Here is a 72,089-nt window from a genome sequence, read left to right on the forward strand (position 1 = left end):
AGAGCAGTAATGGCGACACCTGAAGATTTACCGGTAAGTAACAACCTTGCTTATTAGTGATGTTGAGTCAGAAGGGTTCCATTCGTTCTCTCTTGGTATTTCTCTATCCACCTTTCTCCCAACTTCACACAATGGAAGCCGTTTTTTATCATCAGGTGGAACTGTATGTTTACGTTTCGATGGTTTCAGTAGCTGTCATAGTGGTGGCAAACCCATGGATCTAACGCTGGCTTTTAACTATGTATCAATCCCCAGTCAATTCATGTTTTTTTGCTTTACAAGTATTGATGAGGCGCCGTTAGTTTTCAGCTCTTTTAATATATCGTTCCATCGTCCTTGCCAACATCAACACCGTAAGAGCTGTTACGTGAACACAAAATATATACAAATCAATAAATGTAGCTATATACAAATTCATAACAATACAATAACAATAACAATACAATAACTTTACAGTCACTATCACTAAAACATCAGAAGACACAACAAACGATACCTTGTTGCCATTTTGGCGGGGAGCTCACAAGATATTGAAATATATGTAGCAAAGCACACTCCTTGCTTCCTTTTCGTGTACTCTCTATGACAGTTAACTTTCTCCCATTATATCTGTAGTTATGACAACAAAGTTATATGATAAAGATTCGAAACAACAAAATAGAATAATGATACTACTACTACTACTACTAATAATAATAATATGGATTAGAATATATAATTAATTGTAAATAAAAACATGCACTGTTTTATATGTCTTTTACAATGAACATCATACAAATGATCATACAGTAGTTAAAAGTCAGCGTTAGATCCATGGGTTTGCCGCGACACGGAGCAGAGACCTGCAGTCCGGTGGTGCAGTCTGTCTCTCTGAAGCAGAGGATGGTGGTCGTCTTCATTTCCGTCATTTATTGAGGAAATACGGTAACTAACCATCACAATTAATGATGTAACATTAAATAAAACCAACATAGCGGTCGGAAATACTAATATTATTTATTGTTATTTACTAGTAAGCCATGTTCTAAGCGAGATAATATATAGTGAATTGGCCGAAAAACAACTCCCTGAAACCCCATTACATATGTGTGTTTACAGGGCATGTGTTGTCTGATATGAACTTCTGTCTTTTTTATATGTATGAAATGTTTTATGTGAATAAGGATCATAATTTTTAATGCGATCTTTAAAGTTCTGCTTTCCATGTCAACAGGGCATCCTAAGACATGAGATGATTTCGAGGCTCAAAAAAAAGTTAGAGTCAGCTCTCTCAAGAGCACCTCTTGACTTGGACTTCCTGCTGTTCACATGTCGACAATAGCTCTATCTATTTGAAGCACTGTCAAGGCATGTAAATATCTCCCCAGAACTTGTACTGCCCTTACAGGAATTGCTCAGGCATTGCAGAATTACTGGGTGTTTCAGCCAGTATGGTCAAGACTTTACAGACCAGGAGCTGGATGAGACAGTCCAACAAATAAAAGCTGAAATGCCAGCAGCAGGCTACCACATGGTGAAAGGGAGGCTGAAGTCACTTGGAATACATGTGCAGTGGAGGAGAGTTGCTGCATCAATGCACCGAGGAGACTCACTTGGGATTCTTTCCAGTTCCTATAATATCTGCAACACATTGTTGCTCATGTCAGAAAATGCTTGCTTCCCCATATTAATATTTGACTATTTAAAATAAGTCAGTTTGTAATACAACTTCAGCATTAAATACTGGTACCAAGCATGAATAATTAAAATTAAATTCATTTCAATCAAATGCAAGGGTGTTTTCCATGTTGCTCATACTGAAGACATGAAGAACATGTTCACATACGATGATAGCAAAGTAGAGAGTGAATGAGGGGAGATATCAGATGAGTCAACATGATTTCATTCATTTTGTTGCCCCAGTCCACACTGCCTTTGATTCCTGTTTCCAGATAAACCAGGATGTTTGTTGTGGGCTATTACTAGACAGAATTTCAACATGGAATCTGGGATTGTAGTGTTAAAGGTTTAGTAATGTAATTTCTTATACTCTGTCACTTCTTGGGCTGTAATTTTGTAGACCAGGTGCAAGCTTATCCAGGCGCACTTTGCAAGTTTTGTGCGCTAGAGTTCTGTGCATTATTCCTTACTGACAGATTGCTACACATTTTAATCATCTTTGTGCTTGCACCTCAGGTTAAGAAGTGATCAAGGCGTGGAGAATGTGGAAATTGCACGACACATGTTCACCATCCGTGGAACTGGCCGAAGAAGTTTCCTGTCTGGAAAAAGTGTCCACAATGAAAGGTATTTTCAAATTCTGCACGCCTGTCCTGGTGTTGGGATTGGTCTGAGATTCTCAGGCTGTTACCTGTCCAAACTCGAGTTGGTGCTGACCGAATTGACCTGATGATCAACACTCATCTGACCTGACTGAGCCCCGGTATAAGCAGAAGTGCAAGATACAGCAAAATAAGATGATAATGCCATGCTTGCACTAAAGCCAAAAACAAGTCATTTCTGACATGAAATATGCCATAATTTATTACACATGGCACCAATAAAAATGGAAATCCCAGCTCTGAGTAAATAAAAGGTGTGAAAAAACAAAAACACACTGCTAAATCTGAACAGCGCACCCATCACTGTAATATTTAAGCTTCAATTAAGAGGTTGAAATAATGTTAATTTCTGTCTTTGAAGGATTGAACGCTTGTGCCGTGATGTGTCACATCAAAATATTACCGTGATCTCCATAACCTTGAAACTGATCATCTTCTTAATGTGTCCTCCAAAGGTAAGGGTCATTTGGAGTAAAAAACAGATGATGCTAGTCCTTGTAAAATTGGTAAGTTTCAACAGGATTAGATTGGTTGACAAATGTCAGGGCTACTGTAATGAACATTAATGGAATCACGGTTCATTGCAGATCTCTAACTTTTGAATTATCAAAATGTTACAAAAACACTAGAAAAACCATCATGGATTAATTAATAATTTCAAAAGGCAACCCTGTACTTAATGTTAAATTGTATAGGCTGTGTTTGATGTGCACCTATAAACGTAGTGATTTACTACTACCCTGTCCTCAACAGAAGATCTTCTTGCTGTGCACATGACCTTCTTTCCAAAACTGAAGGCAGACCTGGAGGCTTTTGTCGAGGCCTGGAACAACCACCCTCTCAGAAGTGAAGGGAACAAAACTCCTGAACAGCTCTGGCATGCAGGAAGGATGCTCAGACCAGTTGACCAGCCGGAGAATCCTGAGGTTACCTTTTCCTTTTTAAATGACTGCAATTCTCCAGTGTACCATTCAAATTATTTTAAATTACTTAACCGTTATTTTCAGGTGAAAAGTTACAGAAATTTGCTTTAAGTACTTCACTTGGGTACAGCATTTTCATTTGCTTTATTTATATGGCACCAAATCACAACATATATCATCTCAAGGCACTTTTCATCGTTATAATGGAGTATTTCAATTTTCTGCCTCATGACTTCAAGTCCACTACAACTTTGGGGATAAAATATGCAGTTTCATTTAAAAAAAATTGTTTGCATATTACAAGCTGTATCTATTAAAGCCCATTTCTGAGAGTTAAAGTAATGAGTATTGAGTTATAAGATAAAAAGACAAAAGTGTGAGATACGTATATGTAGTTTTTGCTTCCAATTTGTAACCTTTTCTCATAATTTGGGGTTACTGTACATGTTCAAATAAAGTTATAACATGGACTTAATTATCTTATAAGTATGACTTTGACCTATTTTTTTTTACATTTAAATCATAATAATGATTGTGAATCTATGTTTTTCTATTAATTCTCATAATTTTAAGTCTCATCAACCTTCTATATCAATTAGCCAGCCTAGCACATCTTTAAAATAATTTCATTCATCAGCCATCAGATTAGTAACAAAAGTGTTTTGTATCATTTAACTTTACCTTAAACTATAACGTTTATTCCCAGAAAATTAGTTTTGCACTAGGTACTTTTAATAGCCAACATTACAAAACTTTTACTCAAGTAATTTTTGCTTATGTGACTGTCAGAAACTTGATATCTCAATTTGTTCAAGTATGCTTTTTTGTTACTTTATACAAAACTGCCACTAAAGCCAAAACATTTAGGATAACTCATTGCATGTGTTGCTGTAGATATGGAATGAGACATGGTGTGTTACTCTGTCTTCTACAATTTCCAGGATATTCAGGAACCAGACTACGGACGACAGACCATTGACTGGGATGTAGCCACAGACTTCGGAGAGGATGTAGATGGTGCGGTAGTGGTCCCTGAAATTGACTGTCCACTGAATGATCGGCAGCTAGAGGAGATGCAGATGCTGCTCCATGAAAATGGAGACACTGACAGCCGAAATCTTTACCGCCTGTGTCGAGAGTATGTGGTTGCTGCTTTGTCTGCAAACTGACCGCTGACTGCCATAGCTTAACGTTACGATGCTGCTCCCTTACTGCTGTAGCAGTGTTTTCCATACCCCCTCCACCTTGGAAATCTGTTGAAAATGTTTGTCATTTGGATATTAATGAGATACAATGAAACTGAATTAAATGCCTTTTTGGTCTTAATCAGAATGTTTTGAGTGTTTAACTGTCAAGTGCCGTCTCCTGTCCTCAGCGCTGTTGCAGCCAACAAACCAAACATTAGCAAATTTTGGGGTTTTAGTAAAAACAGTTGTGAAACATTGAAAGCAGATCTGGATTAAAAATTCAATGAAGAAGAAATCCAAAAAATGAGCCATGATGGAAAACTCGTGAGAACTCGTGTCCTCCTCTGAGGTAAAACACACCTCAAGTAAAAGAGGCTGATAGGCTATTTTAGTGCCTACTGAAGTCAAATCCAAAATGGATGGCTGTTGTGAGGTTTTTCTCAAAATCCTCAAAGGTTTCAATGTGCTGTGTGGGAAATGTAAGCCCTGTTGCACAAACGTTTTCTGTGGTGAAGCAAAGGCTGTGTTCCCCGTAGTGGGTTTGACAGTCATGGGTAAAGCTGATTGAAATTTTGAACGTCTCACTTTTGGTTTCTATCAGTGGCAGATGTTCTTGTCCCGTCACCCACTGTAAGAAACTCCTCACAGTTAAAAGCTCCCCCCTGCCTGTTGTTCCAGGCACAGCTGACAGGTGGCTTTCCTGGCAGGAGATCCCCTCTTCTTCATCGTTTTCTTTGCTCTCCTCCTCTTCTCATATATATAAATACAAAGATATAAATTAAAACATTGCCATTGGCACAGTGCCCTTCATCATAAAGAAGGAAGGTTTACCAAACTGAGAAATTCTCAAGTATGCAAACTGCTTAAGAAGTCTGACTGAATTATACTATTATTATTAAGTGTATAATCCTAGAACTAGTGGGAAAACAATAAAAATACTTATTGACAGACAATTATCATCAAAGAAAATGTTTCTATCCAGCTTGTTACCTCTGTCTTCCAGCTTTTGAAAGAAATCCTGCAGGAAGTTTATTATTTTCATCTCCCGATGCCTTCTTGTCGTGCCTTCCTCACTGAATGAGGGAGACATAGCATTCATGATGAAGTCTGAATTCACCTAAATTAAGGAAACAGATTAAATACAGAAACGTGATAAATCCGAAAAGATAAGAATCACACATGCTCCACTCACAAGTGCAGTAAGGTTTGTAGATCACATGTTTGAACATGTATGTGTATGGGATAATATATTGATAACTAATGTTAATGATACTAATGTAAACTGATTGTTCCCCAGTCTTGGGCTGTGGTTGCTATGCTATAGCTTCCCTAGCAATGGAGCAGCAGTGATTAATATTTGCATCGGTCATCTGTCCAGAAATAACCACCGCAGAATTTTGGTGATTGAACAATCAGAATCGAGTGTCATGCTCTAATTCATTGTATGTTGCTGCCCGTGTTGTTCTTTTAACACCAATGGAAGGTGGAAGTAAAAGATGTGAAATGGGCACAATGTTAAAGGGATAGTTTGGATTTTTGGACAGTAAGTTGTATGAAATACAGACAGTGGATGCAAAGGTGTCACATTGTTTAACTAATCTCCTGCTCCGAGTTATCGCCCGTTTCTTACCAGAAAAATAGCACAGGAGACATGAGGGGGACATGAAACCAAGGGTCTGACATATGCGATGATGTTTGTTGATAAAATAGTGTAACATAACACACGCATGTTACTTTGTAGAGCAAAACTTGTTGGTATGGTGACCCCATCATGAGGGGAGCATGAAATTGTTGGTTTTGTGACCCCCTCATATCTCCTGTACTATTTTTTTGGTAAGAAAACGTGAACACGTAACACCTTTGCATCCACTATACTACTGGCATGCATTTCATACAACTTAATGTGTAAAAATCCATCTGTCCCATATTATGAAAAACTCACTTTTTCTGGGATTTGGGGTGTTATTTTGGGTCTATGGTGCTGCCACATGCATAAAAACTTTGAAAAAAAACATCTGTGCTTTTTTGAGTGAGATACAGATTTTCTGACGGTGTCTTGCCTGCAGTTTCCAGATGACCGAGTCAAATTCGGCATCGGTCACCGACGTCATTGACTGATCATTTGAATATTCCCACCCACAGTGTCCACCCACCAGGTACAGCATTACCGTCTCGGAGATCTGCCATTACGCTATCGAAAGCACCATATCGAAGCGCAACGAGAAGTGTTCTGTTGTTGGTTGTGAAAATCAACATAAGTGCTTATATTCTGTCCCAGCTACAAAATAACATGTAATGTATTGCTGAAAGAACCACACAGGAGCATAGAGCTGAACTGTGTTGTACTTCCGTGCTGCGAGCATACATAAGTCATGACGTCACACGGCTACTGCAGGCACAGTTATCAACACTGGTGCTTATGAACACAATATGTAACATCTCCCCTCCTTAGAAAAAATAGACACATTAAACAAACTTTACTGCATTTCACTCAACTTCAAACCAACTCAGTACTGCTCATTTGTTACCTGAAATTCTGTAACTCGGACATTAAACATGCATTGTTCAGTATATGCAGTAATATCAGCTTTTAAGAAAAATAACAAGGAAGAAATAAACAGAACAGAAATACAATTACTTCTTGTATCTTTTTTTTTTTCACATAACCAGGAGGAAAGTTCACTTGCTCTTACTTTCTCAGTATGAACATAACTTGTCAAGCTTTAGTCAGCTACAGGGTCAGTCTATCCAGGGGCTTCACAACTCTACCCAGCCTAGTGGTGCGCTGTGGCTGAGCTTGAGTGGGGCCCACAGGCACTTTGGGGGGTGAGTGGGGCAGTTCAGGGGGGCAGGAAGGATGTGTCTCCTTCTCAGGCAGACTTGGGGGTTCAGTCCATTGTTCATCGCACACGTAGTGGTGGGAACTGTTAGCTGCCGCTGTGCTTCTGTGCAGATGTTGGCTGTTGTGGCAGTACTGCTTGCCTCCACACTCCACCACGTAGGACTGAGGAGCACTGTATGGCAGCTGGTAGCTTATTGTGAGGTCTCTTGCCCATTAACAGCTGTGCAGGTGACAGACCTACTGACTCATGTGGAGTAGTTCTGTAGTCCATCAGTGCAAGGTGTTTGTCTGTTGCTTTACTCCAAAGTTTCTTCACTGTTTGCACTGCGCGCTCTGCTTCACCATCTGAGTGCGGCGTGTGTGGTGAAGATGTTTTGTGTGCTATTCCATAGCTTTCACAGAAGTCTTTGAGCTCCTCTAAGGAGTACTGACGGCCATTATCTGACCGGAGCAAGGATGGGATACCATGTCTAGAAAACTGAGCTTTAAGAGTCTCTATGACGGTGTGGCTTCTCATGTCCTTTAGCTCATCCACTTCAATGAACTTTGAGTAGTAATCCAAAAGCAGAATGTACTGTTTTCCATCAAACTCAAACAGATCTGATGCCACCTCTTCAAATGGCAGCTCTGTCGGTTTCAGGGGATGTCTGGGCAGTTTGTTTTGAAAGTCAGCACACTTGCTGCAATTTCTGACCGCCTCCTTAATTTCTGCACTCATGCCTGGCCAGTAAAGCACTTCACGTGCTCACTGTTTGCTTTTCACCATCCCAGATGAGACTGGTGAATGAGTTTCAGCATACGCTCCCGCATGGTGGGGGGAACCACAATGCGTAATCCTTTGTAAATGAGTCCATCAGACGAAGCCAGTTGACTTCTTGAGTCCCAGTACGGCTGTACAGGCACGGGTGCATCTCATCTGCATTCAGGCCAGCCACTTTGAATTGTCTGTAGGAGAAGGCTTAGCTCCTCTTATGTGCACTCCTTCAGTTCTGTGTATTTTTGGTCGCTGACTGAGACAAAGCTGAGCATGGAGACACATTCTACTCCATCGATCTCTGGCGTGCACTCTGAAAGCTGTGCTCTGGACAGCATGTCGGGCAACTCCATGTCTTTTCCTCTCCTGTACTTAACTGTCAGGTCGTACCACTGCAGACGAAGACGCATCCTCTGGATGCGCATTGGAGTGGACAGAAGTGATTTTTTTGTAGATGTCTTCGAGAGGTTTGTGGTCGTTGAAAACTGTGATATGCGTGCTGAATATGTAGTTGTGAAACTTTGCACAGGCATGGACAATAGAGAGCATCTCTTTTTCAATTTGCGCATAGCGCGTTTCTGCATCAGTCAGTGACCTGGACGAGAAGGCTATGGGCTGCCCATTCTGCAGGAGAACAGCTCCTAATCCATTACTGCTGGCATCACAGAATATTTCCACGGGTTTTGCGGGGTCGAAAAACTGTAGCACTGGTGGATCCATGCACAACTCCTTGAGTCTGGCGAAGGCTTTCTGCTGCGGTGGTTGCCACGCGAACTCCACATCACTCTTTAGAAGTTGACGTAGTGGAGCGTCCACTTCACTGAGGTTCGGTATGAACTTTGAGAGGTAGGTGACGAAGCCCAGAAAACGGCGAGCACCTTGTTTGTCAGTTGGTTGCGACATGTGCTGCACTGCTTTGATTTTAGCTGGGTCTGGCTTGAGCCCATCAGCAGTTATCAGATGACCCACATATGGCACCGTTGGTTGGCTCTCAACTACTTTGCGCAATATTGTGTCATGCTCCTCCACTGAGGGGGCTGCCACTAGGATGTCATCCATGACACTTATGACTCATCTATGATGCGTTGAAAGATTTCAGGGGCGCATTTAAGTCCAAATGGGAGCCTCAGCCATCGGTACCTCCCGATTGGTGTGTTGAAGGTCATGAGGTGGGATGAAGCCTCATCCAGTTTTATCTGGAGAAATCCTGATTTGGCATCCAGAACTGAAAACACTTTAGCACCAGGCATTGTTGACACAACCTCTTCTATGGTGCGCATCGGGTGGTGCTCTCTCTTTATGACCTTTTTTAAGTCACTTGGATCAATGCAGATTCTTATCTTGCCATTACGTACTACAGCTACCATTGAACTCACCCACTCAGTAGGTTGACCAACTTTTGTAATGTAGCCGTCTTCCACCATCTCACGCAGCCTCTCTATAATCTTTGCTTTAAGTGCGGCGGGTTGGCGGCGGACAGGATGGACCACACCCCTGGCGTCCAGATCGATCTTGATGGCGTATGTACCTGGCAAGGTTCCGGTGGTGCGTGTCAGCTCTGGAAACTCATTCAGACCTGTAGATACACTCTGTGTTGGAGTAAAGGCATTAACGCTGTACATTTTGTCTCTTTCAACAGTCTTTTGCACTGAATGAAGACGAGCAATCAGGCCCAGAGCCTCCACTGTAGCACAACTGAGCACATTGTCCTGAGCAATGTCCATGATTTCAAACTCTGCACTCACTTCACACTTTTTGTACTTTAGCAGAAGATCAACTGCAGCAACAGGCTTTAGCTTGTGATTTGAGTATGAGCGTAGGACAGTATTGGAATGTTTCAGCTCACCTTCATGCATGAGCAACTGGTACCTGTCCAGAGTTAGGGTGTTGCACTTGGCGCCCGTGTCAATCCTAAACAATACTTCCTGTGACAGGATATCCAAGTTTACTGTCCATTTATCATCCCCAGATCTCTCATCTTGTGTAAGGTTGATGTTCAGTATCTGCTCCTCTGAAGAATCCTGGTCTGGTTCAATATTCACTGTGCTGACAGCACGCTTGCGACATACAGCTACCCAGTGATTTGGTTTGTGGCAGTATGAACACACTGATCCCTTTGCTGGGCATTTTCCTTTGCTCCATTTATGCTCTGGATCTTTCCCACAGCTTGTGCAGCTCCTCTGCCTGTTATCTGGTGTTTGTTTCTGGTGCGTGGGTTTTGTCTGTCCTTTGTGCATATACTTATTAGGTGTTGCATGTTTGGGTCTCACAGTCACTACAGACACCTTTGCTTCTTTGAAAATTTTCATTTGTGACATTTCAAACTGCTGGGAAATTTCAATAGCTTTCGGCAGTGTCAGCTCCTCACCTCTATCCAGCAGCCTTTCTTGCACTCTTTTTTCTCTCACACCTGCAATGATTGCATCAATTAATATATCATCCGGATCAGGATATTCACAGTCCATTTTTTTTTCCTTTTTGACACCCTCCCCTCTGGCAGGAGGCTGCGGTCCATCAGGACCAAAACCTCCCGCCATATGAACAGTTTCTTCCCCTTTGCAGTTGGGATCCTCAACAAGTCCCGGGACCCCCACCCCCACTGACACTGACACTGACTCTTGCACTCTGGCACTCAAACCCATCACCGCCCTTGAAATCTTTGCATTACATTAATGCAGAATTTGTACATCTTTTATTTTTCATAATTTTTTAAAAATATTTTTTCTTTTTTATATTTATTATAGTCACTGTTTGTTTATTGTTTATTGTCTTCAATGTATGCACCTTATTCACCTAGACAAATTCCTTGTTGGTGTAAAATTCTTCTTGGCAATAAATCTGTTTCTGATTCTGATTTCTGATTCTGATTCTGATGAGTCTCAAATCCTTCAAAAAGTTGTCAAAACTTTCAGTCTGACCTTTTTTCCTCTGCTTGAAGTGATGTCTTGCAATCCTTTTATTCTTTCTTGGTCTGATGTAGCTTGCAAACTTATCCAGCACTTTAGAGGGATCCTCTTTTTCACCCACAGCCCAGGTGAATGTCTTGTACACTTCCCTGCCCTGCTCCCCAAGCCACGTACCTAGCCAGCCGGCTTGTTGTTTAGCTGCTAGCTCCGAGAGCGGACCATCAAAGACGAACGTGACATGACTTCGGAATCTTTCAAACTCGGTAAACTTGGTATAAGTCGGCAGCATCCCAGTCGATCCTCGGGTGCTCAAACTGTGAGGACGCCATCACAAATGTTTATTTTCTGCACTTCAGACTTCTGACACCATGTAATGTATTGCTGAAAGAACCGCACACGAACATAGAGCTGAACTGTGTTGTTTTACTTCTGTGCTGCGAGCATACATGAGTCATGACGTCACACAGCTACTGCAGGCGCAGTTATCATCACTGGTGCTTACGAACACAATATGTTACAGAACAGAAGAGACAGTGGTTGCGTTTCATTTTTAAAGACAACGTGCCAGCTACGGTTCCTGTAAGTTTGTCTGTGTGTGCTAACCACTTCACATCGGACTGCTTCAGTAACGAGGGTCAGTACAAAGCTGGCTTTGCCTCGACACTGACCCTGGTAAAAGTATCAGTCCCAACCATACGGGACCCAGCAACTGCACCTGAGCCACAGGTAAGTGTCGCCACGTTTTGATAGTATTTACAGTTGCTTAAGAGTAATGTGAAGTCAGTTTGAAATTGGCTAACTAGTTAGCTCCGCTTTGGTCCGCTATGCAACAGCGTTTGGAGCGAGTTTAATGTTAATAATATTACGAAGGAGCTTGGTTGTCACAGTGAAAAGTCTGGAAACGTGCAGACTGGAGACAGACTATGCGAACAGTGTCCAAGAGTTTGGAGACTGTGTTGGAGACAAACACAGCTTTCGCTAGCTGTCAGTGTGTTTTTCAGTGTCAGTCAAAGTTCTGTTGATTTTCCTAAGGAAACAGTCGAAAGTAACTAGGAAAGAATCACTGTAATTATAACCTGCATTAAGAAACAGATGTAGCACAAACCTTTTTTTCCATCTTGTCAAAGTACATCTAGGAACATTTTCTCTCAACCAATCTTTTTCTTTCGTGTTGGGAGTAACGTTGTGTTTTCTTTTCGACATAGCTATTACCGTTACTGTCTTGTAGGGTAGCTAATGTAAGTCAACTCGACTGGGGAAGCAACGCTATCTAACGTGAATCAATGAATGAATTTCAATGAAGACGAATGGCGGCCACCAGATTTTGCTATCATACAGTTGGGTGAATTTAGAGGTAAGTGAATTAACATATGTATTTCAATGTTTTAGCTTAAATTTGACATACATTTATTCATGTAACAATTGATTTTCTGTCTGGCTAAAGTTAATTCATTTTCAGCGTTCACTTAGCTAGCTAGCTTAACAGTCATTTTTAGCTAACGTTACCCAAAGTGGCGCATTTTTAGAAGGTAACGTAACATTAACATAAATTAGCTTTAATACGATTTCTATGATAGGCCAATAACACAAGTGGAACCCGCAACCCTCATATTATGTTTGCAGGGACAGATACGTTAACTCATGTAGCCTAGTAATTAACGTTAGACTACAGGGATTAAAGAATTCCGTCATTGAAGAGCGAAAATGATAATTTCTTAGATCAATGCAGATCTGATGAGAAACAAAATAGAGCGGCTGGTAGGGGGTCTCTCGTCTAGCTACAGGTGAGTCATATAGCCTGCATGCAAGTTAAGTTTTGTCACTAGAGCATTGTGAGATGTATAAAGCATAGCCACATGTGTTTGTTTATAAACATGGGTAAGGTAGCAGGTGATCAGGACTGCACAGCTGTTAACTAGATCCATTTTTCCCATGGAATTATCAATTTACAAGACAGAAACATGGGGAATGAATAGATTACAATGGGTAGGCTTAACGTTTTGAGCATATAATACATAATATTATTCTATTTGCTGCAATATTACAGAATATTTGTTTTTGATTCTAAACTTTAAATGTATCCCTTTAAATCAGTAAATAGAATAATTATTTATATTATATATGTACTATATTTGGTTGCACAGCCTTTGGCCAAAATAACCATGATCAAAAACATCTTGTAGCCAGTGATGTGCTTCCTGCATCTCTCTACTGTCTGTTTATAGCAAACACCAGACCCACCTGACCCTCTCTGGTTGGTTGTAAGTAAAAATCACAATAATCATCAGGACTTTTTCTCAATAGCGATATACTGTACATCACAATATGTGCTCATCTATTTGTAATCAAGACTTGCGTGGTAATGTAAAGTGTGATATAAAACCAAAAATGCAATTTTCAATTATATTCCTTCAAATATTTCGGATCAAATTTAGGAAGAAATTTGGGTTAATATGTGCTTGGTGTTATCAATTTAGACAACAGAATTGTATATCACGATATATGTGACATTTGTCTTAAATTTCATTCTGAGCGGCATCAAAAAAATCCTAAATCTAACTGGCCTAAACCTGCAGATACCTGAAGTGGTTTTTGTCCAAAAAAGGATGTTTAGCTTAGTCATATTTTCTGTCTACTCTATTTATTGATTGCTAAGCTTAGCAAAGATTTGATTTATTTGATCTCTTCAGGACACATGAAGAGGAAGTTTGCCGTGGTGCAGTGGAGTGAAGGGGAGGATTTTGGGAAGCTCAGCGAGATAAAAACTACTCAGCTGTTATTGAATGGCGCCATGGGAAGAAACAACGAGGAGGGTGGCCTCACTACAGAGGCACTGTCATCTTTGTTAGTAGTAAGATAGAGTTACTATGGCTTTAATTGCAGATTGTCCTCTTTAATTTACAGCATTTCAAAATAATTTGTTAGTTGTTCAACTATGAATAGGGTGAGATTCAGCCTGTTTTAGCTTATGTGTTAACTTTCATTGCCAACTGACAAAAGACTTTCTCGCATTTGTTGTGTTGTATAAATGATAAAATAGTTTGGAATGTTCTTGGTGGAATGTGTTCACAGCAATAAAACTGTTAAAGTAGAAACTTTAAACATTTAAACAAGTCAACTCTAGTTTTAAAGTGTAACTTGTTTAAACAGAGCTCATACTTTTGTTTTAACAGTTTTGTCACCATTTCATCATGTATACCGCACTACAAATGCTAGAAAGTTGTTAGTTGGCAGTGAAACCTTGTTTCAGAAACATGCACCCATCTACACAAGTTAACTTGACTAAAAGTTAATGCATAAGCACAACTTATACATGCTTAATCCCTTAGTTACAACCAGTGTACTGCTGAAAGTGTCCTAACATATCAGTATATCAACTGACAACCATGTCACTTGACATAGCCTCTGTCAATTTGACATTGAAAGTGACATAATAACACTTTGACAGTTGACACCAGGTGGAACAAACCTTTTTGAATGGTTACGTAAGCAGAGAATGCTATATTGAAGGAGATGGTTCTTCAAGGTATCATTATATCAATCATTGAACCATTAGACAACTATTACACTTTTTTGTCTAAATGACTGTAGGCTGAATTGACTGTGTTGTACGCTACTTTGGCCTAAAGAAGAGTGTTATGACTGTGGTCATAGTTTGTGTCGTTTGCTGTGTGTTTTGCTGTGTGTGTGTGTTTTGATTTTATATGCAAATAGGAGTGTGCCATCCCCAAGAGGTGATTGGTGTAGAGAGATCCGATCCTAACCTGTGATTGGCTGCAGCTGATGACACCCAATATATAAGGAGCCAAGATGGCGGCTGTCAAGAAGAGACAGCACTTCCTCATCCTCCTCCTCTTCTAACCAACCACATGTCCGTTTGGAAAAGCCTTGGGTGGAGATCAACAAGCTTTTCTTTTGTTTGTTTAAATAGTAAGTGTAGGAGATACACTAATAATAAATGTAATTTATTAATCACTGGCGATTAATAAAACACTCGTTAATGGGGCACCACCTCCGTTATTTTGTCCATTTGAATAAACCGGAGGTAATTAATCAAATTCGACTGGACAAGTTTAACTTGTATCAATTTTAATCAATTTCAGATCAATTTATTCAATCTCATAAATGAAGTAGTGAATTCTACACATATCCATCGGTTCTCCACATTAAAAACAAACCTGCACAGACAACGACATACGGTTAAATATGTTTATTGACTAAATAATTCAGGTTAAATAAATGAAATGGCAATTTAAATGAATAACAACAGGTAACAGGAAAAGTGAAATAACTAAGTAATGGGTTATTAGTGGAATATGGGCTGATGGTGAGATTACGATTTAGGTTGAAGCATTTAAAGATTACGTGAGTAATTTTAATACTAACGAGACCCTAAACGAATTTCTCTTAAGCTAAAAGATATTAATCAGAGCCATATACACCATCTCATGTATCATGTGTGAATCCAGCTGTTGTGAGTGATGGAGAGCCTACTTTCTCAGCAGAGCTGCGGAGTCCGCGGCAGCGGATTCCCTCGGGTGATTTGCGGCTCTAGCTGGCAGTCCCGGTCCAATGGCCGAGGGTCAGCTCGTCCGGTATCAGTCGGTTGGGCACCTCGGTCCTTTGTCTTAGGAAGAGGGCAGCTGGTCCCGTACCGATCCGGTGCAGATCTTGGCTCAATGCCCAGCGGGATGGTACCGCTAGCGAGCGCTGGGGGCTTGTCAGAGTCTTTCGTTGGAAACCGCTTGCACGGTCTCGGACACAGCAAGTTGCTGTAGTGTCGTGATGATGATTGTGATAAAGATGTTCTTCTTCGTTTCTTCGAGTGGTTTTCAGGCTCTGACTTTGTAAACTAAATTTAACTTCTTGAATAAAATAACTGAGGATGATACGTTGATCAGGCGGATCTTCCGTTGTTAGTTAATGCAAGATAATCTAAATTAAGTTCACTTCTTCAAAAGCAGGTTACGATACTTAACTGTATAAAACAAATTAAAACAGAACTTCGTTCTGGTACAAACTTAATAAAAGAAGCTAATCAATACTGCGAAAAATATAAAGTGAGAAAAATCAACGTGTGAGCACTTCTGTTGAGATCGCTGTCTTGGAGCGTGTTTCAAAGTAAAGTAAAGAGCTTCAAAATAAGTTACAAAAGAAACTTTAAAACAAAACTTAAACTAAAACAAAAATTCAAACTAAAAACTGAACCTTAAAAACTGAAAAACTGAACTCGAGAGACGTGATCTCTCCGTTTTATTATTTGCAAATCGAGGCGTGTCTAGGCGGGGCTTACCGGCTTTGTCTCCAAGATTTAGTGGAGGTGTGAAGATTCACAGAAACTCACTAAACTAAACTTATAGTTTTAAACGTTTCAAAACCGTGCTTCACCTTTCACAGTTTCTCACCATGGCTCAATAGATGTACTTTGTCTATCATGAAAAGGATTATGACGTGATTAAACATTAATTATACATATTCAGCTTAATACTTGTTAAAACAAAGACATATCAGAGTCATTTACTGGTTATAACCATGAACATATTAAACAGAATATTTCTCGTCCAACTGTACCAGGACTCACCACTGGAGGGCACTGTGGTTCCACCAAACACAAGACACATTTAAACATTAAATTTGATTTCAGTCAAATTTCATCACAGAGAAACGGGAGAAAGATCAGTTTTATGAGCTTCTCTTACTGATCCTTAATCTGTTGGAATTAAGAGAATGAGATCCTAACTTAATGGTTAATTAGAAATGGTCTGAAATCTGGAGGAACACAGAGACCATTTGGTTGGAATGCGACCACAGATAAGGGTCGTAAATAACAGAAGACAGAGTAACAGCATAGAACAACTCAGCAGAAGGTGTCTGGTGTCCACTCTGGAGAGTGTTTGTGGATCAGAAGTCATAGAGACAGGGAGAGAAATAGGTAGAAAGAGATCAGGCGTGTTACTTAATCTGCAAATGTAAAGACATTGTATTAACACAGTCTCTGATAACCAGATGGCTTCGGTCCCTCCTGATGTGGAGAGAGTAGGTAACTTCATGTTTCCTCAGACTGACCTGTGAGGGCAGGATTTATCTGTTTTGAGGGGAAAGAGAGTTCAGAAATGGGAGAGAAAGTTCATCCAAAGGCTTTGGGTTGTAAATTAATTAAAACTGTCCTCATTTGAAGTCTTTATGGTCCAGGAGAACACTATCCTCTCTGCCAGGAGATAAGATGTCAGCCTGAAAGGTGCCTCCTTCATGTAAATAATCTTCATCCAGATGAAAAGGGTTAACAAGAACAACAGGGCCTCAATGTAATGCAGAGGCGATGGACAGATATGTTCCTACATAAGGGTGGACTGCCCTTTCATTTGAACGTGTTTTCTCCTGTTTTTTCGTTAGTGAGGGAGGTAAGTTTATTGTGATTTTGGTTTTTGAGCTAAGAGATTTATTTTCCCAGATAGAGGTGTTTTGGTTATTGTTTTGGCCTTGGTCCACCCCGAAGTTGCTTCCTTAGTTATATTTATAGTTGTTGATCCATTAAGTTATTGTAAATAAACTATTCTGTTGTATATAAAAACTTGTGAGTGGCTGTTTGGGACTCGGGGAAGATTGGGGACCCGTTTTCATATTGCGCTCTAGGCACCCCTAGACTGGGGCGTAACAAGAGTGATGATAACTAATTGTTTGTTTTTGATATACTATGTCTAGATGTGCCAGGACTCCTACAGAGCATGAGGAATTTAATTGATTCGGCTGCATCTCCTAAGAGATCCAGGTTGGAGCGTACCACACCACCGCTGGCCCTCCCAGGTTGTCCGCAGTCCAGGTCCAGTTCTCCATCTGCCGCTTCACTGCTGTCCATGCCAAGATCTACGCTGACCAGTTCCACGTCTGCATCTGTCACTCCATCACTGACTGTCTCCCAGTCTTCTAAAGTAATGTTTTTGTAAAGAATAAATAAATACAGCACATAAAATAGACCTTTTAATGAGTATGGCAGATCTAATGTGCTTTAATGTCTAAAATCTGTTGGGCTGAACAAATCATATATATTCTAACTTTAAATGTTCACCTTGAGTCCTTGTCTAAACAGGTTGAGATCCATCCTGGGACTGGAGTCATGGTTGAGAAACTGCATGGGCCTATGCCCTCAATGCAAATTTGGCCACAGTATTTGTAAGACAGATGCTCGTCTACCACTGGACAAAAATAAATTGGATGCCATTTACAGTACGTTTTCAGCTTTTCAAGGTCATTTATTTGTCATTTTACAACACAGGGTTGCAAAACAAAATGAGTTGTAGCCCCTTCATACATAGTACAAATATACAGATAATTGAATTTGGAATGAAAATAAATTAAAACAATATATACAGTTAATTATATAGCCTATATCTACATATACACGTATACACCTCGGATTCAATAGGTGTTTCCTCAATAGTCTCCGCTTTTGTGTATTTCCTGCTTTCAGCCTACTGTACTAAGGTTTTGCATTCTTGTTTTTTGTTTTTCTGTTTTGTTTTTTGTTTATTTTTGTTCATATGTAGGTGCAACTCTTGAGAGGTGGCCAGGGACCCAGCTCTCCAGCATTGGAAGCACGATCAACGCCAAGATTACTGAGCTCTGGTCAAAAAGTAAAAACGTTACTGTGTCCACAGCCCTCCATTAAACTGTTTTGTTTGCTCTAAGTTTTACACAAGTGTATCACACAGTCCTTGGCCCTGAGCAAATACTTGTACTGACTACTGTCTGCTGGAAGTATGTACAGCATTTTAACCATACTATGCACTGCTTAGTGCCTGTTTATTGTGAGATATGCAGTGTGCAGGAAAAAAAAAATCACCATACTCGTAATGCGTACTGTAGATGTGCTGGTAGATTACATCAGTGAAGCATGCTACACAGTAGGCAGTACTAGCATTTGCTCAGAGATCTTTGCCGATTTTCAACCTTACCTCTATCTATCTGAGTTAGGGGTATAGTGTGAAAAATGCCTGCAGTTGTTGCAAATGTTCTCTGTCTCTGGGGCCAGCGCCGTCATTTGACGTCACTGGAGGCGGAAGAACAACAGATTTTGCAGCTGCGCACCAGAGACACGGAGAACATCGTCAACAACTGCAGATGTTTTTCACATTATATCCCTAACTCGGATAGATAGAGGGAAAGTTTGAAAATCAACAAAATTTCCCTTTAAGCCTTTAATTTCCTTTCTTTGGATGTGAAGAGGCAAATCAGTTAGGTGTGTACACCAGTTTGTAATGACAACAATTAGTTGATGGTGACGCCGTTCCCATATTAGAGAAGGAGTAGAATAAGCATGTGCTCTTCATGTCTATATCCAGGCATGACACGTGTGTGAAAATATCAAAAGAAATTGTGAAACATATTCCTATCTTGCCACTAGTTCATTCAAAGGATATCTTTGAAAACACGATCTTCTCTAAGATTAGAGTTTACTGCTGTTTGTTTACTGCTGTCGGCACTGTAATCCCAGCAATGTTCCACTGTTAATAAAGACTACTGACTTGAAAGTTTGCAGCCATGTTTTCAACATAACAGATCTATACAGACTGCATTTATATCACTGTATGGTGAAATTAGTTGTTCTGGGCGATGACCAGGCAAACCATGTCTTGACAGTTTTAAACTTGTTTGATCCAAGACAGTATCAGTATAGGAACAAATGAAGTCATGTCATTTTAATATGTGATTCATATGTTTTTGACTATAGAAACTTGTGTTAAACGTTATAAATTAATACATAAAAAGCATATATTTTTTAAACTGTAATGGTAATTTGCATTGGCTGACATATAAGAATCTTATTTAAAAAAAACAAAAAAAGCATAGTTTACATAACATTAACATACAAAAAGCTATATATAATTGTATATATTCATATATAAAAAGTATATGCTTTTTATACTGATATGGTCATTTTAATTGGCTGACATATAACAGTCTTATAAAAAACATGAAGAAATTATAGTTTCCCTTTAAATTAAATACACTTTACACACAAAAATATATGTATATAAAAAAGCATATGTCTTTATAACTGAGACGTGTGACAGGTCGTCTCCCTCCCTGCCACTATATGGCACTGTGCCAACTTATTGGGCATCCTGATCGAGGGGCGGCACAATGCGCCCTTACATATAGAGGTGCAGACACACCTGTCTCATCCTTTTCCTCCGCTTCTCTCTGGTGGCTGTGGCTTGTCTATCGCGGTGGTTCGGCGTGGCCGTTGCGGGTGTACAATCCTCTTCATTCAGGTAATGCTCTCTGCTAGTCTTCCATTGTTCATGTGTGCGTAACACGGGCACTTTGGTGACGCGATCTCCGCTATTTGTAGCGCAATCGGCTGTGGGGGGACGCATCGCTCCGCCAGAAGCCCTTCCTGGATGCGCTTGCCTGTCCCTTTCAGTAAGTCCACAATTGTCTGCCGTCCCGCGGCTCTGTCACTCAGTTCCCAGCTGATTATTTCTTTGTGTGTCTGATGTAGCTGGGTGATTAAATCGCGGCGCAGGCCGTTGTTCCGCCGCCTCTCTTGGCCTTCACCGTAGCTTTGCGGAGTGGTATGTATGAGTTCATTTTCCAAAAATGTTGGTTTTAATATTTATTTGTGCAGCGCCGCCCCTCCCTACACGCAGAACACGCGCTGTGCGTAGGGCCCCACGATCCATGGGGGGCCCCATTTTGCGCAAGGGGACACATTCTCTGCAAATGCGCAAAGGATGCGCATCGCTGCCGTGAGGCGCGCGTAGAGCACCAAGTCAGCCCGAGGCAGGAGAGAAAAAAAAAAACGAGTAATCTGACACCGCACACGTTGGCGCAATGATTGACAGCACGCAGCATCTGACCAATCAGCGGTCAGATGCGCCGACAGGCAGTTGGATGCAGGTGGAGAGATGGCCTCCAAACGGCAATATGAATCGGGAGAAAGCAAAAGAAAGACAAAGTCAAAACAAGAGGAGGAACACCCCAGCTGCTAGCCTGCTAATCATGAGACAGAAGAGAGGATAATTCTGGACTGGAGATTAAATTTTCCAGCGGCCCTGATTATCATTTATTGAATGTCTTGTTAACTGCATATACATTCACCTCTGTTGAAAAAGGAGTGGTTAATTGACCAGTTGGTGGTCGTATGTTGGCTCAGGTTTATAGCCTATCAATCTATGCTATCAATAGAAGTTTTGGGCTATTTTTATGGAGGTAAAATGTCGCCATCTCTTGGTGAATTTAAGATAATCCTTTATTTGACCCACAATGGAGAAATTTAAAGCGTTGCAGCAGCAAACAGCAGTATAGGAATATAGAACCTAAGTACAAAATGTAAAAATAAGTATATAAAAATATTTAAATATAGAGGTATCAAATAGCGGCAATAGCTCAGTCCGTAGGGACTTGGCTTGGGGGCTCAGATGTGGCCGGTTCAAGTCCCGCTCAGACAAAAAAAAAAAAAAGTATGATGTGAACTAGTAATGGAGAATACTAGTTCACATCCTGGGCATTGCCGAGGTACCCTTGAGCAAGGCACCGACCCCTAACAATGCTCATTGGGCGCCGCCTTGTGGGATTAAAATAGTATAATAAAATAAAATCATAATGAATATAATTATTATTTGCATTAATTTTAATCTTTGTGAGGCTAGTGTTTACATTAATTTCATTGTGTAATTTACCATTAAGACCAAAACAAATCTTAATAATCTGCTTGTATGATGGATTTCTTGTCATAACAGGGTCAATGCTTAAGTTTGTTACTAAGGGTGACACGGAGCCAGCGCCCAGTACGTCACAAGGGCCATCAAGCACCATGTCTACTGAAGCAGCCTGCATCTGTAAAAGGCTTGTTCCATTGTTGAAAGAGGCTGTTCATTTGATTTGTTCCTACTAATAAAGGTTGTAAACCTAAATGGCCTTTCATGATACAGTCATTTTGTAATGGGGGGGGGGGACTCAAAATAAAATTCTGCTTAGGGCCCCAATTTGGCCAGGGGCGGCCCTGTTTGAAGGCCAATTACGTCACAACGCTGCGTGAAGGCTGTCCAAATTCGAAGGCTCCTTCAAATGCGGCCCACAAATGCAGCCTGCCCTTCCCTCTTTTTGGAGGACGCACCGCTACTATCCTTCGCGGCCTGCTATATCCCAAGATCCTTTGTGCACCGCTGCTCAGTCCCGAAACAGAAGAGGAAGCAAGAGAAAATGGCGACATCAAGTGGCGCAGACATGACATTCAAATTTAAGTAATGGGTTTATACTCGGCTTTTAGTCATTTGAACATCCAACGCCAGATATGTTAAACTTCAAGGGACTATAAAACCTCCAAATTTCAACTTTCAGTTAAAATACGTGACACTGGTAATGCTAAGGTAAATATAGTTGTTATTCACCAATGGGTTAATGTTTATTTTGTAATGTTGATAATTCAATTTAGATTTGACACATTGTACACACACAAATAAATGTACACGTTTGATAGATTTGAACCAAAACAGACTTTAATGCATGAACACCTGGTGATGCAACCAGGAAATACTCCGAAGGCTAGACCGTCCCATTTAACAATGGTGGACGCGGCCTTCAAGGTCTCTCCGAAGGACCCGGCCTTCGTGGGCCGCAAAGGCTGCGTCCTTGAAGGATGCAGCCCCTGAATTTGGACACAGCCTTGGTGTTTAGGCATTCTGTGAAGAAAGTTAGTTGAAATATTTAATCTTGTCTAGATACTTTTTGTGTTAGTTGTTGTGAGACCATTGAAGTGAAGTAGCTATCAAGTGAGTTTCTGCCAAGTCAGGTGTGTTGAATAGGCTTGATTGCAATGAATGAGGAGCAAAGGACTCTTTGTGCTCAGTGAAGAAGAGGAGACACCGCAGGGTGCAGAGGGGAGGTGGTTATGCTTATGATTTATTTGACATTTAAGCTGACTCTTTTTTGATGTGTTAAATCTACATTTCCTATATGAACCTGTGATGCATGTCAGCTCTCAGAGGAAGGAGGAGTCCTGGTCTGAGCACCAGGGTCTGCTGGAGGAGGCCAAAGAATGGATCGAGGAAGCTTGCCGTAAGCTGCAAAGTAGCGAGCAGTTATCGGAGAAGCACATGACGATTTACCGGTACTTTTGCATGGCGACCCTGATGATTACGCACCGGAAATCGGAACACACAGTTGTGGATTTCAAGGTAAGCGTGCGCTTATTCTAATGTTGGCTCAGTTTCCCTGCACCTTTGACTCCCGTACATTGAAAGTTGTTTGTGTGCCTACAAAAATAATCCCCCATCACAGGTGACTGACTGGAACGACAGGCAGGTGGGCGTCGGTGCCGGGGTGTTGCTCCAGTTCAAGGAAAGACACAGTGGTAATCAGTGCAGAAGAGGATAGGGTGAGTTGAGCGTTTTTATTTTAACATTAGAGTCAAAAAACATTTCCACAAGATGGCAGACTTGAAAAACCAGCTTGGCATTTCCTTTCCCACCAACAGTGGTTTGATGCCTACTTCACGGGCATCAGGCCACTCTGCCTGAAGAGGCAAGCTCAAGCGCAGGGTGACAAGGGCTGCTTTTTCATTGGTAAGAAGGGAGGTCCCGTGGCCAATGCCAGGTCCAACTTGGACCACCTCTGGAATCAGTGAGTGTACATTTCTTAAACCGGGTTGAGGCAATTTCACTCATTAAGTGACCGGAACTAGCAGGTTGCTTATGTAACCTGTAACTGGTAATTATTAGTCCTAGTATTGTTAGTTAACTTGTTCTTACACGTCAGACAAGGCATATTGCAACCATTGAACATGAACAACTCTGACTTAAAACTTCCTTTTCTCTCCCTCTCTCTCTGTTTTCCTTTTCCCCCTCTCTTCTACGACACAGCTGTAAGAAAATCAGGGAGTAAGCGGGCCGAAATCTGCCGTCTGGTACATGCCAGGCCGCGGGGACGTCCTCCAGAGACCAAAGGTAAACATTGCCAGTTTCGGTGCTGTAGCAACTCATAATGTAATAACGGCTCATAATGTAATAATTTAAATGTAATAAAAGTTCATAATGTAATAATCGGCTCATAATGTAATGAAACCCTAACCCTAACCCGTATAACGTAATAAGGGCTTTGCGCATAATGTAATAATGTAATAACTTATTACATTAAGAGCCTTATTGATACCGCTCATAATGTAATAACAGCTCATACTGTAATAATAGCTCATATAGTGAGAAAAGTGTTGCATTATCATCATTTTACCTCTCAAATAAAGCTGCAAGTAAAGCAAAAGGCATGGGCTTCAGTGCATTAGTAAACTAAATTAGTGAAACCAAGTATTTAATAGTAATTGCATTCTGACATTTTATTGATGTATAAAGTTGAGCCACTAGGTGGCACCCATGAGAGTTATTTTGGGCCTTTGAGAATGCCGTGCTCACTTCTACTGTGACTATTGCAGGTAAGCAGCACTATTTGTGACCTTTAAAGTTCAATTAATATCTTTGTTAAACCAAGCCATCCACCTTATCTGTTTAAATATTCTGTGTATTAAGATGTTTGTTGGGATAATGTTGTATGTTTTAGCTAGCGGCTAAGCTCCATCACCTATATTATTTATATTTTTCGTGTGTCAACACAAAATGTTTTCAGCCATTTTTGTAGTATAAAGAGCCAAAAGTCTGGGATAGGCGGATTGGTCGGGGCCAATGGTGGGCATACACCTTATCATGAAGCAAGTTTTCTCTGCTCTACCTTTTCAGTTTGCCATCTGCCATCAACCAGCAACACTTAGAGGTACATCAAGGACCTTTGAAGCAGAGGGTGCTTCTTTATAATACTGGCTCTGATGCTATCCCTGACTCTGACCACCATTCAAACCCTGACTCTGACCATCACTCTGACCCCAACAATGACCCTCATGGTGATTCCAGTGATGTCTTTCATGGTGACTCATGTGATGTCCCACATGGTGACCCCAACACCGTCCGTCACACTGACCCTGATATTGTTCCTTCTGCATGTCCTACAGTGCCAAAACATATCTTTCATGCTGACCCTGACACTCCCTTCATTGCTAGCCCTAATTTGCCTTTGCGCGTCCTGTCACCCATTATCCAGTATTGCCCGTTGATGGATATGACTATGCTGGGCACCTTCAACAGAGTTTCCAACTTGCTCAGAGAGCTAACACTGCCATTCCTATCAAGAATTTATATACGTGATTCTTTGGTGGAATGTTTAAATATTGTGATGGATGAAGACTGCTGCAGTAGGGTTATATAAATCAGCTGGAATAGTAATAGTGGCCTTGCATGCAACATCAGGCAGCTCTTCAGCCAAAATGCCATGTTTGTGATTCGACACATATCCTTTGGATGGTTCCATATTAAAGACATTCATTGGTGCCAGTCCGACATCACAACTACCTGATGGCGACACGTGCTTTTCTTTTCTTGCAGTTCTCCATCTGTGAAAGTCCCACCTAAGGACCAATGGGAAGCTTTCATCAAATACTTCCCCTTAACAACCGGAGCCCTCCCCATTTTATTTCAAGTGGAGGTGTATGCAACTTGAACAGCGTGTGCTACATGTCTCAGGTAGGCACTGGCATTGTCTTTGGTACAGGTACTGTATGCTGTCTGTAAAAAATGCTTAGTGTCTTACTTTGATTGCACTCACTCATTGTTTGCAGAGAGGATGCTGCCTTAGCACAAATTATTCACATGTTTGAAAGTGGGATCGACACTGAGACAATGGATATGAGAACTGAGAGGCCGGAGGTAGCCCTACTCTTACGAGAGCGATCAAAACTACCCTTGATGGATGGCGTGTTGTGCCGCAGGGTTCTCAACCAAAGAGGTGAAGCTTTTCATCAACTTGTCATACCTAGCAGTCACAAGGTGTTCATGATGAAGTGGGGCATATGGGCATTGAAAGAACTTTGGAACTAGCCAGAGCTAGATTCTATTGGCCGATAATGGCTAGGTACATTGAGACAAAATGTAAAAGCTGTGAAAGATGTGTTAGACGGAAAGCTAGTGCAAAAGGCATCAAAACTGGTTAACATCAAAGTCAGTGGTCCCCTCGAGTTGATTTGTATAGATTTTCTGTCAATAGAACCTGACTCAAGAGACACTAGAAATGTACTGGTCATAACTGATCACTATACAAAATATGCACAGGCATATCCAACAAGAGACCAGACATCCAAAACTGTTGCCACAGTGTTATGGGAGAACTTCATCAGTCACTATGGTTTTCCCTGCAGACTACATAGTGATCAAGGAGCCTGTTTTGAGTCAGAAGTTGTAGCAAAACTTTGTAGGCATGCTGGAATCTCCAAGTCTCGCACAACACCCTACCACCCAAGAGGGAATCCGGTAGAACGATTCAACAGAACGATTGATCTCTTTGGAACTCTGGATGGGAAAAAGAAGGGGGAATGGAGGAAATATGTTAGGCCCCTAGTACACGCGTATAATTGTACAAGAAATGATGTGACTGGGGAAGCTCCTTTTCTTCTCATGTTCGGCAGAGAGCCGCGTCTTCCCATTGACCTATGTTTGGGCATCAGCCCTCAAGGCCACAACCCCAAAACGCACTCACAATATGTGCGTGACCTGAAGAAAAGACTGAGACATGCATATGAGCTAGCTTCAAGAAATGCTGAGAAAAGGCAGCTGTTGAACAAATGGCACTGGGATGCTAAAGTGACCGCTCTGCCTTTGGAAGTGGGGGACAGGGTCCTTGTAAGGACCCTGAGTCTCAGAAAGAAGCACAAAATCTCAGACAAGTGGGAGTCCACTGTTCATGTTGTTGTCAAACAGCCAGATGAGAGTATCCCTGTCTATGTGGTCAAGCCTGAGGATGGAGAGGGCAGAGAACGGGTCCTGCATCGTGACATGCTCCTTCCCTGTGGGTTCTTACCTACAATCTTGGAAGCGGATCGTGAAAATACTGATGATTCCTTTCATTTTGAGTTGAAGACCGTCTGGTGTTGAATTGTTCAGAAATGTAAACAATCATTTGTTTCCACAAAGAAAGAAAGAGGGAACTATATTTTGTGTTTTTATTTTTATTTCAATCTAGTGATAGAGTTAAGGTCATGCAGTTGTGGTTGTGTGTTGATGAAGTGTTGTGAAGATGAAGTTGATGCATTTCAGTCCAGAAATTAATAGTTGTGAATAAACTGGATAGGTAGTATACTGCTACCATAACCCTGGTAAATCCACTTATTGGTTACATAAACAGTGCGGAATGCAATATGTTGGTGAAACAGGTAATACAATGCTTACCAGGTTCATCCAACACAGATATAATATTTCTAAAAAGAAAAACGCACACACTCTTTTGGTAAAACACTTTGTAGAACACAACTGGTCTTCACTTACCGCCACAGTAGTGTAATCCAAGATGGTCCACAGCCCAGAGAAGGAAAATAGATACAACATAAATATTTATTTTAAGAGCATAAATATGGTTATTTTGTTAAGAAGCATAAATGTGTTTTTGGATTAAAATGCATACATTTCATTAAGAGCCACTTAACACAGATTTGGCAATAATTTAATGGAAATGATTTAAAAAATGCCTTTAAGAAATGTGATGATGCTTCCCCTTTAAGGCACTCGTTGCCCTGTGTTTACGCATGCTCCTGGCAGAGCTGAGCAGCAGAGCCATAGACATATATACATAGACGCCTCATTGAGCGCTGGACCGTACGTCGACGTCGCCGCCATATTGGAGGAGGCAGATCTGCCCCGTGAACTAATACAAGTGAATGGAGTGAACTTTAGAAAGCTCCTTCCACAATGTGCTATAAGTTAATGTCTCTCATTTACACATTCACACACGTACGAATATATTCAGGAAACAGATAGGAACCAAAAACAACATCTGTAACGTTCTCTGATGATTATAAACGTTAACTACTCCTTACATGTTCAGTATACAGGTAGGCACCAAACCACCGGATGTACTTTTATAATGTTTTTATTAGTGTTTACAGCTGCCAACGTATGTAACGCTGCTACTGTGATGATACATGACGGTTAAATATTGAATCTTTGTCTATAATAACCAGATCCTGACACGTAAATGTGATTGAAACGTCGCCCTTGCCAGATGCAGACCTGACGGCCAGCCCCCTAGACCGATCCTTGCTCGTTTCCTGAGATTCCAGGACAGGGAACGGATCGCTGAAGCTGCGCGGAAGATGGGAAAGGTGCACTGGGACAAGCATCACATCATGGTCTTTCCTGACTACTCCAAACTTGTCACCGAGAAACAGGCTGCTTTTAATCAATGCAAATGCCTGCTTCACGAGCGTCGGATCAAGTTCTCCGTGATGTATCCAGCTGTGCTCTCCCCGAGGACGGTGGACGGTGGACGGTAGACGTGAGTTCACAGACCCCAAAAAAGCACTGGAATTCATTCGCTCTCTGCTCCCGTGAAAGCATATTCATATTCTGCCCTTAAGTTACCTAGAACCATCCAGTTGAACTGTACACGTCTCTCATTTACACTGTTAAACACATCTGAATATGAAAGAGATATTTCATTTACTATTTTGGATGGAGGCATTATGGCTTTTATTATACCTATCATTTTTGGTTGTGCTCTGATTCAGATTGTTATTTGTCTATACTGTTGGCATTAGAGTTGCTATAGTAGGGGGAGCATATCTGTAATGTATGTCACTCCCTGAACTTACTGGTGTACCTTTATTTTATTACTCACCCACTTATTATTTCACCTGTTTTTGGGGTGGAGAAATACATTTGTTTTGTTTTGTCTTCTTCCGTTCCTTCCCACCATTTCCATTAGCACTATAGACCAACCCAGAGCTGATAAGGGCTTAATGGGGAGACATATGCCTCAGATAGACATTACTAGATGAGTGGAGAGATACTTAAAACTAACTTGTTCAAGTATTTTGGTTATATTTGACTGTTTATTGCTTATGACCCTTACACAGCTCTTGTACTGATGTAGCCCTTACTAATTTTTAGCTACATAATTATAGCTGCATGACTGCCCTCTTCGCGAGCTGTTAGACTGTTCAAAGTCACGGACCAAGTTTTTTGTGTGTTCGGTTTGGTGCTTTTTGAGCACCTGCAGGTGACGGCAGTTCACGGGCACCATGTATCAATATGTATACACATCTTTTTTTCCTGTCATATTGTTTTTTTTTCTTTTTCCCCAATTCTTTTCCTGCCCATGTACATGATGCTTGTTGCTCAGCGATGGTGGTTCCTAATGATAGGTTACATCCCCTACATGCATCGGTTACTAGACCTACTCCAATATAATGATGCTGGCTGATAAAGGAAGGACCTTGAAACTAATGACATGGAACGTGCAAGGTCTTAACCACCCTATCAAAAGGAAAAAAGTCATAACATTTATTAAGTCGAAAAGATGTGATATAGCATTTCTGCAGGAGACTCACTTATTAACTCAGGAATCTAGAAAGCTTTGCAGAGATTGGGTTGGTCATGTCTCCGCCTCATGCTGGAATGGTCATAGCAGGGGGGTAGCAATTCTAGTCCACAAACAAATGCAATTCAAATGTATTAGGGAAAGTATTGATGATGCTGGACGGGTTTTGTTACTTCTCGCTGAGATTCAGGGCCATAAAGTAATATTAGCTAATGTTTACGCCCCTAATATTGATGATCTCACAGTCTTTGGGCAACTAAAGTGTAAACTCAACGATATGGGAGACTACCCGATTTTGATGGGGGGTGACTTTAATCAGGTTATGGATAACATATTGGATCGTAGCACCCCATCACAGCGTCAATGCAAATCAGCCTCCATTATGCACAAAATGGACAAAGCTTCTGGTCTAGTTGATGTCTGGCGGTTATTAACCACAAGAGATTATACTTTCTATTCCCCGCGTCACAATACATTTTCTAGGACCGATTATTTTTTTGTTTCTGGATTTGGTATCTCCTCCATAGTATCTAGCTCTATCGGTAGCATTCTTCTCTCAGATCATGCTCCTGTGTTTCTTTGTGTAACCCCTTTTTGCAATACCCCTAAATCCCCCAGGTGGAGGCTCAATTCCAGCCTTTTGCTTGACCTAAGTTTCAAAGAATCTTTAAGGACTCAAATTAATCTTTTTATAGAAACTAATTTGGCGTCAGCACCATCTGCTGGTGTGGAATGGGAAGCGTTCAAGGCCTTTATTAGAGGTCATATAACACAACATGCTTCTTTCAAAAAGAAATCTAACATAATAAAACAATTTGGAGAAGAAGTTTTATGCCGCTGAAGCTGTATTTAAGCAAAATATGACCCCCTCAAATCTCACTAATCTGACCAGACTAAAATATGAACTTAACTCCATTCTGACTCAGAAGGCAGAGTTCTCTCTTTTCAGAGCTAGGCAAGAATACTTAGAAGAGGGCGACAAAGCAGGAAGATTGCTGGCTAGATACATTAAACAGAGAGAGGCTCAGAGCACAATAGCAGCAATTAGGACAGAAGGTGGTGCTGTTACGCGGGATCCCAAAGAGATAAATAAGATATTCAGAGAGTTTTATGCAACGCTTTACTCGTCAGAAACGCAAGTTGACCAGCAAGAGATGCATGCATTTCTGACCTCCCTCACTCTCCCCACCTTATCAGTGGACCAGGTAGATTTGCTTGACGCGCCAATCACTAGGGAGGAGATTGTGGATGTTATTAGAGGCCTTCCATCTAGCAAGGCGCCAGACCCGGATGGCTTCACAGCAGAATTTTTTAAGGTGTATGCTGAGGAACTCTCCCCTCTACTTCTGCAAATGTATAGTGAGGCACTGGATAAGGGCACTAATTTCTCTCATTTTAAAGAAGGATAAGGATCCGCTAGACTGTAGAAGCTATAGACCAATCAGTTTGATTGGCTGTGACAGTAAAATTCTTGCTAAGATTCTAGCTGTAAGGTTAGATAAGGTGATAACCAACCTGATTCACCCCGACCAGGCTTTTTTCGCACTCGGAGCTCAGCTGATAATATTAGACGTTTGATTGACATCATGTGGACCTCTCAAAATGCGCCTCCCCTGCTGCTGCCCTCTCTTTGGATGCTGAAAAGGCATTTGACAGGGTGGAGTGGCAATATTTGTTCTCCACCCTGGAAGCTTTTGGTTTTGGCAGGATATTTATTAGCTGGGTCAAATCTTCTATACACCAAGCCTAAGGCCTCAGTGACAACGAATAGCATAATCTCACAGTCCTTTGAGCTCCATAGAGGCCCTAGGCAGGGCTGCCCTTTGAGCACTTTACTTTTTGCACTGGCGTTGGAGCCTCTAGCAGCGGCTATTCGTAAAGACCCTGACTTTCCAGGTATCCAAGTAGGCAGTAGTAGTCATAAACTGATGCTTTACGCGGATGATGCCTTGGTCCTGATAACAGAGCCAGAACGCTCTCTCCCTGCTCTGCCCCAAGACCTTATTCCAACCTGGTGATTTCACTTAGCCCCAATCAGGTATTGAATATTTAGGCATCCTTTTCCCCCCGTCGTTGAATGATTTGGTCCAGGTTAATTTTGAGCCCCTTCTGAACAAATTTAAGATTGATATAGAACAGTGGTCTCGACTATTACTTTTACCTCTGGGGCAAGGTCAATGTGATAAAAATGAACTGCACCTACAAATTTAATTACCTATTACAGGCACTACCAATGAAGATCCCCCAAAATATTTTAAGTAGTTTAATAGGCTGTGCAACACATTCCTATGGAACAATAAGCGACCCAGATTAAGCTTGAAAAAATTACCGAGGCCAGTGGATCAAGGTGGACTGGGGGTCCCGAATTTGCTTTTCTATCATTATGCATTCAGCCTGAGACACTTGGCGCACTTGGCGCTACCTCCTGAAAGAGCACCCCCGTGGTTTGGTCTAGAAAGCCCTTTGTGTAATCCACTCCCTCCTATGCATTATATCACCACTAAGCTTTCATTAGAGGCACAGAGTCATCCTATTATTTCACACTTACAGTGGGTATGGAAAAGAATGGCGTTCATATTCGATTTTGATGCAAACCTCCACACTGCAGCCTCCATGTGGACCAACCCTAAACTCTGCATAGGGAAATCACCTTTTCTCTGGAAGTCATGGGTCGACAGGGGAATCCTGGCCCTTGGAGACCTATATGCTGGGGTCAACTCAAGTCCTATTCTGATATCAAGACACAACTCCACCTACCCCAGAATCAGTTTTCGAGTACTTACAACTCAGACACCTGCTGTTGCACACATTCGGGTCTCTTTCAACACCTCCCCCCACTGTAAGCTTCCTCACACAAATAATGAAAATTTTTGGTAGAGGTCATGAAGCTTCAGTGTATTACTTAATGGTTTTGAAATGCTGAAATGCTGCACTTAGCCAGACTGGCTGCACTGGAGGGCCTATCATACAGGCTAATAAACAGAGTGGAAGGCTTCAATTTGAAATGGGAATGATACTTGTCCAATATGAAAGAACCTGTGTAGGAGATATGGTAGCCAATCTGAACATGACACCTAGCATCGTTGAGCATGTTACACGTTATGATCTGTTATTATTCTTAGTCCCCCCCCCCCTTTTTAAAAAAAATTAATTAATTAATTAATTTTATTGTATTGCTGTTGTGCTGTCCTGTTTTATCCTTTGTTAGATTGCTCGTCTCGCTTTTTTTGGTTGTTTTTCTCCTTTTCCTGGAGTGCAAGCATTGTATAACATAGTTATTTGTTTACTTGCTGTATACAAGTCTCAACATTGTTTCGTAACCAACATTTTCCACATGTGTACTTGTAATGTGTGATATTCAAAAATCCCAATAAAATATTAATCATAAAAGTCTTCAAAATCTAAAAATAACAGCACCTACTGATAACATAGATGTCAAATGTACTATTATAATCATCTTTGTTTAAAAATATACTTTTTGTTAAAAAATGTTGGCCCTTTAAAGTTGTGTCTCAGATCTTTGTCAACTCCAGATTTCTACAAAAGCATAATTTAATCAGGCATAAAAACGGTCAGCTATATCCTAAGGACCCCTGTTTCACTTCCTGGTTTCAAAAAAAGGCGGGAATGCTGTTTAGGCACTATTTTCTGATAAATTCATGAAATAATATTGCTATCAGGTGTGTCTCAACCATAACAGGTCAACTCAGTTGCCCTTCTAAATCAAAACAGAATATGAATTGTGGTTTAAAAAGGTGTATTTTGATTAGCATTAAGAGAACTCTTAGCATCTTTCAAAAATAAAATGGCTACTCACTACAACTATGCTGTGAAGTGAAAAAAAGTGACATTTCGTCAACTCCGTAAGACGTCAACTCCGTCAGATATTGCATCTTATGGAGTTGACATCTGTGCTGACGGAGGTGACATAACTCTGTTCTCTTTAATAATTGAATAATGTGTTTGAAATCAGTACTTTATTTTCAATTAAATTACGAGCGAAGCATGCATCCGAATGTGTCATAAACTCTCCACAAACCATGACTGAGAAGATGATTAGCGGAAGTGACTTGAGAAATCCCTCAATTAAGAGTACCCTTTTTTTCCACCATGCTTTGGTAAATGAGCTCTCCGCAAGCAAACACAAAACTCCACCCAGGAAACAAGCATTAACCTTATCAGGAAAAATTCTGACAAAATATCGCATTTTCCACAAGATCCAACAGTTTGGAATATCTTGTAAATCTCTGAACAAAAAACAAACCAAGGCAAAACAAGCAAGATACCTCCAGATCATCACCAAAGACGTTCAAGACTTCTTCCACAACTCTGCCCGGATTACAACAGACGAACAAGACACCATAACAAGGAACAAAGTAAAGCATCAGAGGATGATCTTGATGGACAGCATGATAAACCTACACAAGGAATTCACCACAAGCAACCCTACAGTAAAACTCAGCTGCTCATCCTTTTGTGCCTTAAGGCCCTTTCATACATGCCTATGTAAACTTCATGAGAATGCAGCTTTAATGTTGGAGGTGCTGAAATAGTCGGGGGTTGTGGATTCAGCAAAACTGGAGGATAGTTTTAAATTGGTGTGTTGCACACCAGCGACTGAGTCCTGCCTCCTTTGAAAATGTACACGCTGTGTAAACAAGCAGACATTGCTGCTCCCAGAACATGAAGCAACTAATGTTCACTGGAGATAATGGGAAAGAGTGCGACAGTCAACAGCAGATGAAACATACACCTCAACAATAATGATAACTCATGAAGGCAAGCTCTCAGAGCTCATACAATTATATGAGGAAAAACTCAAAAGTGAAACCACAACACGTGTGTCTTGTCCGGAACCAGTCACAAGAATACCGCAACCTGATTCAAATGTGCAAAGAGAACGAGGTCATCGTACACACTGATTTTTCAGAGGCATGGAAATGCGAGTACCATGCTGAAGTCCAGGCATGCCATTTCGGACAGAACTTACCTCTGTTAAATTTACATACTGGTATGTATTACACAAAGGAAGCAAAGTCAGGATTCAGCACAATCTCTGACTCTAAACTCCAAGATGCTGCATTCATTTGGGCCTACATGGATCCTGTACTGAGAGAGATACAGAGGGCACATCCATCAGTTGATACAGTACATTTCTGGTCAGATGGTCCAAGCAAGCAATACAAGAATAAGAAAAATTTCATCCTCCTCAGTGACATTCCTCTGAAATTGAGGTTTAAAAGGGCAACGTGGAACTTTTTTCCAACTTCACACGGAAAGGGCGCTCCAGATGGAATTAGAGGGGCAGTGAAGAGGGCAGCTGACAGTCTGGTTTTAAGAGGACATGACATTGTCAATGCCAAGCAGTTCCATGACAAGTTTTCCAACAGCCTTAACAATGTACTACTCTACCTCACTGATGGACAAGAAATGGAGAGGTTCGACAAAGTCCTTCCTCCTAACCTGAAACCTTTGCCTGCAACAAGAAAGATTCACCAGGTCATCCCAAATCAAAAGAGTCTCTGGTACAGAGAATTGACATGTTTCTGCAGTAAACCAAGAATGTGTCACTGTTTCAGTCCAGTTTGTTTTGCTTTAGGCACTGAGAGAGGCAGCATGAATAACCAGAGATATTCTGCAGCCCCCAAAGAAAATGTCAGTCCTTCCAGAAAAATGCGGAGTTTTTTTGTGATTGTTGCGGGCAAAAATCTTTGATTATGCGGCATGTTTGCGATGGAATATGCGGGATATTTATGCAATTTTATGCGATGAAATTGCGGGAATTTGCAAAAATTGCGGGAACTTGCAAAAACTGCGGTTTGATGAATAAGAAGAAAAAAAGTGATTCCCCCAACACTCTGTTACTAGGCTCACTAGGCTACTACCTTAATGTAAAGAGTCATTTCTAATGACTTCCTATGATAAGCAAGCATACTACATCACAGAAAGTGCTGGGAGTAATTAAGTTCTCAGCTTTCTGATGACTTCACTTCATAACGTTCCCAAGGCAACAGGAGGAAAATGGCTGCTCTTGTGTGAAGTAAACGCAACATTTTTCAACTTTCTGCGAAGATATATGTGACTTTTTTGCAACGAAAATGCGGGGATTATGAAATCATGCAAGCCCTGCATATTTTGCGCATTTTGCGCGGAAATCGGAGATTTATGCGGCCAAAGTGTGGCGTCTTTGAAAAAAATGCGGCCCCTGCATAAATGTGCGGACTTTGGCTGATTATGCGTTGAATTATGCAATCGCATAATCATGTTTTTCTGGAGGAAGAAGAGCCGCCATCAGGCCCTGAGGGCACATCCACAGGAATAACTGCTGAGAGTATTAAACCTGGGGACTGGATGGCAGTAGTTTATGAAGAGCACTGGTGGTTGGCCAGAGCTGTTTCTGTGGATGGTGAAAACCAGGATGTGAGAGTGGAATTCCTGCATCCCCATGGCCCCAATGAGAAATTCACACCTCAACATGGCAGGGGAGATGAATGCCTTTGCCCAGTTAAAGATGTTCTTGTTAACCTGGTGGGAAATGCAGCTCCTATGCGTCTCAGTCGAACAAGGGAAATGTATAGCATTTCTCCAGATGTAATGGACTTCATAGAATGTGAACACATTAGCCATCTGCTTCCTGGTGACTAAACAGCAACAGTTTTGTTACACAGGCCAATGTCCAATGTCAATGTCAGATATGTTTCTTTATTTCTGAGCCACAAATCTTTCAAGCAATGGCATTGTCTTGCTACAATGTACACAATTTCAAAATGTCATTACAAAGTATAAATCATATAATTTGCATGGAGGGCTTCTTAAATTATGATAGTCAAATGTCCCATTTATGGTTACTGGCGCAGAAAATCACAGATACTATCCCCATCCAATTTTCTGACCTATATATGTCCTTACATTTTTGTATTGCAATATTGAATTTAGATATGTCGTCCCATCCCTAGTTGTAATAAATGGTGGCTGTTTAATTCAGGGGAAAATAGGTCTTTCACAGTTATTGTTATTTAGTTTGAAAGTTGATCAGTTTGGTTACAAAGTTTCTCAATCATGTTCTCAATCATGTTTGGAATGGCTTTCTGTGTGCTTCCAGTTTTTAAGGTTTGTGTACTATTATGTTTCATATGCGTCAACTCCGTCAGTTGGCTGTCACCTCCGTCAGACGGACTTTTTCTGTGATATTCATGAAATATATGTTCATAATGGTTTATAAAATGAGTTCATGTCAATAAAAAGTGTCTTTGGTACACCTAATGTGTGTCCTTTGTGTTAAAAAATTATATGTTGTTTATCGCGAAGACAAATGACATTATCAACAAAAATTGTAAGTTGGCAACATTATAATGGTATTTATTTCTTGAATAAGAAAATATTAAACATTTTTATTATACAGCTAATTAAATCATCTTGTATTTAATACAACAAAAATCATTAAACATTTCCTTAATGTTTTATATTATAATACTATGACTTTTTGTGTGCCTGACGGAGTTGACAAAGTTCAAGTCCTCAGCTGCAAAAAATGCTATTTAAGAAAAAATTAAATCACTGGGTGGTTGGCCCATTAAAAGGTTTAATAGCCAAGACTTTGATCTTTTAAATATATCTTCCAAGCATGATTGAAGGTTAAAAATAAAAAAAAACAAAATAAGGTTTTGTCACAATTCTCAAGAATGGGTGATTTATTATTTATATGGCTTATTATACTCAACATGGAACAGAGTGCTACAAAAAATATTTTTTTAAGTACATAGCCTTTTGCACAAACTGTCTTATAGAGCTCTGGGTTGTGGTGGTGTAGTGTAGACACTGTGTAACCACTAAGTGGAATTTAACCAGGGTTATGGTAGCAGTTTACTACCTATCCAGTTTTATTCACAATTTTCAATTTCTGAACTGAAATGCTACAAATGCTAGAAGTGGAAACCATAGAAATATACATTACCATCAACATACAACCACAACTGTATGACCTTAACTCTTTATCAATACATTAAAATAAAAATAAAACACAAATATATTTCCCTCTTTCTTTGTTTTCTGAAAACAAATGATTGTTTACATTCTCTATAAACAATGTAATTATTATTTTTACTCTTTACAAAGGCACCGGACAAGATGCTCCTTGTCTGTTTGAATTGGGAGTCCCTTTCTCAACCCACGAGAATAATTCAATACCGGACGGTCTTCAATTCAAAATGAAAGGAAGCCTTTGTTTTTCCTTTTAATTGTCGTTAGCAAAAAAAAAAATATGTTTAGTACTGGCCAGCAAAAAAATAAAAGTTATATAGAGCTCTATATGTGAAGTGCAGTGTGATGTTTTGCCTGAAAATATCAGACGGGGTCCAAGAGGTGGCAGGCGGCAGCTGTTCTCCCAGTAGCCACAGGAAAAGCACAGTCTCTGCTCCAATGACGACCCACTAGCAAGGAAACATCGTATTTATAAATGAAATGAAGGCAGGCTAATACAGAGCACTGACGAGCAGGACACACGGCAATACACAGCAATAATGACCTTCTGAGCCCGCGATCCCTACCAGAAGCACCATACTATTGGCTGTCGTAACACTGTCGTAATATGACACCGTCTAAAGGGCACTACACAAAACGATACTAACTGAAAACATCAGCTGACTGAAACTACAGCTGGGTTACAACTGCAGCAGCAGCAATAGATGCAGCAGACAAACTGGCACTTTCATTAGTAGCAGGTTCACTTCCAACTGATCTGATGAATGTACAGTTCTAATGTGCCTGTGCAGGTTAATGTAGAGCCTGCTCGATATGAGATTTTAACCTTGCATACTCTGTTCATACTTACCATAAAAGTTAAAAACAACAACTCATACTTACCTTAAAAAGTTAAAACAACAATTCATTAGTGGTGGGACTCAATTAGAAAAAAATAATCTAATTAATTAGAGGCTTTGTAATTAATTAATCTCAATTAATCGCATATCAATATGTAATACTCTGATAAATATCAGTGGTATTTATTTCATTATTTCCATGGGAATAAGTTAAGTATAAAATGCCAGTTCATGGTGAAGTTAAAATCTACATAAATAACTATTTCTATAAACGAGGTATTAAAATGTATAAATAATTAATGTTTAAAATGAGTAACTTTAAAAACATCAGTTCATGAGATGTGTGTGCCTTTAAAAGAAGTTAAAAGTGATTCTATTACGTTACATTATGCGCGTGAGTTCATGCGTGAGGTCATGACCTGAATGTTTACACTTCCGGGGAGAGACTCGAGCGAGGAAGAAGAAGGAGCAACGTGTTAATGGCGTAGAGCGGAGACTTCGGGACTGTGTGTGTCGCCAGTGTGGAGTTTTATGAGTGAGTGACTGTGAACTTTAGTTGAGCGACGTGTTCGGAGTGTGTTTAGTCCGACTCTCCACCACTGCTTGTGTTTTGTGAAGACGAGTTCGGTTCTGTTAGCTAGCGGGAGCTAGGCTAACACCACGGGCCTCGCTGAGGGGAAACGCCGCCTGCACGGACGGGAGGAGCTTCGGTGAGTCGTCTCGGGAGAGAGTCGTCGACGGAGGTCGCTTCGCTGCTGCCGAGGGACACAGAGGACGTTTCGCTGCTGCCGTGGGAGACGGAGGTTCGCCGCTGCGAGCTGCTGCGAGCGGAGACGGTCGTTACCGCAACGAGCGAGCGATTCATCAGCTGCGGCCTGGTCTGGCTGACTTCACAGACACACGGGAGTACAGGTATCAAAAGGTTTCCATCATGAGCTCCAACTAAGCGCGCCAACGAAAGTAGAAAAGAGTGCACTCAAAATAAAATTAGACAGTTTGAGAAAAGATAAAAACTCTAAAACCCCGGGGTTCTATTTTTTTATTTTCTATATCTCTCTTCCAAAGAGAAATGTTTGGATGTGTGTTTTCCCTGCATCATTAATACATTTCCTGAAACTGAGATTATTGTGTTTGGTTTTATTAAATTGTGTTTCATTATTGAAGTATTAAGATACATACAGGTCAAGTGTATTCCCTACAGTCTCCAACGTTATTTAAGAGTGAGAATCATACATTACCCTAGACTGTATACTATTTGAGATGTGACTTTTACCATAATACATTTGATAAGCGTTAAAGCTTCATATACACGAGCCGGTGGTAAAAGGGTTACAAATATTTGACACTAGAAGCAAAATTTTTCAATTTAAATGGATTTTGGTATATGACTGAATCAATGAATAGACACATAAATGAGCTTAAACAACAAAATCGTGTTTATTTTCATCACTGAGTGTTAATATAAAGTGCAATATGAACAAAGAATATTATGATTGCATTATTCACAAGGCACAAACTTAAATTCAAGTAAGCTATATTCAAGCTTTTTCAGGACTTTTTGTAAACGTTCTATGTCTTAAACACATTTGTTTTTGTTTATTAAAATAAAAAACAGCACTTAGGTTTCCACTTTTCTGGAATGTACTGTACTAACATTGCAAAATAGTTAGAATAATATCCTTGGCATAAAATAAACAGTCCAACAGTTAAACATAAAGTGCCCTTTCTACCATAAATGGTTTTGAAAAACAACACAGAAACAAAAATGATCCATCAACTGATGACAGTCCCTACCTGTCTACCACCGAGAGTGGCTGACAGTCCACTGCAATCCACTTCGCCAGTGCGTTTGTCATGAAGTTGATCAGGTCTCAACGTGCTGCGATGGAGTCATCCAACACCCCAGCTGGTTAGGCTGCAAGTTGAGCTCTCATCAGCTTCACCCCGTTAAGTTCAGGTACCAAAAACTGATGTTTACATTTATTCCAGTTTTAACTGACTGTTTGATTGTTCTAGTTTTTACTGATGTAATTTCCCAAAATATGTGGACTGAACATGTGAAGGGGGCAAAAACCTATGACCTTTGTTGTTTTTTCCTTTTCTTTTTTAATATTTAGGTTATTGTATGTATGTTTAGCACTTAAATCGATGGACTTTGCATTATGTTTATGATGCAGCAATGTTAAAAATGTATTCCACTGTTTTAATGTGAACTTGAAATGTCCCAATAAAATAATGGACATTATGTACTTGTTTCGTTGAATAATTTCATAATTTCATGTTCATGTTCATGTAACAATTTCATTTTATAATACTAAGGTTAATGTTCAGTAATTAATGCTAATGTTGCTCTCAAACCAACATTTTGATTTTAACCCACTTCTTTGGTAACATTAACCCAACAACATGGTTCTATTTTAGCCCATTTATTGGATAACATTAACCTAACAGCAGAGTCGTTTTTAACCCATTTTTGGGTATACAGTCTCAACCCAACATGCTGGGTCAAGCCCATAACCCAACCCTGCTGGTCTAGAACAACCGAAGTTGGCCAGGTCCAGCGTTGGGTCACCCAAATAACCCAAATTGGGTTATTTTCAACCCAGCAGTTTTAAGAGTGCATACTTAGCTTAACCCTCGTGTTGTCCTGGGGTTCTGACCCCAAGTTAAATCTTTTCCCGTCAAAATTAGTTTTTTATTCATCAAATGGTCTGAAAATAATGGGGGTTGTCCGATACTATGCTCTTAATGATTGAAATAAAATTTGAAATAATTAGATTGAATTATTGTCCTTAATAATTGTCCTCTGGGGTCAAAAAGACCCTGCAGCACAAAGTGGTGCGATGGAGCAAATTGTCACACCATACTGCTTTCCAAAACATCTTTGATCTTGGATGTTTGATGTTGTGTGTGTTAAGTCTGAGAGAGACAGGCAGCACAATGAGGAGGCAGAGGCGCTATACTGCACAGGAGGCTTGTGAGCTCATTTTTAATCATATTGTGGAAAAGAATGACCAGGAGGACAATGCTGAACATAATGAGGCGGAAGAATCAACTGATGAGGAGGATTCAGGGTCAGAAGAGGAGGGAGGAGGGAAACCTTGGGACGATTATAGGCTCAAAACTCACATCTGAAACTAACTGGGAAGCTGTGTGTAAAAAAAGGGCATCGGCGCCTGTTCTGTTTGAGGAAATTGAGTCGCTTCCACATTGACAAATCTATCATAACTCTCTTTTACCATGCTTTTATTGAATCAGTTTTATTATTTGCACTAGCAGCCTGGTTTGGGAACCTCTCTTTGAAAAATAAAAGCTCACTCAACCAAATAGTAAAGGGGTCTAGCAGGCTGATTGGTGAGCCTCAGCTCAACGTGGAGACCTTGTATACAAAACAGCTACAGCGCATATGTGGTTCAATTTTAAATGACAGTTCCCATCCATTGTACACTGAGTTTCAGCTTCTCCCCTCTGAGCGCAGGTTTACAATCCCTAGGTGTAGAACAAAAAGACACAAAAACAGTTTTGTCCCTGCAGCCATTACACTGAGGAATAAGTCATAGCCATGGATTAAAGTTCTCCGTCGCTACGATGGATTTCCGTCATTCAAACTTCACAGAGGCGAGATTATGAGATCAATGTAGATTGGAGGAGAACAAGTGTTGGCTGATTTTTATTGGCAGATTGTCACACCAATGGTATCGTTAACAGTGTGTGCACGCCTGACCAATTATCAATTAGTTTTTGAGTTTAGTCAACACGTGAGAACTCGTCTGACATGGAGAGTCTCCTGTTGTGTGCTACATGTGTGAAATAACAACTATAGTCTGGACTTTGTCTGCAGTGTATCTGTGTAAACGGCTTCATTCAGCGTCTCTCCCTCCCCTCTGGCACCGTGAGTTACCATGGTTACAGGAACGCCCTGAAACTTTATAATGATGATCAATTAGAAGTTTTTGGTTAGTTTGACTGTACAGAATCATGAATGTTGCCTGATTGTAGCTCAATGCTGAAATCTTGTATTATAACATATAACAAAGCCTCAGAGCTTCTTTGATTACTAACAGTATGTTAGTGATGACAGAAAGGTGATAACTCACCATCAGACTGACAAGGCTGCAAAAGTTGCTGCTTGTATGATGTATTTTTCTGTTAAACAATAAGAGGCTCACTTTAAACAATATTATTATTATTAGTAGTAATAATAATAATAATTATAATTAATGATAATGATGATGATGAGAAGAAGAAGTAGAAAAATAGCGTACTGAAAAGCTCTGTAGATGGTTGATTATTCGGAAGAGTAAAGACAGTTTGATTTCATAGATTGAAAATTACATTGAAAAGACAAAAAACATTTTAAGTGTGAATAGAACAGCTGTTCAGATCATCCTCCTGTAACACACTGTTGGTCAAATATTTAAACTTTATGTCTGCATTAGAGAACATGGTGTGGGGTGAGGCTGTAAATCTTATCTTATTTTTTTAGCACGTGTCAAGTTACGTGCCCTGTAACATGTTTCACAAATTACAAATTGGGAATATGACTTGGCTACAGCTCGAAAATACATTTCAGTCAAAAGATTTTTTTTTGCTTTAATCCATGCATAGCTGTATTTTGCACAGATGATTATTGCTTTTATTTACTCCTTGCTGTATTTATTTTATTTACTTACTTATTTTCTTTTTACTATTAGTATTGTAGTTCACTTCAATATCTTAGTATGATCTGGACGTGTAAGAACTTTTTAATTTGCTGTTTTTTAATTTCCACTGTCCTAAGTTGGATGATGTGTGATATGTGTCTGTTTTTTCCATATGTGTGTATGAGGACTCTACTGCAAACAGGGTACTAATAAAGTAACTTGAACTTGAACTTGAAATAATGATGAGGTGATAGATCCAACATACAGAACACATGCTACTTCTTCCTCTGAAGAAGCCCCCACATCGCCTGCTGCAGAAATGGAAGAAGGGTATGAAGTGAAGGAAATGATGAACATGATGATGAGGTAGAATCTGAAGCTGAAATGGAAGAAGTGTCAGAAGTGGAGGACTGCACTTATGATGATGAAGAGGAAAAATCAACTGATGAGAAAGAATCTGAGGGGGAGGACCCAGCTGAGATAGAAAAATATTTCCAGTCAAAGGATGAAACATTGATCTGGTCTTCCATCCCTCCCAGTGAGGGAGGACGCATGTTGAGAGAGAGAGAGAGAGAGAGAGAGAGAGAGAGAGAGAGAGAGAGAGAGAGAGAGAGAGAGAGAGAGAGAGAGAGAGAGAGAGAGAGAGAGAGAGAGAGAGAGAGAGAGAGAGAGAGAGAGAGAGAGAGAGAGAGAGAGAGAGAGAGAGAGAGAACCATGGTCCAACCGCATATGCAAGGTCTCCTATTGAAGACATAAAGCCCACTTTTGACCTGTTTCTGCCCAAGCCTATTGAAGAGGTGGTGCTGAACATGACAAACAAGGAGGGGCAACGTGTGTATGGCAACAAGTGGAGAAAGATGGATCGAATGATCCTGCAGGCATGTGGGTATGTTGATTCTCGCTGGCAGAGTTGTGGACTCGAGTCACGTGACTTGGAATCGAGTCAGACTCGAGTCATGAATTTGATGACTTTAGACTCGACTCGAAAAAATCTAAAAAGACTTGCAACTCGACTTGGACTTTAACATCAGTCACTCGTGATTTCACTTGGACTTGACCCTCTTGACTTGAAAAGACTTGCTACTTTCCCCGAAAAAAAAGATTAAAAAGTATGTTGACATGGACCGCGCTCTCTCTCTTTGCACCTGTGTTCGTGATGTGTGTGCGGCACGACATCCAATCAAATTAGATCCACGTTGTTTCGAGCTGACAGCATCGAACCAATCAGAGTACTGGAAAACCAATGAAGGGGAACATACTACAACGCGCCAGTAGGCAAAAATGATACCAAATGTAGTTTCATTTCGCTTTAAAAACTATGAAGTGGTCTACAAAAACGAATTGCAGTCTGTAAAACATGCGGGTCGAAGATTACAGACGGAGACGCAACAACCTCCAACTTCGTTCGACATTTGAAGTTGCACAAAGAACAGTAAGTTTTGAATGAAAGCCAACACTAGCTTATTGGCTAAGTAAATCATTGCTTGCTAGCTAGCTCAACGAGACTGTAACGTCACCTTGGCTTACAAACACGGCAAACTGTATCTCCAGTGGGTTCATTAATGGATAAGTTCATTATTTTGCACTTTGAGCTCCCTTTCTGTGTAGCTGCTAGTCTTGGATGAAATAGAGTGACACGGAAATGTTGACAATTGGTCTAGTCTCAAGCGTTTGGCTAGAATCACCCCCTACTTCAGAATTTTTCGCTACAGGCACGACAGAAACTGTATTTCGTTAAAAAGACACTCGTTTTGGAACATTAACGAATACCATTAGCAGTTAACCACTCTGTGAGTTGCACGTCTTTTGAAAACGAACGTTTAGGGTTGATTTAAGCACCGCTGAATGCCCATATCTGAAGCATGGGGGTGATTCTAAATTAACTAAATGCTCGAGACTGGACCAATCGTCAAAATATCTGTCAAACATACTATTTCATCCCATACAAACCAGATTGGGCTCAAAGTGCAAAATGGTGAACTTCTCCTTACTTATATGGTAAAAGGATAGTTTAAGATTTTTTTGAAGTGAGATTGTATGTGCTTAGCAGCTAGTCAGTGGATCATACACAGTAAACTGCTGCCAGCAGCAACACTTAAGCAAGCCTAATCAAATCAAGGTCAGTTTAGCTGCTAATGTACTTTATATTAAGAATATGTGTACCATTTTAGCTTGCTGCCAGACAATAGGAAAACTAAGTATATCTCATTCTCTCCATTTCATTCCATTGACAAAAATGGCCATTTTACTTTGCAGCACACAGGAGTTGCTAGCTGCTAGTCTACTGCTGCCTCATTAGGTCATGTTATTTAGGTAAATCACAACTAAGCTGAACTATCATGAAGACATAGAATAGCCAGCAGTAAACCAGCCATTTCTGTGTGATGCAGGTAAAATTGCTGTTTTTGCCAATGGAATCTGGTGTGCTGTAGAGAGTGAATTAACTAGCATACTTAAGTTTCCTGTCGGAAAGGGCTGTTTCATGGCAAGGTAAAGCAGTAAAATATTATTATTATAGTAAGTGTACACTGATAATGAAATTTATTTTATCAATGTAATGTTAAAACAATGTTATAATTGATATATGAGGAGATAGTTTCAATGCAATTTATGTGTGGCTAAAAGGGATTTTCTGACATCTGTTTGATATGCTTACCTGTTACAGATTTGAAGAATACCAGATGAATAAAAGCATCATAGATGAACCACAACAGCCTTCAATCTCACAATTCTTGGACATTCGTGTAGGGCACTACAGCATGAGTCATCCACAACAGAAGGCTATTACCAATGCAATACTGTCCGACTTAATCATTGATTGCAACTTTCCCCTGTCTATTGTGGAAAACAAGAGCTTTTGGCACTTTCTGACAGTAGTTGACAGTAAGTACAGCCCAGTGTGTCGCAGAACATTGACATCAAAAACCGAGAGCCTCACTGAGAAGAGACGCTCAAGATTGAAAACTCAATTGAGCAACGCTGAGCATGTTTCAGTCACTGTGGACATCTGGTCTGATCGTAAGATGAGGGGATTCCTTGGTGTCACTGTCCACTGGATAGAGAGAGAGACAACGAGGATACAGCTAAAAACGAATCTCTTGGCCTGCAATCACTTCAAAGGCTCAGACACAGCCGAAAGAATCTGTGACCAACCTGCCCCCTTTTCAGACCAAGTCTACCTCAAAGCAGCCATCTTGGATCCAGCCTTTTCTCTGCTGTGGGTGGAGCCCCATGTTCTGGTCAATCGTGACATCAAGGCAGAGGTGGTACAAAGAGTTAAAGGTAAATATTATTGACTTCAATGCAACTCTTTTCCTCATAGTCTAATCTAATTAACAGCATCAATAATTGCATTTTTCAGTCTAACACTGTATCACCAACACCAATGGTATTAAGGGTTCTTTTGTTTCTGCTGTTGTTGTTAAATGTTTTTGCAGAATTGATCCTGCAAGATGCAGCAGAGACTGAGCAACCCGTGTCTCTGGTTGACGAAGAAGAGCAAGAAGACCTTGGAGAAGGAGAAGGGCTGTTTGCTGCATACCATAAGAGGCAGAAGAAGGATGTTGGGACCACTCCAGCACTACAGCTAAGTCACTACCTAGACATAGCCGAAGGACAGAACGCACTTTTGTTCTGGGCACTGAACATGAAGAATCTTCCTTCACTCTTCCGAGTGGCCATCAGAGTCTTGGCAGTGCCTGCCTCTAGTGCTCCAGTGGAGCGAGTTTTCAGCCACGGTGGCATCATACTACGTCCCCATCGTGCACAAATGACTGACAACCTTTTGGCCAATTTGATCTTCTGCAAATGCAATGCAGCATAGGGCCCTGACATAGAAAAGCACAACTCTGTTCATTGCCATGTTCATGACACTTCCAATCCAGTCCCCTTCCAATCTCACTCACTCACACTCACACTCTCACAAATACACTCACTCTCACAGAGGACTTCCGGTTTGGGTGAGCATGTGAAGGCAGCATTGTCTCAGTCTCCAGCAGCGACAACTTTGAAAACTTACTTTTTCCTCAAAAAACTCCACCCAACTAAAACTAAAAGTGCTTTTAACTGAGTCCCAAACACATTAGACGAATGCCAAGAAAGAAGAAAGAACCTATAATGGAAGAAATGGAAGAAACAGAAACAGACGCGGCCGCCTCTTCGACAGACGATAGCAATGTGCTAACTAGGATAGCCACCATGCTAGAAGAGCGCATAGCTAACATGCTAGAAGAGCACAGAGCTAGCATTGCAACCGATTTCAAAGCTACATTCGCGACCCTGGAATCAAGGCTCGACAAAATACAGACAAAGATTACAGACCACGGTCAGCGAATGGACTCACTGGAATCCCACGCTGAAGTGCAAGATCAACGAATTCAAGCCTTGGAGGAGAGGTGTGTAGCACTAGCAAATAGCAACACCAAGCTAACAGCTAAAACTATCGACCTCGAAAGCCGTAGCTGCAGAAACAACATCAGGATCATTGGCCTCCCAGAGTCAATAGAAGGACCCAGGCCCACAAGCTTTTTTGCAGATCTTCTGGCCGAAATACTCGGCGACCAGATCCTTCAGTCCCCCCCCGAGCTGGACCGAGCCCATAGAGCGCTCACCGCTAAACCACTGCCAGCCTCTCGGCCCAGACCGGTAATAATTCGCCTCCATCGCTACCAGACCAAGGAGGTGATCATTCGAGAGGCTCGTAAGAGGCGAGGGAAGCTCCAGTACCGAGGGTCACCAATCCAGATCTTTGAGGACTACACGCCTGAAGTCGCCGAAGAACGAGCTAAGTACCGGACGGTGATGGCCGAACTTTACAACCTGGCTCTCCGGCCAACGCTTCTCTTCCCGGCCCGCCTACAGATTACTCTGGAGACCGGCGCAAAGAAGAGATTCTCATCACCCGAGGAAGCTACCTCCTTCGCGGCCAAATACCAACAAGCCCCGAGGCCTGATTAGCTTAGCTTATCAGCTGTTTCTCCCGTGGCTAATGTGAGTAATGCTAATCCAGTTTCCTCACAAGAGGAGCTGATTTTGTTTTGGCAAGTCTTTAAATGAAGACGGTAGCCTGGAGAGCCCTAGCACTTATTGTTTTTTTTGTTTTTTTTAGGACGACATATTACATTTATTATTCTGTTGAGTTTAATGGGACTTGAGGACTAATCAGACGTGCTAGGGCCCAGGCCTGTTGTTTACTATTTAGCCTAAATGCAATGCAAACGCTATATCAGCTGGTTCAGAAGCTGGTTACACTTGATTTCAATTTGTGACTAGTTAAATAATAAATAACCTGTTTTATCTTATCTCATATCATTATATTTCATATTTTTGATATAAAAAGTTTGGAAAGACATTACATAATTAAAAACTGCTATTATAAGGAATAGGTGATTAACCTCACTTTATCACTTAAAGTATAATTCTAAGAGACCAATGCCCTGTATTTTATTTCAACTTTAAACCGACCTCTTTTTAATTTTTTTTTTTAATTTTTAAATTTTATCATTTCATTAAGATACTTTTGATTTACTATGGGCATTCAAATCAAACTGCACAAGGGTCGTGAAAGTGTGTTTGGGGTCCACATTTTTTCTTTTTTACTATTGGGGTGCTAACTGATCTCTTTAAGCTGCAAAGCTGAGACAAGTGAAGAAGAGAAGAGAAGACGCAGAAAGGGAAGTATGACAGTTCGGGTTTAGTTTTGATGGTTGGGGAAGAGGGATGGGTGGAAATGTTCTCACTCGACTTTGTCTATTTTGAGTTCTGTGCTATGTGTGCATTCATTTTCCATTTTGCTATTTCTGTACAGAGGATTCCACTCACTTGTTGCTGCTTGCTCCTCGAGACTGACCTGACAATTTTACTGCTGGACACCGAACCATGGCTAGTGTAACCAAGGGGGGCGCCGCTGGCGGACAGGCTGTGAGGATAATTTCACTAAACACTGGGGGGCTCAACGCTGCAATCAAACGTACAAAAGTTATGACACACATTAAAAACTTGAACGCCGACATAATGTTTCTTCAGGAAACACATTTATGCATCTCTGACCAGAGGAAATTAAATAGGCCTTGGATTGACCAAACTTTTCATTCTAAGTTCAATGTAAAAACAAGGGGCACAGCTATACTAATTCGGAAAAACGTTCACTTCACCTCAGATAAAGTAATTACAGATCCAAACGGTCGATACGTTATTGCCACAGGTACACTATACGAAAAACAGGTTATTCTGGTATCAGTCTATGCTCCCAATTGGGATGACCATAAATTTGTGAGCTCACTGTTTACTACCATTCCAAATTTAGATTCCCACCTTTTAATTATGGGAGGAGATATGAACTGTGTGATTGATCCAGCATTGGATAAGTCTAGCTCGCGATCATCCACGCTTATGAAAATGTCTCAGGCTTTTTCCACATTTATGAATCAGTATGGACTGGTCGACCCTTGGCGATTTTCACATCCCTCCGCGAAACAATACTCTTTTTTCTCTCATGCACATCGCTCGTTCTCGCGTATAGACTACTTTCTGGTAGATAAAAAGCTCATCCCAGAGATTGTCTCCACCCAGTATTTACCTATAACAGTATCAGACCATGCCACAGTAATTTTAGATCTTCACTTTAACATGAAGCCAAAGGGATTTAGATATTGGAGGCTAAATCCTCTCTTGTTGGCGGAGGCTAATTTTTGTAAGCATATTTCTGAATCGATTACCTTTTTCTGCGAAACTAATAAAAATAATGAAACCTCCCCGTCCATTTTATGGGACACCCTAAAAGCCTACATAAGGGGCAAAATTATTTCTTTCACGTCTCATGCTAATAAAATACGCAGATCCCGGCAAAAAGAGTTGGAAGAGGCTATCACGGATGTGGATAATTCCCTCTCATCCACAAATACACCTGATCTATATAAAGAGAGAATAAGACTCCAAACAGAACTTGATCTTCTTCTTACTTCCGAGGCTGAACAACTTCTCCTTCGCTCCCGGGGGTTAGTATACGAGCATGGGGACAAAGCTGGTCGTCTCCTTGCACAGCAATTGAAGGCAAAAACAGCATCAAACCAAATTACTCAGATTACTGATGATTCAGGTTCAGTAACTTCGGACCCAGACAAAATAAACAACGCCTTTTAGATCTTTTTTTTCCCATCTTTATACCTCAGAATCCCTCACAGACGAAAGCCAACTAATCAACTTTTTTGAAAAATTGGATTTACCTAAAGTTTCACCCGAAAATAACTTGAAATTAGACGCCACCCTTACACTTTCAGAAATTAAAGAAGCAATACAGTCAATGAACAGTGGTAAATCACCAGGTCCAGACGGTTACCCGGTCAATTTTTATAAAAAAATTTCAGATCAACTAGCCCCACTACTGCTTGAAATGTTTAACCACTCATTCGAACAAGGTACCTTACCACCCACACTCATGCAAGCTTCTATCTCCCTAATTTTTAAAAAGGGCAAAGACCCACTTAGCTGCGCATCCTATCGACCAATATCGCTCCTCCCGGTAGATGTTAAGATACTCGCAAAAATCCTAGCTCGGCGATTGGAATCTGTTATGCCCTTGATTATTTCAGAAGACCAGACGGGATTTATAAGGGGAAGACACTCATATTCTAACATAAGAAGGCTTCTCGGCGTCATCCTCTCTCCATCTCCCTCTAACGTCCCAGAGGCCATAATATCCCTCGACGCCGAGAAAGCCTTCGACAGGATGGAGTGGGCCTATCTTCTCTTTTCCCTGAGACAGTTTGGTTTTGATAACAATTTCATTTCATGGGTCAGAATACTCTACTCCTCTTCCTGTGCCTCGGTCTGCACAAACAATCAACGCTCCGCTCCGTTCCCACTTTTTCGGGGAACAAGACAGGGGTGCCCGCTATCCCCACTATTATTTGCGCTCGCGATTGAACCACTTTCAGTGGCTTTGAAATTGGTGGGGGGATTCGGAGGGATTAATAGATGGGGCATAGAACATCAAGTGTCGTTATACGCAGACGATCTGCTTCTCTATGTTAGTGATCCCTTATCAAATATCCCACGCATTCTGACAATATTAAATTCCTTCGGTCGTTTATCTGGATATAAACTTAACATTTCTAAAAGCGAATACTTCCCAAAAAACCAATTGGCCGCCGACATACCCCCATCGACTATACCTTTTAAAAAAGCCAGCACAGGATTTAAATATCTTGGCATTGCAATTGCACGTTCCTTACGAACAATACGAGAGCAAAATCTTACTCTATTAACAACGAAAGTCAGGTCTGATCTACAAAGATGGAACTACTTACCGCTGTCCCTAGCCGGTAGGATCCAAATTATAAAAATGAATGTATTACCAAGATATCTTTATGTTTTCCAATGTTTGCCCATTTTTCTTCCCAAATCATTTTTTACAGTTATAAACGACATTATTTCATCTTTCATTTGGGCTGGCAAACGACCAAGAGCTAGTCGCTCACTTCTCTATAGAGATAGATCAGCTGGGGGACTGGGTCTACCTAATCTAATTGGTTATTACTGGGCATCCAACATGCATAAAATACTATCTTGGTACACGTCCCCCCAAACTAGTTGGTGCCAGAGTGAAGCGGCCTCCTGCTCCTCGTCGCTACGCGCCGTAGCATGTAGTACCTTGCAGTCTTCCCCGTCTAGTCTTTCTTCTAACCCAGTTGTTATCGGAACATTAAAAATTTGGTCGCAAATAAGACGCCACTTTGGATGGCTCACCCTCCCTTTGGCATCCCCGATTTGCAACAATCATTTGTTTATCCCAGCAAAGACTGATCCAAGATTCTCTGTCTTAGAAAACAAGGGACTTCGTAGTCTGGGCGACTTATACATCAATGGTATTTTTGCAAGTTTTAATCAATTAATTTCTAGCTTTAATCTTAATAAATCAGATTTTTTCCGGTACTTTCAAATGCGTCACTTTGCGAAGACGCACACGACTTCATTTCCACAGATACCGACTCCCAACGGAATGGACTTGGCTCTTAAAGCCAAGGCCCTGCTAAAGGGCCACATCTCCTACTTTTATAACTTACTATCCCCATCCAGTGAATCCCTTTTACATAAGACTAAGATGAACTGGGAGTCAGAACTCCAGCTGAGCTTCTGAGACTTTCTGGGAGGGAGCTATAGGGGCCGTTAATTCGTCATCCAGCTGTGCCAGACTTTCATTAATACAATTTAAAGTATTTCACAGACTACACTACAGTAAAGAAAAATTGTCAAAACTTTACCCGGACAAATTTGATGACAAATGTAACAGATGCTCTCAGACTCCATGCAATTCTTTATTTTCTATTTTTGCTAAGAGTCTATTTTCTCGTGAACTGTATGCTGCTGGAAATTCAATTTCCCTGAGGGAGTCATCCCAACGGGATCAATAAAGTGAAGTCTAAGTCTAAGTCTCTAACCTTACCCATATGTTCTGGGCATGCCCCAGGTTGTCTGAATTTTGGCTACGATTTTTCAAAACAATTTCAGAATTACTAGACATAAATCTAACTCCGACTCCACATATTGCTATATTTGGCAAACCTCCAGACAACCTTCGTACCACAGGTATCCAAAACAACGTTATTGCTTTTGCCTCTCTTATCGCCCGCAAAAGAATTCTGTTGCTATGGAAATCACCTCAGCCACCATCAATCAAAGTCTGGTTACATGACATTTTAGGTCTCCTGAAGTTGGAGAAGATTAAATTCTCCCTCCGAGGCTCTTCCGATAGGTTCTTTACTCATTGGAGACCGTTACTTAAATATCTAGACAAATTACCAGCTCGGGAAGTTTCTTTGTAGAAGCCTATTTGCGACCATTTACAAACTTATCCATTAGCGCCAGCGGCGGCTGCCCCCCCCTAAAAAAGCTTTTCTCTAAGACATCCCAGCATGACAAATCTACTTTGAGGTTTAAGGAGCAAGCAACCATTGATACTACCTCATAATGACGAGCACTAGCACTTTATTTTTGTACTTTTAATTTAATATTTTCTGTGTTGTTATTTGTGATTTTTCTCTTTATATGTGATCATACCTTCTTTCTTTCCTTGTTGTTTCCTATACATTTTTATTGTGTCGGATCTCTTTTCAATTAGATACTCTTATTTATTCTTTTATTTATTTAGATATCATTTCTGTTTTATTTTTTATTTATTTTATTAATTAATTAATTTTTTTATTTTTTCTCTCTCCTTGAATTAATTTATCAATTTATATTTTATTTTTGAGAGAATGTGTGGGTCACCCTACCTAAATATGACATACTTATCTTCAAATTACCAGGGTGGACGGGGTGGGGTGGGTGGGTGGGTGGGGGGATTGTTCATTTATGTTCATTTATGTTCTTGAATGTAAAAAAAGAAAAAGAAATAATACTATTTGTATGTACCTATGTATTTCATGCCTGACAATTGATAAATAAAAGTTATAAAAACAAACAAACAAATACACTCACTCTCACACACATATACACACACACATACACTCACTAGATTATTAAGATCATTTTTTTTGAGTGAGGATATCTTTTATAAAGTGGTGACATGTTTGAAAAGGTTAAGGTTACACTTAGCTTTTGAAATGAGTCAAAAATATGTTTTAGAAAGTGGTGACATATTTGGAAAAGTAACATTTAACTGTTTTTGTGATGCTCACTTCATCCAAATACCTGTTTGAGGGTGAAGACATGGTTTTTAGTTTAAGGCTAAATTTAAGTTTTAAGTTGAAGAGTGTTTTACAAAAATGAGGGTCTTTTGAGACAGAAACAAACACTTTTGGAAAGTCAGGACACTTGAATCTTGAGGAAATCTTTTTTTTTTTTTTTTTTTTAAGTGATGCCATGTTTGGAAAAGGTTAAGGCTATATTTAAAGCACCTGTCTAGTTGAAGGTGAAAACTGTTATGCAAAATTATATGCGTTCAATACAATACAGGGCGGAAACTGCTGTGCAGCTAATTATAGTGCAATAAGCTATGGAAATACAATGTCAGTGCTTTCTGTGGAAATTGCATTTGCATTTGTTTATTTCAAATGTGTTTGAACAATGTTCCTGCAAAAAAAGGTTTGATAAATATATACAGATTTTAAAAGCATACATGATCTGTGTAAATCTCTGTTGTTTCTCTGTTGTTAAAAGGACTCGAAAAGACTCGAAACTCAAACGGTAGGACTTGGGACTTGACTTGAGACTTATTGGTCTTGACTTTGGACTTGACTCGGGACTTGCCTGTCTTGACTCGGGACTTGACTCGGCACTTGAAGGCAAAGACTTTAGACTAACTTGTGACTTGCAAAACAATGACTTGGTCCCACCTCTGCTCGCTGGTGTGTACCGATCCAGTTAAGAAGCTACAGCTAGTTTATGGCAAGCTGAGTCTGGCATGGAAATTTTCCGTGCTACCATGACACTCAAGATGTTTCATAAAATCTCAAGAGTGATTCGATTTGATGATAAAGACACAAGAGAAGATCGCCGTGCACGAGACAAACTTGCTCCCATTCGAGACGTATGGGACAAGTGGGTGTCTCTCTTGCCGTTGATGTACGATCCATACACTGATGTGACTGTGGATGAGCGCCTGGTCGCCCTTCAGAGGTCGTTGTCCATTCAAACAGTACATCCCGAGTAAACCAGGGAAATATGGGATAAAAATATGGGCAGCATGCCATGCCAGGTACAGCTATGCATGGAAAATGCAGGTATTTGCTGGCAAACCTGCTGGTGCGCAATCAGAAATCAGGGCATGCGAATTGTCCTTAACATGACAGAAGGGCTCCAGGGGAAAACAATCACCTGTGACAACTTCTTTACTTCACATGTCCTTGGCCTGCAGCTGCTGAAAAGAAAGCTGTACATGTTGGGAACAGTACTGAGGAATAAGCCCAAGCTACCCCCTGCACTGGTGTCAAAAACGGACAGGGCTCGGTTCTCATCGAAGTTTGCCTTCACCGAGACCCATGCTCTGGTGTCCTATCGCCCCAAAAAACAGAAAAATGTTCTTCTGATGAGCACTCTGCTTCGGGATGCTGCTGTGAGCAACAGGGATGACAAAAGGCCAAAAATCATCGAAGATTACAATCACAACAAAGGGAGTGTCGATAACCTTGACAAGGTAATGCACATTTATTATTCATAATATTTATATTATATATAGAAAGGAATAATGCATTGAATTTGTGTGTAGGGAAATAAACTTCCTTTCCTGAATATTTTTTGGTTTGTTTCAGGTTACCAGTATGTATACGTGCACAAGATTGACAGCCCGTTGGCCCCTCGTTGTCTTCTACAACATTCTTGACGTGTCTGCATACAACAGGAGGAGACTGCTCTTGGAGGAGCTCGGGCGACAGCTGGTGATACCTCACATCAAGCGACGCAAGGTGAGCATTAAGCTACATTTCTGTTGCTCTTCCTTCTCCCTATTCTGAAAAGTTAATTTTGAAAAGTTAAATGTTTTGGAAATTAATGTTTATGTTTTATATGTCAGGTAATGAGTTGGAATAAAGTTGACTAAAAAGTTGAAACACAGAGGTGGGTGATAATTTATACTTTGTTTTATAAACAGTCAAACCAGACGGGGTCATTTTTGACCCGGGATGACAACAGGTGTGATTATTTGCTGCCATTAAAAAAAATGGTGGTTTAAAAACAGCGTCCTAACTCAACTTTGACATATACCAGTCTGTGATGATCTATCAACACACGTGACTCTGATTGTTAACTATAGTCAGAATAAGTGATGATTTTTATTTTTACTCAAAAACAAGGTAAAAGTTCATTTAAATGAGGTATTATAGGTGTTAAATTTCAAATGGGATAAAGAAATGATGTTAATGTGTTTGAATGAAGTTGTTATTAAAGGTGTAACACAGTATTGGTTACACTAGTATCCACTTTATATTCTTTAAATAACAGTCAAACCAGACGGGGTCAATTTTGACCCCAGAGGACAGCAGGTGTGATTATGTGCTGCCATTAAAAAAAATTCAAATGATTCAAAAATGGAATCCTCACTAAACTTTGACATATACCACTCTGTGATAAGTCAAATAGTCAAAATGATATAAAGTCAAAATAATTAATTGTTTCATTTTATTTTCACTCAAAAACATGGTATACTTTTATGTAAACAAGGTATATTGGCCCTAAATACCTTAAAAAGTTAGTCTTTAATTAGGTAATTTCATAAATACATAAATTCATACTTTCTTCAAAAACCTACATTCAGATTATTTCATGTACAAAAAAGTTTAAATCTGTAGGGGAACTATAGTATTGCTTCCTAACGTAGAAAGGGGGCGGGACCATTGAAACACAAGAGTAGAGGGATATAAAATGATACGCTCAGGAGAAGGAGCTCACCTTTGCTCAGACCACTGGAAAGGGAACCATCTCTCCACAAGTCAGTCAGACAGTTAGCATTTGTTTGCAGGCCTGAAGAAAACCCAGACAGGGTCGAAACAATGCCCCAGGCACTCGTATTTTTTGTTTAAAACATTTAAAAACAATTTCATTTCTTTAGTTTATATCAAAATTTGAGTTTAAAAATATTAATTCAGATAAAACAGTTCATTTCATAAATGAATAACAAACATCTACGTTATTACATATATACCAAAAGGCTACACCAGAATTAAAAAACAATTGAAAAATATTTACCCACAAGGATGGGAAATTTTGATGGAGGGTGGACTGTGGTCCGATACAGCAAGAGACGCCGATGCACCAACCAACCCTATTGGAACTATTGGGACTGGGGGGTCGAGTACGACCGGGGGAACGACTGTGCACCACCTGTCCCCTTCAGGGGGCAGGCTCAGTTCCCTCAGCCTAACCCTATCTAATTTATTTTGAAAGTATGGTTTCACATAGACAGGACATGGAGCTCGGTGGGATGGTTATTTGGCCGGATTTCCCCCTCACGGTCCTTGGACCTGGCATGCTTTGACTTATTACACCATTTTATCGCACTGGTTTTGTGTGCCTACCTGTTTTATTCGATAATTATTTGCATTCTTATTCATTAACCCTTTCTCATCTCAGGGGGCTGCAACCCACGCCATCCCCCACCCTACCGATGCTCCATTCCTCTTTTTACAGATATTTTATATGAATTCTTATTTAACAAATGAATAGAAAACCCCCCCACTCCTATTACCCCTTTCCCCCTCTCTTTTTCTGTTTCCTCCACTTTAATCCGGCAATCATTTTACATGCCCCCACAGATTTAATGGCATCATCCCTCGATGGTGCAAGACATAACTTTCCACCTATCACACAGGGGGACCCGGGTTCACGTCCATCACTCAACCATGTATATAATCCTTACTGTATTTATATATTGCTCCTCCTGACCAGCACAAGGAGGAACACTCTTCCCAGAACGACACCCGGGTTCGAGTCCCACATCAACCTTCTGAGCACTCCTCCTTATGCTCACATTGACACACACCCACGCATTATAGCTGAGTGGACGGGGCTTCGCTCTTCCTTGCTGCCCGTGCAAACAAACCTCCCCAGGTAACTTAACAACACTATTTCCTCTACCTAACCCTAACCCCGCTTCCATGGAAAGACTATTGCCCTAATTATTAACTCTGCCAAGGAGGTTATGTTTTTGCCAGCATTTGTTTGTTTGTCTGTCTGACTGTTAGCAAGATTACTCAAAAAGTTATGGATGGATTTTGGTGAAATTTTCAGGACTGGTAGGTTATGTCCCAAGAAACAATCCATTACATTTTGGTGAAGAAGAGCATGGTTCACCAGTGAGTACACATTCACACAAACACCAAATTTCTGAGTAAAGCAGTCATACAACACAGTATAAGATGATAAACCTTCAACTTAAATCCATTCATACCGTTCAGATTGAAGCTGGGTCAACATTTACTGCATGTGAGGAGGAGTCAGAGTGTGAGGGTGCTGAGGTAAAATGCCACACAAGCAATTTTAGTGACTTTAGTATTTAACATGCACAAATTAAAATTGATGTGACATATACAGTAGTCCTTAAATATACAACAGAATGTGATTATATACTAAATCAAATGTCTGTCAGGCCTGGGCTAGGAAGGAGGACTCAGGAGCAGAATTAGGACAATTAGAGCAGGCTTTTATTGAGAAATTTGGTTTCTTCACTTGAACTCTTGAGCAAGGTGACAAACAAATACGCTATAAAGCACAATATCTAATCTGCTGGCTAAAAAAAACAAGCAACAGCACTACAACAAAATGAGGCAAAACAACCTCAAAGAAAAAGGAATAAGGGAACCGAAAATCACTCCTGAGGAGGCAAATAAAAGGACTAAGAACTAAACTACTCTGGCTCACTGGCTATGAAAACTTATAACAAAAAATCACTCCAATCGGAGGAAGAAGAAAAGGCTATAAACATAAACTACTCTCTCGACTGACTATGAAAAAGAATGAAACAAATGAGGCACTCCACCGGAGGCAAACAAATGGCTATAAACTAGACCTGGAATTCACTGAGAAAAATTACAAACAAAAAGTCACTCACTTAAGAAGATCAAGAACAGAAATACAAACTTTGACTCTTGGCGTGATCAAGGCTGTGAATGAGGGCTGGGGTGCGTGACGAATACAACACTCTGGTACAGAACAAAGGGAGACGCAGACTATAAGACACATCAGGTGAGGGAACACAGGTGGAAACAATTAGGGATTAGAGGAGACATCAGACTGGTGGCACATGAGGAAGGGCAAGTGACCTGAAACGAGAGGAGAGTTACTTTTCAAAATAAAACAGGAAGTTCACGAGACACAAAACCCAGGACAGGACATTCCTCACCATGGTGTGACAATGTCCAAATTCTTAACAACTATATTCTGATTTACTGTGACATGGTAGAGTCAGCCAGATTGCTGCAATTGTAGTTCATTGAAGGAGGAGGAGGCTCGCATTTCTAGCAGTTCCAGCAGTTCAGAGGACTTGCCAACATTGGCACCACTGCCTGTGAGTGAAACACACAAATTTATACAATGTCTTTAGCACCGCGATCATGGCTAGAAGTACTACAGATAAATAAATAATCCTTGTAGTGATTGTTATATAACGGTATTTTCTTTCTTTTCTCACACATAACATGTAATTATCCACAAAGGGAAAACGCAGAAGACTGACCTATCCGCCGGAGTTTGACAAGTTACTGCGACACCTGTTTGGGAAAGAACTGAAGTGCAAGGACCTCAGTTGCCAACGGGCAAGTTTTGTTGTTGTATGCTTTAACAACACTGTTTTGCTGCTTTGAAAATGTGTCCCTTCCATTTTATTTACTTTCCACTGTAAAAAAGAAAACTGCCCTCTGAGCTTCGAGGCCTTGGCAGGATTACCTTCAAAACAATGCACATGACAGTGTTTATTTTCCCCCTTTTGTTTGTCCACCTTTTGGATCAAAGAAGATCTAAAGGAGTTTGCGGAGCTGGTTACAGCGGCAAAGGAGCTAAATCTGACATTGGACAACATCCGTGGAAGGCTGAGGAAACTGTTTGTATTTGCCAGACTTCTACCAGAAGGACAGCTGGAATTGAGGTACGTTGGGGAAAAAATGGCATAGCGTAATGCAATAAGCTCACATTACCAATTTTACTTTAAATTGCAAGGTGTAACCCTAACCCTAATCAGTCCCAATGTAGCATTCCTACTCATTGAAAATATTGCACAGAAATCACTACTGTAATTACAAGGATAACTCATATTCCAAAAGTGAAATCTTAGATGCTAACTCTAATTAAAAATGGGTGAATTTTGCTAATTAGCGATCAGCATTCCCAACAAGCGATCCTCCATGCCAAACTACTTCAAAAAAGAGACTTGAGTGACTATTGACAACACTCCCAGAATGCTTCTCGGTACACTATTGGGGAATGTAAACTCTTTCAGACATCAAAGGGTCACAGCCTTCAAAGGAGAATATAATAATCTCTCATTGAGGCATTGGCAGCCATTCAAATAAAAGATGATGATAAAAGCTTTCAAAAACTGTAATCACAGGCCTGATAGGTTGCCCATTAAGTAATCAGAAAGTGGCTGGTTTAGGATATAAATTCAGGAAGGGAGGCCAAGATGGCGGCGCTCTAGTAAGACGTGTTTTTCAAGCTCTCTCAGGTAATTTAGGAGGTTTGTGGTTAAACAACCAATGTGAAGTTTAAGATGCGCATTGGCCAACGCACAAGTAACTACTTTACACATTAAACTGAAATTAAGTCGAATGGGGAAAAAGGAAAGGCAGGAAAATATCGTTCACAACCACAGAGATGGAGGAAGCTAACGGCGACATACTTGGTACATCAAACGAGGCCGAGGCTAGCAACAAGCTAGTCTCCATCAAGGATTTGAAGGTTCCTAGTGGACATGAGTTAATGGAGGACAGTAACTGGTTTGAGGCTAACCAAGACCCTCAACATATCTGCCTCGCTGTCCCACTTCCAGACACTCCGATTAAACCTCCACCAAAGAAGATAAAGACAGGTGGCGGAGAGAACGCGGAAATACTGGAAGCAATTCGCGTGCTCTCTGGAAAGCATGATGAGACTTTACGTACTGTCTCCGCCATAAAGACAACAACGGAGTTAACTTTGAAGCACCTGGAGAAATTATCCGCAACCGTCCAGCAACTCACTCTCGACGTTAACCAACAAAAACAAACAGTGGACGGCTTGAAAAACGTGGTTAAAAAACTGCAAACTGAGAACAAAGACAGATGGAGTAGATCGACCATCATCCTATTTGCATTGAGATGTCTTCGGGACGCGATATGGAGAAAGGGGGGAAGGCTCCAAGTTTCTGCTCGACAAAAAACTGAGAATCTCCGAAGCACTGTCTCCAGAAGACAAGGCAGCGAGAAAGAAACTGTGGCCCCTGGTTAAGAACGCAAGAGAGGAGGGGAAGAAAGCCTCCTTCTGCGGCCCGTTTGTTTTCATAAACGGGAGGAAGATTGATCCTTCAGAGATAACCTGAATGCAGTTAGACTGAGTAAATTTCAAGTATAGTGTGTTATAAGCACCTACACTGCACCTTATTAACATGGTAAAATAAGAAACTTTGTTATAAGATCATTATTATTAATGGACCTTTTATCATCCTCATTTCTCCAAACGGTGCTTAATGTGTTTCTTTTTCTGGTTATGCTATAAGAGTTTACTGATAAATAATTTGCCATTTATACGTTAATTGTGACCTGCTCAATACTGAATGGTTAAAAGAAAGCTAGAGGAGCTTCATTTATAGATATAAGTTGTTTACACAGATGACAGCTACAATGTTTGCATCTAACCCATCGATTCATTGGTGGTTATGGTTTTTGGGAGATATCGCAAGTTCTTTATAGAGGTATCTTTCCTTTGGCATATTTCGGATTTATGGAAATAATTTCCACTGTTACATTTAACATATTTCATTATGTTAAGAATCCTATAAGCTCATAGATTCTACCTATGCTGAAACTTGATTTACTCTAATCTCAAATTCATGATAGTTAATGCTACAGAATTACTTTATTTCTTGGCGTTGGCCTGTTTATACGGTTTTTAATCACCACCTCACTTCTGGTGGATTTTCTTCAGCACATTCCAAGGTTTTTTCAGTGTTTAACTGTTTAAAAGGTATACTTTTTTATTTATTTATTTATTTTTCCTTCTCTCCTATTTTTCTGTCTTATGGATTTTAAGTTTAACTCTCTTAATGTCATGTCGTTAAATGTCAGGGGTATTAGGGACATTACTAAGAGGAAAGCGATTTTTTTGCTTTGCAGGAGAAATGAGGCTGACTTAATTTTACTTCAAGAAACACATTCTTGTGAGTCAGATACAAAGTTTTGGAAAATACAATGGGGTAACTTAGTTCACTTTAGTCATGGCACTAATCACTCAGCTGGGGTGCTAATTTTTCTACACAAGTTTAAAGGGGATGTTCTTGAAACAGTGCCTTCTGATAATGGTAGATGGATTGCACTAATAATTAAACAAGACAATGCTCTCTTCATCGTTTGCAATATATATGGGTTTAATTCTCATGCTTCCAACAAGATTTTATTTAATGAAATAATAGCAAAACTGACAGAATTCCACAAGAAATACAATGGATCACATATAATTTTGTGTGGTGACTTTAATGAATGTCCAGATGATATGACAGATACCCTCCTAGATTAAATCAAACTTCTCAGAATAATAACCTCATTTCATTACTTTGTTCCAACCTCTCCTTGACTGATGCGTGGCGTTTTTTTTAATCCCTCTACAAAAGATTTCACCTGGTGTAATAGAGGACTATCCTTAAAATCTAGAATTGACTTATTTCTAATTTCATCTTCTTCCCTTCAATATGTAAAAGATGTTAGCCATCTATATGCCCCCTTATCGGATCATAAGCAAATCATTCTGAAGCTAGCCTCTAATCAGGAAACCTTTGGTATGCGAGGTTATTGGAAATTCAATAATTCTCTTCTAAAAGATGTCTTTCAATAATGCCGTTAAAAACCTTACAAGATACTCTTAGTGATGGCCTTAATGATAATTATAGGAAAAAATGGGAGTTCTTCAAATATAAAGTTAGGTATATTGCTATCAAAAGAAGTAAAGAATTAAAGAATGAAAAACACAAGCTAGAAACAGATCTGACGTACAATCTTAGCCTTTTACTCAATAAAGAACACATTTCTTTGGAAGAAGAGCTCGAAGTAAAGAACATCCAGTTACAACTGGATCAATTTTATCTAGATTTGGCAAAAGGTGCATTTGTTAGATCGAGGGCCAAATGGCTAGAGGAAGGAGAAAGGAATAATTACTTTTTTGCTCTAGAAAAAAGAAATGTGAAAAGAAAATCATTAACTGCCCTTAATATTAACCCTCGAAAGATCCGAATTTGATAAGTGAGTTTGTTTCTGATTTTTACAGAAAACTGTATAATTCTAACTTTAATGCAAAGGATTGTGCATGTTTTCTAGGAAAAATTCAGACTAATATTCCCTTAATTACTGAAGATTTCAAATCTATATGTGACTCTGACCTGTCAACTATTGAACTCAAAAATGCATTATTCTCAATGAAGAAAGGAAAGTCACCAGGTATTGACGGCTTATCTGTCGAATTCTATACTCACTTTTGGGAATCTATTCAAAACTCATTATTTATGTACAAGGAATGCATCAGTCAAGGAGAGATGATGGCTACAATGAAGCAGGGTATTATATCTCTTATTCCCAAGCCGGATAAAGACCCCATAATAATAGAGAATTGGCATCCTATTACTCTCCTAACAATTGATTATAAAATATTGGCTTAGTGTATGCCAACAGGTTAAAAGTAGGGCTAGACATGATTATTGCAGAAACTCAAACAGGTTTTATGAAAAATCGACATATTAGCAGCAACATTAGACTCATTTTAAATTTATTAGACTATGCTAATGAAGTTAACACCGAGGCTCTTATTTTGTTCTTAGACTTTTATAAGGCCTTTGATACGATTGAGCACAACTTTCTTTTTCAGTCCCTCAAAGTTTCGGTTTTGGGAATAACTTTGTTGATATTGTCAATGAGAAACAATGAGAAATTTGAGGGTATCTCAATTTTTGGCAGAGAATTAAAAATCTCCCAACTGGCAGATGACACTACACTTTTTTTGAAAGACAAGAATCAACTCTCTAATGCTATTACTCTAATTAACCAATTTTCTAACGCCTCAGGTCTAAAACTTAATATGTCCAAATGTGAAATTTTGTCTTTGCATAATTCCAGTGATTCTACAATTGAAAATATCCCAGTAAAGACTTCTGTTAAATATTTAGGAATATTCATAACTAAAGATCTTACAGCTAGGCAACATTTAAATTTCTCAAACAGACTAAAAAAAAAAAATCTATTTTTAACATTTGGCTTCAAAGGGACTTGTCTGTTCTAGGTAGAGTTCTTCTCTCTTAAGCAGAAGGCTTGTCTCACTTCGTATATCCAGCATTGTCCCTATTTGTAAGTGAACCAACAACCACACAAGTCAATAAAATTTTCTTAGACTTCATCTGGAAAAATAAATCGCATAAACTTAAGAAATGTGTACTCTCCAACAGTAAGGCAGAAGGAGGTCTTGAAGTCCTAGATTTTAGCGACACTGTCAACACCTTTAAGGTCAACTGGTTGAGAAAGTGTCTCAGAAACCTTGACTATCTGGTTTTTCATCCCAAACAACATCTTTAATAAAATTGGAGGTCTTTCCTTTCTTTTGAAATGTAATTTTTTACCTAATAGATTACCATTCAAACTATCAAAATGTCATCAACAATCCCTCCGAGCATGGAAGCTGGCTTTTGTCCACAATTTCTCACCTCACAAAGCTTTCCGCTAGAATAATAGCGATATTCTTATAAGAAACAAATCCTTATTCTTGCCAAAATGGTTTGAAAGAGGTATCATCCATATCCTCGATCTTTTTGATAATGCTGGTAATATGTTGTCTTATGAACGTTTCATGTCTGTACAGTTTTCCTGTTCCCTCCAGAGAATTTATATCTGTAACTCGTGCTATCCCAATAGAGTTAATTCAACTTATAAAAAGCCACTTGAGTTACAGTGAATATAAAACAAGTCAACCTGTACTGATGCTGAGTGGCATTGAACTAACAGATAGAAAGTGTAATAATAAACATATTCGTCAGTGTTTTCAAAGAATGAATAGAGTTGTACCTCTGGTCCTGTTTAATACTGTGGCCAGGCTTACACACTCTTCACCGGTTCTGAGCTCTCCTTTCACAGCTAATGATTTTCTAGTTTTTTTCACTGACAAAATCTCCCAATTAAGGAACAATATCATTAGCCAGCAGCTCTCTAGCACCGTGTCCAGCCAGTGCTCTGTGTCCTGGTCCACGAGCTCACTCTCTCAGTTCAAACCCATTTCTGCTGAGGCCTTGGCCTCAATGGTTGCCGCCTCAAAGCCAACAACGTGTTCACTAGATCCCATCCCTTCTGACCTCCTTAAGGAACTCCTTCCTATTCTGAATGCCCCTATACGTGCCATCTTGAACACTTCCCTCTCTGAGGGGTGTGTCCCCTTAACCTATAAATCTGCTATCATTAAACCACTCCTCAAGAAACCCAATAGCGATCCACTGGTTCTTGCCAATTATCGACCTGTCTCCACTCTCCCTTTCTTATCTAAAATACTTGAGAGAATTGTTGCTGATCAACTGACTGTCCACCTTTCTACCAATAATCTCTTTGACAATTTTCAGTCTGGTTTCCGCTCCTGCCACTCTACTGAGACTGCCCTAACTAGAGTAGTCAATGACCTACTTGTCACTGCTGACTCTGGATCAGCCTCCGTACTTTTAATTCTTGACTTAAGTTCGGCTTTCGATACAGTAGATCATTGTGTGCTTCTACACCGACTGGAGCATTTCGTTGGTATTCACGGGCTGGCGCTCTCATGGTTCCAGTCCTACTTATCTAGTAGAACCCAATGTGTTAGTTTCAATAACTCTTTGTCAGAATGTTCTACAGTTACCGCTGGTGTGCCCCAGGGGTCTGTTCTGGGGCCTCTGCTGTTTTGCATTTACATGCTCCCTCTGGGTAGGATAATTGCCGAATATGGTATACAGTTCCATTTCTATGCTGATGACACACAGCTATACATCCCACTACAGCCTAATGACCCCTCTCAAATACAAAATCTGGAAACATGTGTAAGCCGAATCAAGATCTGGATGAGTCAAAACTTTCTCATGCTTAATACTGCTAAGACTGATTTGCTGGTGATTAAGCCTAATAACTACAAGTACTTCTCTGACAGTCTTTGTCTTAATATTGATGGTTGTTCAATCTCTGAAAGCACGCACATTAGAAACCTAGGTGTTATTTTTGATCCAACCCTGACTTTCCAGACTCACATCAAGGAAATCACCAGGACGGCTTTCTTTCACCTGCGCAACATTGCCAAAATCCGCCCTGCTCTGTCCCGGCGTAGCGCCGAGGTGGTTCTCCATGCCCTTGTGTCTTCCCGTTTAGATTACTGTAATGTCCTTTTTTCTGGCCTCCCCATCTGTACTACCAGGAGCCTTCAGCTTGTGCAAAATTCAGCCGCCAGACTTTTAACAAAAACAAGTAGGTTCTGTCACATAACTCCTGTCCTGGCATCACTACATTGGCTGCCCATTCAGGCTAGAGCCGATTTTAAAGTTCTTCTTTTAACTTATAAGGCTTTAAATGGACTTGCACCATCTTATTTAACTGAACTACTTTCTCCCTACATTCCGCCACGTCCTCTTCGTTCTCTTAGTTCAAATCTCCTCGTCATCCCACCAATCTATAAAAAGTCAGCTGGTGGCAGGGCCTTCGCCTACCGTGCTCCTTTTCTATGGAATGGCCTCCCACTAGGTATCAAAGAAGCTACATCCACTGCAATTTTTGAGTCCCGTCTTAAAACACACCTTTTTACTCAATATTTTGGTTTAAACTAATTTTTAACTGTTTTATCATTTTCCTTTGGTGTTTTAATATTGTTTTATTGTCTGTTTTTATTGTACTTGATTTTATTGTAAAGTGTATTGAGACCATGTACCATGGTGATTTTGCACTCTAAACAATAAATTGATTGATTGATTGATAGAGGCAAGTTTAACTGGAGGTCCCAAATAGAGGACATAAACTGGAAAAGAGCTTGGCTTCTACCCCACAAATATTGCATATCTAACAAGGCTAAAGAAGTACATTTTAAAATACTGCATAAGATATACCCAGTTAGTAGTATTATTGCTAAGTTTATAGATGATGGTTCCTGTACTTTTTGTAATCATAATACAGAAACAATTTCACATCTGTTTTTTTATTGTGACATGTCTAAAAGGTTTTGGAGTGATCTTGAATCTCATTTTTTTGATGCTGCTAACTGTCTACTCTCTTACCCTCAAGGATGTTATTTGCTACTATGTTAACCCAGAAGATAATGCTTTTGAACACTTGATGAACTGTTATCCTATATGCAAAATGTTTTATTCACAAACAAAAATTTGCAAAATCCTTACCTAAATTTGCTCCTTTTCTCCTGGAACTGAGCTCTTTGCTCAAATCTCTAATTTTGATAAATAACAAAAAAAGTAATACCTTACTGAGTCATTATGAAAAGTTTTTCCCTGAAGCCCCTGCTTGAACCATGTATTTATTTATTTTTGTATTTATTTTTATATTTGTACTCTGTTTTATTTATTGTTTATCTCCTCAATGTGCTGTTTGTTATTGTGTACCTTGCTGTTTTGTACATTCAAATTGTTCAATAAAATTGTTTAAATTAAAAATAAATAAATAAATTCAGGAAGTGTCTTGTTCACTGTAGACAGGCCACCAGGATTCACGTCAGAAAACAGTAAGATGAAATGATACAGATAAAATCCCAATTAGTGCTGCTTTCAATTTTTGGATTTAAATCGAAAACACAAATTACCGGGGTAAAATGAAAAGCAGTGATTGTTCCAATATTGGCATTATAGCCGCCAATGAAAGGACCCATATATTCCAAATATTGAATACAAAACTCTAATGACATATTAATTATTATTATTATAAAATATGGTATTTTCTCTATTTCAAGGACCGTGTTGGAATGTCTTTCTCACGACCCAATTCGCTACTTAGGGATGCAAGTACGGACTGTGAAGTGAATTTTGTGTTAAATGGTTTGCAACATGTAGCATGTTGTCGGCTTTGCTGCATATGTACACGGTAGCACTGTTGGTAAAATTCACAAATGTATTTCCAGCAATCTTCAGATGAAGATGTAGATTCAGGACATTAAGGAGGGAGAGGAGGAGCTAGGCTCACAGTTGACTACACATGATATAATGCGCATGCACACACGCAACCTTAATTTTTTTTTTTAAAGTACTTTATTAAAAGTCTGAATAAAGCAGGAGTAAACAGAAGATGTGTAACTATTGACTGTTTAAATATGTGAATTTTCTTTTTGTATTGCAAGGAGCCTGGTGAGGACAAAGAGCCTGTAAAGGGCGAGTGGACCGTCCAAGTACCTGGTATGTAACATTCCCCAAATGCCGTTTTGCTTCCTAGTGATTCCAGAGATGGAGACATATTACAAAAGCCTATCCAGCTCCCTAACCCACTCCAAAATGGAGATAGTAGTGTCTAATTTATTTGATTATTTTGTTACATGTAGTCTCTGCTTATATTCAGATGCCACAAACAACGATGCAAAGAACCTGGGCAGCAAGAGTCCTTGGCAGGGTGGCTGCCCCGCAAATCCCAGACACCCTTCATTGCCTTGTAAGACCAACATGTTCTTCATTTTCTTGTTAAAGTGTGCTGCATTTTAGACTCATGACATCAGTTGAAACTTAAACACTCTACATTCTCTTCCAGCCCACTGATGATGTGCCTCCACCTCAAGCACACGTTGTGGTTGTAAGGACTGGGGTGAGGGTAATACACAACAGCGTTCATGACTGTAGAGTCATACCGCTAGCTCTACGTAAGTATGTAGGGAGCAACCTTCTATTCGAATATTAGAAAGAGTATGGCCTTGACCTGCTTTATATGGAAAATGCCCCAAGATGAATGAAGAACTTACGTTATGGTTTGGCACTATAAACATCAAATAGACTTTACAGACACCCTTGAGAGAGACAAGAGAAGGGAGGCACTCAAGCGTGTGTATGGTTTACTGAGTGGGTATATTGCATGTATCAATGGCCACAGGAAGGTGGTCATCACCAACCTTGCGGTGGAGGAGTTTGCCCAGGCAGAGGAGGATGAGTTGGAACGGAGGATAACTCGAGTAAGAGGATGCACCAAATTACAGCACATAGTGTAGAGTACTTCCCTTTCCACATATTGAATGTCAACTGTCAATGAATTCCAATATATCCTCTAAATTCCTTTATATTCCATGTATGGGTCACAATTTGCTATGCTTCCAAATACAGCATGAAAGTGCTCTACTTTCCACATAATGAAAACTGCTAATTAATCCAAACTTAGCCTCTAACTTCCTTTACATTCCGGATATGGGCAATGATTTGCTATTATTCCACATTTCCACTACATGTCGGGGCTTGCTTGCTTGTTTCCTTCACAGGTTAAAGACCACAAAACCAAAGAGCTTTGGTCATGCCCTGATTCCACTTACGAAGAGATAGTACATGTGGTTTTACCGACTAATGTACAACCTACACAACTACCTAACCGGCAACTCTGAACTGGTATTTTCCAACAACAACGGTGGCCCATATCATGAAATACTCACTGCTTTTCAGAACTGCTGGGAGTCATTTGGCCTTCCAGGGAGGCCAACGCTCTCCCTGCTTTGCAGCGGCATCAGCATCAGCACGTGCAAGACATTTTTGTCAGATATTAATGACAAGTGTGCACAATTGTAATTGTGCACAACTATTAATGTATTTGTAATTGTTTCATTTTCTGTAGGTTGGGCGAAGTTTGGAGGAGAGCAAGAAGGGAAACATCCACAGGCTGATGTGCCACTCAACAGCCACAGCAGAGAAATCCTATGAGGCTGACCTGGGCTTTGGCGAAGCTTTCCAGATGCGTGAAGACACAGCCAATCGCGCTTGCAAAGACAAACAAAAACAGGTGCAAGATCTACACCAACATGCAGGGTGAGAGCACAAAAAGAGTTGACAAGGACAACAGTTTTTCCATGACTTAAGAGGGAGCAGACAAGGGCAAGAAATGTGTTGCGAAGGAGACAGGACACAAGGAGGGCACAATGCAGTGTGACAGTGACACAGGAACAAGCAAGAGCATAACACAGGGCAAAGGAAAGAAGATGACGAAGAGACATATACGAGACAGTGGCAGCAGCAAAAGCTCAGAAGGAGGCAGCAGCCAAAAGTAAAAAAAATGATGACAAAGAGGCTTAGAAAAGACAGACACAATGACCCCAAGAGACCAGCTGACAATGTGGTAGAGGTTGGCTCATCTTCAGAGGAAGAGGAGGATGTAACAAAGACAACAGGGGCACCGGTTTGGGAAGATGCTGTAAGAAAGACAGTGAAACCGCACAAGGCCAAGAAACGTCCCAAGCTGTCTTGCACCCCAGTGAAGTCTACTGGGAAACATAACGAGGCCAAAAAAATTACCAGGCTTTCCTGCTCCCCAGTGAAGTCTCCTAGGGCGAGAAACAAAAGCCCAAGAGCAAAGTACATTTACCTCCAAAAGAAGGTAAATGACTCTCCTCTCAAGAAACTCATCAGCTCTAGACGGCTTTGCCCACAAATGTGCCAGGTAGTGGCTCCAAGGCTTTGGAGGACCTGAAGAGGCAGAGAGCAGTAAGAGCTAGAAAAGGTCTTTATCTCCAGGAACTTCAGGGGGCACCTTCTGGATCTCCTCCTTGGTCTGCTGCCTGTGCTGCAACACCTTCTGGACCTCTTTAAGGAACTTTAAAAATGAAAGGACAAAAAAAATGTCAACAGTTCAATTGTTGCAGTGATTGTACAAAAAAACTGAAAATCACAACAGTTTTTGTTAAAGATTGTATTTGAGTTTTATTTTAATACATTTTTAAAAAAGATTAATAATTATTTTAGTTAAAAATGTAAAGACGTTATTTTACTTTAAATTAATTCAAAACCTTTTTTCCAATAATAATGTTCATATGTTCAAATAAAGACTTCTGGAAAGTCAGTGTTTGACAGAAGTATTTCTTCTACAGGGATTAGCTGAAAGCATTGATAACCATTCCAAAATGTGTATTTTTATTTTCTAAACTGCAGTATCACCACAAAACATACTCTCAACTGGACCTTTTTTTTATGCTGAAGCATCATCTTTCCTCTGTGGTTTCCTGTGATATAGGATCCATCCTTATATCGGACCACTCACCAGTCTATCTTCAGCTATCTATCCCCCAACAAACAAGAACTGGAAGTTTAACTCTTCACTTCTCACAAATGTTGAAGCTTGTAACAAAATAAGACTATGGCTTGACCAATACAGGCAAGATAATGCAGCTTCCCCTGTCACTTCTGTGGTAATATGGGATGCAGCCAAAGCCGTGATTAGAGGGCAGTTGATGTCATACACATCTGCAAGAAAGAAAAATATTACCAAACAAACTGAACTACTTACAAAGGAGCTTGTCAACTTGGAGACACTTCAGTCACCCACAGATGAAAACTTGAAGCTTAATGACGTCAGAAACCGTCTCAACCTTACTCAAACCGAACATATAAAAAAACTCCTGTTCTTTACTAAACAGCAATATAATGAGTATGAAAATAAACCTAGCAGGCTCTTAGCGTACCAGCTTAAAAAAGAAAGCGCCAACCGCATACGCAATGCAAAGGGACAGCTAAAATATGACTTGCAGTCAATAGTCTTCTTTTATAGATTTTTTTTTCTAAGCAATTATACTCATCTGAAAACCCCTCTGATTGACATTAACATGTTTTTAGAAAATGTATCTCTCCTCTCCATCTCTGAAGAAGATAAACAATACCTGAACTCTCCCTTCACCTCAAAAGAAGTTCTACAGGCAATTATGTCTCTGTCTTCTGGGAAAACTCCAGGATTAGATGGATACTGTGCAGAGTTCTATAAGACCTTTTGGCCACAGATTGAACCTCTCCTTATGCCTATGGTTACAGATTTCTTTGAAAATGGGACCCTTCCCAAATCAATGAAGACAGCTGTCATATCATTGATACATAAAAAAGATAAAGACATTGCAGAATGTACATCATTTGGTCCAATTTCGTTACTACCAGTTGATTTTAAGATTATTGCTAGATTAATTGCACATAGACTAGAAGACATTCTTCCTCAGCTAATTAACCCCGACCAGGCAGGTTTTGTAAAGGCACGATATGCGACATAATATTTGAAGGCTGTTAGACATAGTGTACCACTCGACCCTTTGCAACCAACCAGCTATGATAATATCCCTTGATGCAGAAAAAGTGTTTGATAGGGTCGAGTGGTCATACTTACTTTGGGTTTTGGAGAAGTTTAATTTTGGCGATAGATGTATCAGTTGGGTCAAAGCAATGTACAGTAATCCACAAGCTCAAATATGTGTTAATGGTGCTGTCTCAGAAAAATTTAACTTAAGCAGAGGCTGTCGACAGGGATGTCCCCTCTGCCGTTTTTATTTAATTTAGCGATCGAACCCCTTGCTGAAGTCATAAGGACAAGTGAAGAAATTTCCGGTATTCAGTTTGGGACAACAGATAATAGAATATCATATGCCGATGATATCGTTCTGTACCTTGCCGATCCAGAGAGATCA

General features: G+C 40.2%; 3 long non-coding RNA genes across 4 annotated transcripts; all 3 read left to right on the forward strand.

The window, feature by feature from the left end:
* The first annotated feature begins 20,156 nt into the window (after positions 1-20,156).
* LOC140993933 (uncharacterized) lies at positions 20,157-22,999 on the forward strand. Of its 2 annotated transcripts, XR_012178695.1 has the most exons (4): positions 20,157-20,205; positions 20,286-20,356; positions 20,436-20,508; positions 22,914-22,999. It is a non-coding gene; the product is annotated as an uncharacterized lncRNA (long non-coding RNA). The 2 variants fall into 2 exon arrangements; XR_012178694.1 differs by lacking the exon at positions 22,914-22,999 and having other exon boundaries at positions 20,436-20,541.
* A 2,217-nt stretch (positions 23,000-25,216) lies between these two features.
* On the forward strand, positions 25,217-31,298 carry LOC140993833 (uncharacterized). The gene is made up of 3 exons (XR_012178685.1): positions 25,217-25,500; positions 25,596-25,762; positions 27,987-31,298. It is a non-coding gene; the product is annotated as an uncharacterized lncRNA (long non-coding RNA).
* A 27,821-nt stretch (positions 31,299-59,119) lies between these two features.
* On the forward strand, positions 59,120-68,390 carry LOC140993875 (uncharacterized). Its single transcript, XR_012178687.1, has 3 exons — positions 59,120-59,379; positions 68,021-68,110; positions 68,207-68,390. It is a non-coding gene; the product is annotated as an uncharacterized lncRNA (long non-coding RNA).
* The last annotated feature ends 3,699 nt before the right edge of the window (positions 68,391-72,089 follow it).

This window comes from Pagrus major, chromosome 3 (genome assembly GCF_040436345.1).
Source record: "Pagrus major chromosome 3, Pma_NU_1.0".
Taxonomy (NCBI): domain Eukaryota; kingdom Metazoa; phylum Chordata; class Actinopteri; order Spariformes; family Sparidae; genus Pagrus; species Pagrus major.